The 51,512-nt window shown below is 38.5% G+C and overlaps 2 protein-coding genes across 2 annotated transcripts; one reads left to right on the plus strand and one right to left on the minus strand.

Moving 5' to 3' along the window:
- The first annotated feature begins 12,433 nt into the window (after positions 1–12,433).
- On the plus strand, positions 12,434–17,232 carry LOC129409158 (uncharacterized). Its single transcript, XM_055154335.1, has 5 exons — positions 12,434–12,701; positions 15,144–15,215; positions 15,293–15,376; positions 15,930–16,061; positions 16,943–17,232. Exons 1-5 carry the CDS (start codon positions 12,434–12,436, stop codon positions 17,230–17,232), a joined length of 846 nt encoding a protein of 281 aa, XP_055010310.1.
- Positions 17,233–22,052: 4,820 nt separating this feature from the next.
- vegfd (vascular endothelial growth factor D) lies at positions 22,053–40,560 on the minus strand. Its single transcript, XM_020939023.2, has 7 exons — positions 40,450–40,560; positions 34,884–35,094; positions 30,494–30,614; positions 29,290–29,359; positions 26,067–26,194; positions 24,372–24,475; positions 22,053–22,222 (listed from the first exon to the last, which is right to left on the minus strand). Exons 1-7 carry the CDS (start codon positions 40,558–40,560, stop codon positions 22,053–22,055), a joined length of 915 nt encoding a protein of 304 aa, XP_020794682.2.
- Positions 40,561–51,512: the final 10,952 nt, after the last annotated feature.

Here is a 51,512-nt window from a genome sequence, read left to right on the forward strand (position 1 = left end):
GGGCCTGAACTACACCGTGAAACTTTACAGTCAAAGCAATAATATCTCCATGAAGACAAACATTTGATGGGCCCTCCACCAGAAAAGTTACATACTGCAAATGTAAGATATAGCTGTTTAATGTCATACTGTGGAACATTCCAGACAGAGCAATGACATATCCACAGAAACAAGAAGGTAACAGACCCCCAACCAAAAAGTTACATAGTGCACCTTTAACCCTCTCCAGGCAGGCGTTGCTAAATGCCAATTACCTACTTACTCCAAATCCATATTTTATGAGCTTTTTTTTGCTCAGGAGCCTTTTTTCCCATCCATACTGATAAACATGGACAATGCAGACTGTGTAAGAACGGCAACAGGCAAACGACCTGCCAGAAGTGCAAAGTACTTTTGTTGTTTAAAAAGGATAACAATTGTTTCTTGGAGCACCACACGAAAAAGTGATGTTGTTCTGCCAGTGTAAAGCACTGTTACACTGTGCTTTATGTTTTCATTGTTATGAAAAGTGGTACACACATAAAGTTCATATCATTTTCAGTCTTCAGTGTTAATTTACCACACTGGACCAATGTTGCAAATCTGCAACATCCCAGAACGCAATGGATGTGAAGGTCTCTCTCTCAAAAAAAAAAAGTCAGGATTGTATATTATTACCCCATATGACACATGATAATTTTTTCCCAAATATCCAATTTTTTCCTGTTACTAAAATTTTATTTGAGCCTGAGAGGGTTAAGACTGGTACAGGTTTCATGTCTCATAGCTTTGATAATTTACGCTTAAATTCTGACAGCCTCCTAATGCGCTGATGATGAAGCCTGTTTTTATTGTTGGTGCAAATTTCCTCTTCAGTCAGATTTCCAAAGTGCACTGTGTAACTGCCACATCACCAAGTTACAGGTCAGATCTGTGGAGAAATAATAATGCATGTTTTCGTGGCAGTTTCGAGAAATAAAACCCCCTGTAACTGAATAAATTCAAGGTATATTTGTTTAATGTCATACTGCGGAAGATCCCAAGTAAAATGATAACATCACCATGGAGACAAGCCTCTGCTAGACAAGTTACACAGTACACCTTTAAGTAAAAAGTAAAAAACAGAGAAAACATTTGTGTTGTGCTAAAATATCAGAGTAAAGAAAAAGCAGTGGTCTTTGTGTGTTTTTTGGACCTCTGCGCACTTTAAAATTTTCTTTCCCACATGGAAATTGCTCATCACATTCTCAGTTAGACTTCAAAAACATTCTGTTGCTTCATTATTTTTTTTTTTTTTTTTTGTCCGAGCGTAATATGTATGCTAAAAGCTGCCGATAGAAATGTTGTTTACAGTTTCATTTTGGCCCTTTTTTTTATCTATTCACTATTGGCATTTGCAAAACAGCTCGCACAAAATCATAAAAATAATCTAAGTTTTCCAAAACAAAATATAAAAGTACATTACCAATTGTAGCAGTTATTGCAGTATTTGAGCAAAAATATTCATGCAGAAGAAAATGGAAAGATGTTGGAATAGAAAATATCAATACAACAACCAATAAGTAAATAAATAAATAAATAAAATCATATAAATTAAAAGTATATGCAAGGAGGTCACTGCCTGCTGCTGCTGACATTGTGGCACAACTTGCAATGGTCAACTTCATCAATAAAGCTGTATGGCAAAAAAAACAAAAAAAAAACAAACAAAACCAAAACATCAATGCCACTTTTGTCCTGTAATATGTAATGTGTTCTTGAAAATCAAAACAAGAGCTCTAAATATCTGCAAATCTGTATGTACTGTAGTTTATATGTGTAGTCAGTATCTGTACTTACTGTGAAATCCTTTGTTGTCATGATTTGTTGTTATGTTTGAGGTTCTGTATTGACCGTGACAGAGTTTGAGCCAAAGTCGTGCAGCTGAATTCACTGCTCATGTGTTTATGAATGAGAACTGCGCCGAGTGTCCTGAGAAAGAGCCTGAGAACTGTGTGAGCTCATGAGAAATGTTCCAAATGATGTGAGCTCCTGTGCCTCTGTTCAGGTTTGAAGCAAATTATCAAACTAAACCAAGTGTCAAAAAATGTGCTAAAAAACTGTCAAAAATGTCTTTAAAGGTCCTATATTACACAAAACTAACTCCTGTGAACTTTAGGACATTATTATTTAAGACATACTATTCCCTCATCAAAAACAGACCTGGAGTTGTGTTTTGTTTCATTCACATATGTTTGAGTAACTCTTTATTATTAGGCTATGTTCAGACTGCAGCCCGAAGTGTCCTGATTTTTTCACCCTTATGCGACCTGTATCTGATCTTTTAATGACAGTCTTTTTCAAATGCGACCCAGGCCACTTGGATATGTGCCCCTAAAAACCGTACATATCCGATCTTTTGACATGCGACTTCAGTCTGAACGGCCAGGTTGCATTCATCCCACCTACACGTCAGGCTCGAAGTCTAAGCAATGGAGGGAAAGTGAGGTTAGCAAGTTTATTAATATTTGGGGGGATCGTTGTATTCAGGCCAAATTGGAGGGGTCTCGGTTTGATTGGAATGATTTCCAAAGAAATCCGAGCGCGGCTACAGGCGGTCCTGGCTCCAATGTCAACGAAAAATAAAAAGCCTGTGAGCCAAATACAAGGAGGCTAAAGACTCAAACAAACGAAGCAGCCGTGGACGTGTAACCTGTCCATTTTACGAAGAACTGGACTGTATTTTGGGAGACAAGCACAGGCGACTTTCGTAAACACTGAGCATGCTCGCTGCGTGTGATGTCGTCGTGTCCTCCAGTGCGCATACGGGACACTTTTGGGGCGTTTAAAGTTCGCTCTGGAGATCACATACAAGACGGCCTTGCAAATCTGAACTGAACATTAATCCCTGCAGTCTGAATGTAGCCTTAGTCTGTTTACATCTCCAAAACTCAAAATGCTCTGTTCAACATTGTGGTGTAATGACATGGTAGTTTTCAAGTTAACACCTACCTTTTACCTTTTGTCCAGTAGAGTTTAGCTATTCAAGGGCTGAAATGATCCAAATGATTCTAGTGAAGGTGTAGGGAGTTTAAAAACACATTGGAGCACTTCCTGTATTACCGCATGACATCACAAGGTGGAACAGGATGTGTGAATGAAACAAAACATAACCCCAGGCATGTTTTGATGAGGAAACATTGTTATAGCATAGATTAGAAAATAATGTAATATGGGCTCTTTATTTTTTGTGCATTTTTGTGTTTCTTGTACTAAATTTGTGTTTTGAATGTATAATGTAAAATGGCATACAGGCCTATCTGTGTATTTAAATAGAGTGTATGTGCTGAGCTTATGTAACCCGTGTACTAATGCAGTTTTGCAAATAGCTTTAGATAAAATGCAATTTCAGGAGCTTTGACCGCCTGTCAATTTGAATGTATCAAACAGGGAATTTTCTCACAAAGGGACATATAAAAACAGACCTAAAGACTCTTCTTGACTGCTGTCTTATTTTAAATCACATTTTTAGACAGTACTGTGCATGTCTTAAAACGTGAAAAGAAGAAGTAGTTCATTTTAAACAGTTTACAGGTGTTAGGCATCTTCAAAAAACCATTAAGCGTGTTCTCCCAAAAATGACCACTGGAATCGATTGATTGAAAGCAAAAAGAGTTTATTCCCCAGACAATACAATTCTAATACAGAGCTCTGGGTCAAATTACTACCCCTGACGGCCTACAGCTACACAGGACTTAAATCAGGCAATCTGAATGCCTGAGAATTCCTTACCCCAGATTTATAGACAGCCATATGAATATGCAAATAATATGTTGAACAGGTAACGCCTTGAATCTTCCTCTGTATTCCTTTAAGTTCAGGGGGGATGACAGCAGCCAAATGTAAATCACCAATTTGTTTGGTTTTGTACCAGCCCGAACCATCTCCACTGCTGCTGCTCTACAATGGATTTCCTTAAAAGGACACAACCCTGCACAAAGATGACCTTAAAAACATACATGTTTCACATAGTGGTACCTTTAAACATGCATAAGATTTCAATGGTTAAACAACTCAATATGCATTAGTCCAACAAATATATAATTTCAATATTTGATATATGCATGTGATACACTCACGATACTGTATTACTTGATATAGCCTTCACAGTGGACCAAAGTTATTCAGAGGATCCTACTTATTCACTATGATGAGTTTACATAAGTGCTTTTCACAGCTTTCAGAGACCAGAGCTGTCAAGGTAAAGCTCACTTGCCCGTCGCTTCTATGTGTTTGAATCCAGAAGAGACTGGAGCTGGACCATAGAGCGTGAAAAACCTCCGTCCAAACTTGAGACGATTCAAACACAGATGCTGATTTATACCACGTGTCTCTCAAATGTGGACATCTTCTCCCTCCAAAATTCTCATATCATTCAGAACAAAATATATACCATAAATTCCAGACTACTGAGCGCACAAGGAGAGAAGCAGCATCAACTAAATTTGAACAAAATTTTTACTTGTACATATATAACCGCACCTGTATATAAGCCGCAGGTGTCCACGTCTTCAAGAACGGTTTCAAGTTCGGGCTGTCTGCTTTTATCGCCTCTGAAAGCTTTTGTCGTCTTTTTGCGTTGACTCAGTTCGTCACGCTGTCATCGCCAACGTCTCACTATCAACTCATTGATGCCGAGCTCACGTGCAGCCGCTCTGTTTTCTTCTTCCACAGCCAGATCACTTGCCTTTAACTTAAAAGCTGCATCGTCTGTGCTTCTTTGTGTGTTTTTCATGAGGAGTGTGTGTATGAAGCGCAAAATAACTGTTCAAAACACAATTAAACGAGCATCTTCCTCGGCGCATCACCCCCATCTCTGCTTAGACATGTCTCCTGCAGAAAGAGCCGCTGTTCTGTCTGTATCATGTCAGTGTCTTGTAGGATTTCAGCAGTTTTCAGACTCTCTCGGGGCCGGGGCTAGTTCTATCAATCAGGTCTGAGTGGATGTCCGGCTACTGAAGACTGAGACGTTTCTTCTCATCATTTGCGCATATGGATAAGACGTGTCCCACTCACTAATATTAATTTAACATCATAACTTACTTTATCACACAGCAACAAACTGTTTTAGTGCACTGACAACATCGTTAGTTAGTGTGCAACTTCATGTGAACCCTAAATCCATGTGTTAACCGCACAGACATGCTATTGATAAACCATAGACTGTATATATGAATGGACAATGTGCCAAACAAATAATCTGTCCATATATTCGCCGCATCGTTTTATTAGCCGCAGGGTTCAAAGTGTGAGAAAAAAAAGTAGCGGCTTAAAGTCCAGAAATTTAGGTCACTTCTTTTACTTGAGAAAGGTGAGTGATTTCTTGTTGTAAAATGCTTTGAGTGCCTTGAAGGTGGAAAAGTACTGTATAAAAATATATTCCTTTACAAGTTTCCTACAGTGGCGTGGTCAAAACTGTCAATGAAATGTCAATATCATATAGTGACTCATAGCTGACATTCAAAGCAGTAACATGGGCTTTATATTTATATATATATAATAAGGAGCAGTGCAGTACAGTGAAAGCCAAGGCAGTGATGTTAATGAAAGAGCACTACCACGGGAGGTATGGAGGGGTCCAATTAAAATATGAAAAACAACATTTGGTCACACAGGGTCACCCACTCACACCACACGTAACAGTCTCACATCTCCTGTCACTCGGTGTGGAAAAGAGAAGAAAAACAGCCCCATGTCGAAATAAAGAGAATTACTTTCTCAACTGAGGAGAGCCAAAGAGCAAAAGGCTATTCCTGTAGGTGTTCCATTAGATTTCTATTTAAAGGAGTCAGGTGAGTGCTGTAACTGTCAATCATCTGCTCTCTGTGTAACCTTTTTGGATTTATTTTACCGATTTTACGTCTAGGTTAAAGTTGTTCATTGCTCCATTTACAGATGGACTGACATTATTGACAACAAAGAACACGTCATGGCTGCTAAAACATATAACATACTACATACAGATGAACCATCAGTCTGTGAATTACAGAAGTGACTCCGACGTGAGGCATTTTTTTATGGTGAAAAAACCCCAAACATAAACAGTGTAATATAGCGGCTCTCTTTCCACAGCTTTTCAAAAACTAAAACTACCAAGTTGCCTGTACAATAACACTACACTGAGTTTGATTTCACTTGTTATCTGTTGGCTCCACGCAGGTGACCAATCCATAGATCTATTATTTAGTTAAGCTCAGAAGCTCTTGATACAAATGGGTCCAAATGAGGAAGAAAAACAAGGAACAAAGGGCAAACAAAAGGGTTTTTATCTATTTAAAGGTGTCTGTCCTCTGCGCATTTGGTTCTTCTCAGGGAAAGCACTTCTCAGGCTGAGGCTCCTAACATCACTCCCCGCTCCCGCTCATCTGAGCCCGGCCTGAATCGGAGCTGCTCCCGCTGATTCAGGACTCTGGTTTGGATCTAGTCCGATTGTATTTCTCACACTATGCTAAAAGCAGGGCATTTTTAAAGTTGAATCAATTGAATAGGCTATTGCCATAAAATTGTTTGGTTAATTAATAGCCTAATAAATGCTGACATGTGAAACACTGGGACCTCTCTGAGCACGCAGGTCCCGAACAGGGGTACGCACCCCCAATTTTCTGGAGCCACACGTTCGCACTTTGGTACTTGCTCTGATCATTGTGTATTACGTTCTCTGTATTGGCCATTGTTGGTAAAATAATTTGAAAATGAATCGCGGCTGCGTTTGGACAACAATCTTATTGCACTGAAGTCGTACAGCGCGTCATTTCAGGCAGAGGAGACGCGTGTCCACTCCCACGATGCATTTCGAATAGTTCATTTGGACCTGCTGTCTATGGTTTGGACCTAAGTTTGCATTCACACCAGAGGAACCGCACCAGAGTTTGGCATTTGGTGCGGATTCAAGTGAACCGAGACCACCTCTTTTTTGAGGCCTCGGTCCATTTGATTTGGTGCAGGTCCAAGTCTGATTGACGCTTTCACACCAACGAAAACAAACCGAACTAAGAGCTTTTGGTTCGAATGGACTGTTTGGTGCGCACCAACTACTGTTGTTGTGAAAGCACCTTAGGGACCATCTGACCAAAGCGCTCGGAGAACGGCACAAGACCAAGGACCAGACCACAACCCCGTGCTGAGGGGCTGCACGCTACGGTGAATGTCCTTTGTCTTTAGAGCTGTTGGCTGCTGCTGTTGCCCGAGCTCAGTGCTTCTGCTCTGGGCTAATGTGCGGTGAGTTGCGTGCAAAGTTCTACATGCTGCTGTTTTCTGACGGCCTGTGGTCTTAACAGGGAACATCGGTATTGGTAATTGGAGGTATCGCTGTTCTCATGGGAAACAGAGGCACGTCAGTCGGAACAATTTTGGTTAGTTTGCCGGTGTGAAAGCGAACCACACTGGAGCCTGTTATAATTTTATTGCCTAGTGCGGAACAAATAATCAAACTAGCGGAGTGAAAACGCCCTTAGTCGACTAATCATGCCAATCCCTACTTCACGCTACATTACCCAAGATGCATTGCACACACAAGTGCTCTTTGGTGAGGCTGTGCAGGAGGAGCCCGTGGGCAATGAGTGACAGCGCAACATGCAGTTTAAAAAGTGCGAGCAGACCTTTGTCACTCGACTCAACAGGTGAAAACAAATTCCGGCGTTTAATTGAACCCCAACAGTGACGTACATCGTTCATCTCACATGATCTGAACAAATTCACGTTCAAGTTCTTGATTTACAAATGTGTTATGTTCAGTTCAAAGTTCACTGAAAAATCTTTTGACCTCGTTCATGCACAATACTGCCCATGGATTCCTGCTGTGAGAGTCCTGGTCCCTGATTGGTGGGGCACTTCTCTACCTGTCCAATCCTGCCTCACCTCCAGCCTCCTCCCCCTCTTTCAGAAGATTCTCCACACCTGTTCGGGGCTGCTAATCTTTGTGGCCAGTCTGCCATTTTGTGTGTTTCAGCGTGTCTCTTTCATGTCAGTCACTCGTTTTTGTACTAGCATGTGTCACTAGAATTTGTGTATCATTCTTTCATCATTTTTCAAAATAAAACCAAAAATAAGAAAACAAACAAGTATTTTCTTCATTATTTGTCTCCAACCAAAACGAAAAAATGGGTAACAATTACTTAGTTCATTTTTTATTTTGTGTTTAAATGAATAATGGAAAAAACGGATAACGGCCGTTTCCCGTTTCTTAAACTTTAACTGCAATGTCAGACTTTTGTGCTGCATACGGACTGAACCAGGACTAAAACAGAACTAAAGCAGAATTAAACCAGTACTGAGTGTCGGGACGGGCCCAGAGGTGCACCCACGTAGACTGTTGGGTGATCGGGACTGAGACCAGAACTGAGACCGGGACCAGACTAGGCCTTAGACCGGTTTAGTCCTGGTTCAGTTCGTAAACGTATGCGTTCAGTCTGTTTAAGTCTCGGAAAAGGGAAACATCCGTAATCCATTTTTTATTATTAATTTAAACACAAAATGGAAAACTGAAAAAACTAATCCTTATCTGTTTTTTATTTTGTTTTAGGAGACAAAAATGAAGAAAATTGTTGTTGTTTTTTTTTCTATTGAAATACAAACAAATGATATATGGATTCACTTGTTTAGTTTACTTCTGTTTTGTGCCTTTTTGTTTTGTTACTCGATTCTGTTTGTGGGTTTACGTAGTTTTACTTTGGGGCACTTGTGATTTAGTTTTGTCGTGTGTCCTTTAGTTGAATCACTCGTTTTTGTATAGACTTGCATGACCTGTTTTTGGCACAAAACATGTGTTAATCCTGTGATTTTGTTTCTTAGTTTGGGTTATTTTCTGTACATATTTTAGCCTGTTTTATTAATTTACCATTTTACAGTCCTGTTAATTAAACATTACTTAATTTACTCAGATCATGATAAAACGTTCTTCATCAAGTCATCTTAACTTGGCTAGATTTGAGTTTTTACAGTGAAAGGGGACAGGGAGGCAAGAGAAACCTGTGTCACAGCAGAGGGGTGTGACCAAACTTGACTGGTAGTGTATTTTCTCATCATGGCCATTTGAGTGGCCTGTCACTGGTCATATTCTTAAGCGTTTTTGCTTTTGCTCTGCTCCCCTTACACTTTAGATTGACTGTAAAACGTAAATCAATATGACAGACTTTATGCTCCATCTCCTCCAGTGACCTTTACTTAGAACATGTTTCCATCTGAAGGATTTTATTGAACCTATTGAAATAATAATGACCAAAATCCTACTTTAAGATGTGTATGTGATGATATTTACAAAGGTTTACAAAGCAGTACAGAATATAAGATGTAAAGCAGATTAAAGGTCCCATCACAAAATTGACTTTTGTGAGATTTAAGCCATGTTTGAATATTGTTACCTCATCAAAAACATGCCTTTAGTGATCCTTTTATTAGTTTGTCTACATCTCCAAAGCTCAAAATGCTCTGTTCCACCTTGAGTCAGCGTTTCAGGTTCACGCAGCTAAAACCTGGAACAATCTTCATGAAAATGTGAGACAGGCCTCTTCTTTGACGCTGTTTAAATCCAGGCTCAAAACGGTTCTGTTTAATTGCATCTGACTAAAAGGTTTTCATTCCGCTAATTTACGTAATTAATGTCTCTCTCTCTCTCTTTTTTAATTTTAACCTTTATTTCTATGATGATTATTTATGTTTTGATTTGTTTTTATTGTGAGTTTAATGTTTTTTCTTATTCTGTAAAGCACTTTGAATCACTTTGTGTACGAATTGTGCTATACAAATAAACTTGCCTTGCCAGAAAGTAGCATAATATAAACCCGTTAAATTAGTTTTCACTGGGATTAGGGAATACTGTGACTTTGTGTCCTTCGACAAGACACTTCACCTGCCTTCCTTTTATGAATATGGTGTGTGCATGTGTTGGCGATGGCTATTAGCACCATCACAGGTTGAAGGATGATAGACCTGTCACTTAGACTTGTAATTAGTATTGCTTTATACTGTATTCCACTATAGCGCGTTCAGTCATTTTTGGGTTCAGTGCTTATCGTGTGTACCATTTCTTTCCACTAGAGGGAGTTTTCTTTTTAAAGGTTGAATTAATAACGGTCATTTAATCGCTGCGGTCAATGAGATTTCCAATGGCGAACTGCTGTGTTAATTGCACATAAAGTAGTTCGGCAACGGTTAAATCACGTTCTGTATCACTGCTCTGCTGCTATCACCGTGACATCACCATAGCAACAGGTAAACAGATGCTCTAAGTAGAATGTAAGGACTAGATTCATTTAAAACACTGAAATAATCGATATTTACAGACAGGGAAAAGGTTTTTCACATTCACAGGTGAGACATTTAAGTTTGTAGCCGTGGTATAAGCTCATTAAACACGTATACCTCAAGTTGTGCCCCACGCCTCATACCCTAACTTTAAAATAACACATAATCCCAACCTTGGCACAGATCTCCAAACCCTAACCCTCAACCTTAACCTAACCAATCTGTGTATCATTTGTTTGTTTGTTTTTCAAAATAAAACCAAAAATAAGAAAACAAACAAACAAACAAAAAAACTTTATTATTTGTCTCCAAAACCAAAATGAAAAAACGGATAGCGGTTGTTTCCGTGACTTAAACTGTGATGTCGGGCTTTTGCGCCGCATACGGACTAAACCAGGACTGAACCAGGACTGAACCAGGACTGAACCAGGACTGAACCAGGACTAAAACAGGACAGAGTGTTGGGAAGGGCCCAGATGTGCGCCTGCTTAGACTGTTGAGCGATCAAGACTGAGACTGGGACCAGACTGAGACCAAACCGGGACCAGACTGGGACTGAGACCAGGACTGAGACCGGGACCAGATCTGGACCAAACCAGGATCAGACCAGGACCAGACCAGGAACAGACCAGGATTGAGACCAGGACCAGACTAGGACTGAGACCAGTTTAGTCCTGGTTTAATTCTGGCTGGTTCAGTCCTGGTTAAATCCTGGTTTGACCTGGTTTAGTCCTGTTTCAGTCTTGGTTTAGACCTGGTTCAGTCTAGGTTCAGTACTGGTTTAGACCTGGTTTAGTCCTGGTTCAGACCTGGTTCAGTCCAGGTTCAGTCCAGGTTCAGACCTATTTCAGTCCTGGAATCAGACCTGGTTCAGTCCTGGTTTAGACCTGGTTCAGTACTGGTTCAGTCCTGGTTTAGACCTGGTTCAGTCCTGGTTCAGTCCTGGAATCAGACCTGGTTCAGTGCTGGTTTAGACCTGGTTCAGTCCTGGAATCAGACCTGGTTCAGTCCTGGTTCAGTCCTGGAATCAGACCTGGTTCAGTCCTGGTTCAGTCCGGTGTCACTGTTTAAGTAACATTTCCATTACTGATTTAAACACAAAAATCAAAAACTGAAAAAAACGAATCATTATCTGTTTTTTTTTTTTTTTTTCATTTTAGTTTTGGAGACAAATAATGAAGAAAATATTAGTTTTTTTTGTTTGTTTGTTTGTTTTCTTATTTTTGGTTTTATTATGAAGAAAAATGAATTATACACAGATTCTAACCCTAACCTAATACTGTCATTTTAAAGTGATTTTTGAAGTGACAGTACTAGTAATTTTAGTAGTTAAATATTCACTCAGTATGAGCAGAAAAAGTAACTCAAGACAAATTTCCTTAAGTACACATTAACAAACTTTAAAAATTAAGCCTTGACAATCCACGGGTCAATGTTCAGTTCACTGTTTGAGCATCTCTCCATTCTGAGGATTTCTTTTATTACATAATTAAAGGTATGGAATATAAAGCTTGTGCTCTTGTTTTTTGTTTTGTTTTCAGAAAATTCAGTAAGGTCAAGAAAAAATTTAATTATACGCAACTAAAACAATTGCAGTTGCACGATCTGGCAACCCAAAGTCTGAGGCTCAAACTGCTGACATGATTTTGTAAATAAGAATTAATCATCATTCCAATTTTATCTGTAGTATTGGATTTGAACATGTTTATCTCATATCTGGGGACATAGATAGGAAATGTTCATTCTAAATATAAAATGTACATATGCTACTATTAAAGAAGCTCCTTTCCATGTCATTGACCCGAACCGATCAGTGAAGTTAGGAAGAAGAAAAGAGACATTACTCCATTCAACTGTACAACAACTCACCCTTATTTAACTCATAATCCCATGTCCTGTCAATCACTACTTCATTTTTGCATATTTCTTTCTCCTTATGACCTCTATATTTGAATTACTATATTTGTTGTACATATAGGTACTTTTGAAACCAGTCTCTTGCTATTTTTGCATCATATTTTGAATTTATTATCACCATTTATAGTTTTGCTTGTTGTTATTACAGTATATTGTGTAATCGACTGTATCCAAATAATTTCCCGTGTGAGTCAATGAGTCTATGTCTATTTTGGATGGGCCCTGGGTTCACACTCTGGACTAAAGGCGTCCAGAAATGATCAACAATGAACAGATGAACAATGATCTACCAGTCTCATCATCCGTTTGCACTGCTTCCCCTGTTTACGACCAGATACAGAAAATCATGGACAACACGAGGATCTTTCTGCTGCTGCTGGTGGTGGTACATTCTCTCCTCTCAGCTGAAGGAGAATTAACACCAGAGACTCAGATCTGTGACATCCACGCTGTGCTCAGAAAGATAAGCGCTGAACTGGCTGAACAGAAAGTGAGGATAGAGCAGCTGCAGGTCGAAAATCAAGGTAAAGCACAACGGCGAAAATAATAATTATAATGATAATGCTTTTTTATTTGTAATAGTTTTTTGTTCCTTACCCAGTCAACTGCAAAATCAAAAACCGTGGCCTACTTGCCGATACCGATACCAGTTTGATACTACATAGTGTGATGAAGTAGACTAAAGCTACTCAATTCTGTTACAGTACAAGAGCAAAAAATACTCAATTAAAAGGCTCTCTCTAAAGGAAATCTACAAGAATGTGATTTCGAGGAGTAAACTCAGTCAAATGTATATATGTCTTCATGAATTGTGCTGATTTAAGCACTTTGTCACTTTTTCTCACAGAGCAGGATCAAAAGAACAGTGAGGCCTGTAAAAATACACTCTTCCTCGGAGCATATGGCTAATAAACAATCATATTAGGCTCAGATACAAATATTTCTGTGCCAAACTTTAGCTGTTCCAGATTGTCTGTGTTGTAGTCTTTGTGGAGCAGCCACCTCTTGCATTCGGGAGAAGTTTGATTTATAGTAACTTTCTGGCCGCACGGCAATCACACAAGTTCTCTGATTGGCTTTCGTGTGCGTCGGGGAGCTGTGCGAGAACTATAATTCGGCCTTTAGTGTTATCACTGTTGCCGGACTGCACTCTTCGTAACTTTAGTTATTTTACTAAGTTCAGTGTCTAGACCAAAGGCTAAATGAAAGTATCAAAGAGATAACAAAAATGTCTTTTCTGCCATTAATACTGTGTTTTAAAGGGCCCATCTCATGCAAAATAACTCATCTTATTCATCATGGCGATACAGCGCGTTCAGCCGCATGTCTTAAACCCGGAATCAGACAAGGACTTTGAGGTGCACGAAGCACAAGCATTGCGCCGACATCAGCTGAACATTACTGATTGGTAAAGTATTAATAAACACTAGCAGATAAACTTATTATATCGTGTACACTGCAGTGTAGAACAATTAGCTTATGCTGTCGCTTTTTTTTAGATGTTCATGTGGGAATTGTCAGACGATGCAGGGTGGAGGCAGGTGGAGGCCGTGGAGCGGGGAGGGGGTCGGGTGCGAAACGTTTTCTGCTACTGTCAGGGAATTTACCCTAAGACATCAAATTACATTAAATAAAGACACACCAAAACGAGACAGTTGAAAGTAATACTTGCGCAAGGAGAGAGAGCTGTCAGAGCCTGTCAATACCACTGGCTGAGCCTACTCTACTCTGCCAGCTCTCCTCCCAACAGCAGGTTTTATTGCAGTCATTTCACAGATAACAGTACAGTACATTATGTTATATCACACAATGGTTACAATGATCACATGCTAACAATCTTTAGGCTAAACCACCCCCCCATTTCACACTTGATTACAAGCTCCAGGTGATAAACAATTTGGTCAGTTTTCTCCCAAAAACTTATGCTAACCACATGAGGGGAAAAACCCTTAGCTGTCTTCTCATGGGTGACTAAGTAGATTAGCTTAATGAGTCAGGAGTTCTTGTACTAGGACATATGACATACATATGGAAAAACCCAAAAACGCAATTGTTGATAACTTTAATCACACACACAAATGATTATGATTTTAAATGATTCATAATAATTAAAATAACACAGAAATTTTTTCACAGCTACGTCAAACGTGTCAAAGATGTAGCTGCCGCGTCATCGTTTAGTTCGTTGTCACGTGGGAGGGTGGCAGAAATAGGCAGCAATTTGTTAAAAAACGCTAAATCAATCTTAAAACCACTTCGGCGACATATACAAGGCCCACACATCACTCTTAGAAGGTAGAAAGCTCTGAAAAGTAGATTTTGCATGAGATGGGCCCTTTAAGTGTCTGTATTTAACCTGCTCTGGGCGTTAGTGGAAGCATTAGCCACAGACGTCAACAGCAGCTGCTTAGGTCTATGCATCTACGGTCCTCATTCAGGAAAATACAGAGCGGTATTGGATCAGTACCCACTGATACCAATACCTGCAAATGTGTGGTATCTGAGCTTTTGCCGATAAAAGTATCATATCGAAACAGTCCTATTAAAAGTCCATCTTATGTTTGTGAAAGCAATGTGGCCACACCAAAGCCTAATCTTGTCAGATCTCAGACGCTCAGCAAGGCCGGGCCTGGTCAGGACTTGGATGGGAGACCACTGGGAATTCCAGGTGCCACAGGGGGGCGCCAGTCGCAAAAGCTGTGCTTGGGCCAAATACTTCACCTGCACTGCCTACTAAGAAAGTGGAGTGTGCGTGAATGTTAGTGGTGGTTGGAGGGGCCGATGGTACAGATTAGCAGCCTCACGTCAACAATGCACTTTGAAATGCTGTGAGTGTCTTGATAGATGCTATATAAATGCAATGATGAATTAATGAAAAAATAATTGAATTTAATTCATGTCAATTCAAAATGTGAACCTTTTTTTGCTTCTGTTTTTCCATTGTTACTTGTTCTTTTGACCTGCAGCCCAGGCAACCAGACTGAAAGAAGTGGACACCCTAGTGCAACAACAACAACGCATGAAAGATGATTTAGAAGGTTTGTTTCCTACATGTTTTTTTTTTTTTTTTTTTGTCAGACATGTAGCTAACATTACTCTTCTACTGTTATATTAGCTCATGTGGCTGAGCTGAATCTCCTGAAGACCAGCTCCACAGTCACTGAAAGCAAAGTGGAGGCTCTGACCCGAGACCGGACAGGTACGGTTCAAACCCTGTTGTCCTTTTTAACACTGCAAAATAAAAAATGTGAATCACTTTAACCACTTTAAAGGTGCACTGCGTAACTTTTCTGGTGGAGGGCTCCCTACCTACCTGTCTTCATGGAGACAATTACAGTGTTTCTTTTGCTCTAAAATATAATAATTCCTTCTGTGAACAGGGGCGACTCTCCACAGATCTGAATTGTAATGTAGCTCAGTGCTGTAACCTGCTTGTCTCCCTCATGATAGAGGTTTAAGTTATACTGTGGAACATTCTAGACAAAGAAATAACATTTCCATGGAGACAAGGAAGTAGTAGACCCTCCACCAGAAAAGTTGCACAATGTACCTTTAAGTAATACAAAAATAACGCATTTCTCACCTTTGATCCAATCTCGTCCATGGTGCAGTCAGTTCAGGAATAGCTACTCATTCTGTCCATAAAAATCCACAAAAATAATATCCAAACATAGTGTCATTAAAAGTATTCCTTTGGAAATATCCCCATATGCAAAATTTTATTGTAATTTTATTTTTTTTCTCTGTTCCAGTCAGGCAAGTGGCCTTTTCTTCTGCATTAGTAGATAAGGGTGATATGACTCTTGGGCCTTACAATGCAGAGACGACTATTGTCTATAAACACGTGGCCTTAAACATCGGAAATTCCTACAATCCACAGACAGGTAAATAAGCCTGAACAACACTAAATGTCATGACTTTAAACTTTTCTGGTGGAGGGTCCACCATCTGCTTTTCTCTAGTGGATAATATTGCTTTGTCTGAAATATATTTCACAGTATAGCATTAAACCTTTCTATCATCATAGTGACCAAACTAGGCCAAGTTACAGGTCAGATCTGTGGAGAGGCAACCCCGCTCACAGTCAGAATGCCTGTTTTTTAAGTATTTTTAACCTCTTGAGGTCCTCATACGAGGACATTACATTTTTGTCTCTTAGCACCACGATACTCAATTTTTAAAAAACGGTATCCTGTTAGCCACACTGAGGGACACTGTCCGCATCATTTAGTGGTGATATCACAACATTACACCAATTTCAGTGAAAGAAAAATGGCAGGAATATCAACAAAAATCTTCTACAGCAGCTCCCAAAACAAAAAAACAGCAAGGTAAAGTTTATATCCAAATTTTATGAATAAAACCAATGTATTTATGTACAATAATGTCTCTATCTTCATATATCATTCAAATTTGACACATTTTAGTAATCATAGCAGACTAGAGCGTCAGTAAATGTCATGTCCTCGTTTGAGGACATTGGGACTATAATGTTATTAATTGTACCATGTTGTTAGCTGAACTTGAATGTGTTTACTAGTGTTGTAGTCAAGACCGCACTAATCGAGCTCAGGTCTCAAGAGGTTAAGCTATAAAACCACCTGTAATTGAAATAATTTAATACATGTAAGGCAGATCTGTTTAATGTCATATTCTGGAACAGTCGAAGCAGAGCAATGACATATCCATAGAAACAAGCAGGTGACAGACAACCAACTGTAAAGTTACGTAGTGTATCTTTAATACTGTTCAATCTCTCCTTTAGGTTTCTTCACTGCCCCGGTCAGAGGAGTGTACCATTTTGTGATTTTTGCCCTGTCCAGTGGAGACGTCGCAGCGGGGGCATATCTGAAGAAGAATGGACACCTTGTGTTTATGGCCCATGAGAGTCAGCCGTCTGGGCACGGCACGGCGAGCACTGCTGCCACACTGCTCCTGGAACCTGGAGATGTGGTGTATGTCACTCTGTATGCCAACCACAGACTATATGACAATCTGAATCACCACACTTCATTCAGTGGACATCTGCTGTTCCCAATGGGAGACTCTAATTAAAGTCCTATAATATGCAGAATGTTAGAATGCTATTACCTGCTCAGTAACACACCTGGAGTTGTGTTTTGTTTCATTCACACATGTTTGAGTAATCCTTTATTATTAGTCTGTCTACATCTTCAAAGCTCAAAATGCTCTGTTCCACCTTGTGATGTCATGAAGCAATAGTTTTCACATTAATAGCTCCTTTTATCTTTTGTGTACTACAGTGATGGTCACTAATGTTTTTTTTCACAAGAGCCACATTGGAATCAAGAGGAGAGCCACTTATACCCAACATAGGCCAACATACGAAGTCACCTTTTTTATATTAATAAAAAAGTAAAAAAAAAAATTACAATAAAAAATTATAAAATGTAATATAATTAGTTATTTTTTTAAAGTTATAAAAAATCATTTTTATATTAAAATTTTCATTATTAGTACTATTAGTAATCTGCATAAATAAACTCAACTTTACAACATATAAACCATAACCACGATAGAGCCACATCAGGCTGTTTGACATTATGATGTGTTTAATGCAGCTTTGACACATTTGTGTTTACTTTTTACAGAAATGAATCGTAAAACCACATGGCTCAGGAAAACAGCTCTTTCCTTGTGTCCTGATGCGATTCAGTTTCTGTCGGAATAAACAATATGACTCAATGGAATATGAGTGTTCTTTCTGTGACAGAGGGATGTTGATGATGATGGTGAGTCTGTTCTGTGTGTGCGCGTTGAAGATGGTTCATGTTTTCAGAGATCATATGTGTGCAGGTTTAGCGCAGCTCTTTATTTAACAGTCATTTCACTGACTTTATTAATGTTGGTCACAATATTTAGATGATGTTAATCAAGAACATGGGCTACTTTTTAAAATACAGGTCAGGCAGTGGGTCAGGTACAATATTTTCAAATATTTTTTTTGCGGTTGGAGTTACGGATGGGTTAGTTGAAAGCGTCAGTCGGGTACGGGTCGTTTACACATGGACCTGCATGTCACTGGTTGCTGGAGTCACGGTGCCCCCTTCAGGAAACTCTATTAATTAAGCCTTGATTTAAACTTCACGTAATGAAAGCAATGAGCATCCCTGGTTTAGTAGGCGGTTGGAAATTTCAGGGCGCAAATGATTAACATGATTCTAGTGAAGGTGTATGGAATTTAAAAGCCCAGCGGAGCTGTCTAATGCACATACACACTCACACTACTTTGCCGTCCATTATCAACTGGTCATTTTCTGCTTGCCTAAAAAATCTATGATGTTAGCAGCAGCTCTTTACACTATAGCTTTCATAGGTCTCTTGTGGTGTCCTTTGTGATAAAACAGCAGGGTCTGACAATAAATCTATATATGTTCTGTGTCTCAGCATGGAACACATTGAACCATTACGATGCGATGGTACAGTGAATGAGAGTTCTCTGTTTCAAGCATAATTTAATCTTGTGAGCTTCAAGCCATGTTATAATGTTGAGAACTCAGAAAAGCAAAAATAATCGGATGTACAAAAGAAGGTTGAAATTATAAAAAATAACCTTTTATTAACATGAGCTACATATTCAGTGCAAAAAAACAACATGATCAGCTTTACAGTTTGATTCAGACACAAGGTGCATATGTTAAAATCACTTAACATGGCCGTGTGATTAACATTATCTCCATTAGTTTGTATAAATAGTGCAGTAAATAAATTATGGGTCCTTTGCAGTGCTGGAGCAGTTGCCTCTTTTCTTCTGGACGCTACTTTGGCCATTTGCATCTGCACAGAGACAAGGTTAAACGAAGACTTTATTACATTATTGTTTCTTAATATGTTAACATTGCAAGTATAAGTTATGAAATCAAAGTTAAAGGCACCCAAAATGTGCCTTTCCCCAGAACAGATACATTGTGTAAGCAGCACTTGAGGGCAAAATTCCTCTGTGCTCTCTGGGAGTTGTGAAAATCAGATTATTATTGCCTTTAACGTGCCTTTAAAATGTTTAGAACTCTGAACTGAGTCAATCAATCTGGAACGACTCTTACTGGAAGAGATCGGAAAATGTGGAGGGTCATGACGAATGTTTGAATCTGACCGGTCGAAGTGTCACAACAGCAGAGCAAAGTCCAGTTGAGAGAAAAACAGAGACATGTTCCCTGACCCGAAATGCACAAACCTTTTACCTTCTGCACATTTTTCACAACCTAAATAATTCTGTAGTTCTGAAACTAAAATAGGCTAAAGTTCGTCGGCATCACCATGTTTGTTTTCATTCCTTATGGAGCTTCACCTTTGGCTTCATCACGACCCTCATTGCTGCGATGTGACTGACTGGTCCACTCTCTCAAGTAACCGTACAGTGAGGCTACATTTACACATAGCCGGGTATCTTGAGAAACAAATATTTCCCTCCCTCCGTTTTCCAAAATGCACATAGCATCATTTTCAAAAAAAATTTTCGTTTACATCAATCCGCATAAATACGCCATTGAGTGCTGTCATAGTTATTCCAAGCCTCTGGACAGCACCTGTATTAGATTCAAACCTGTAGCATTTATTTCATTACAGTTGTAAGTATTACTCAAAAATACCTTGAAAAACATGCATTACTCATCCACAGATCTGTTAAAGAAGTGACAAAATTGCTGACCTCCAAGCCTCATTTGTCTCTGGTCATCGATATGATACATCAGATGTGTGTGCAAATGCAAACACATGAAAAGAGTTTGCAGCAGAAGAAATGCGACTGCTGCTGTGAATGCTCCATGATCATCATCAGAGCAAAATGTAAACGTTGGTCACACTTTTGGTGCGTCAGCTCCTAAAACTCAGTTTATCTCACTTTACACACAAACGCAAAACTGTAGTTTTCCAGAATTTCCACTATAGTCCAAGTTTTTAGAAAGATTTGTGTACAGAGGTGAATTTGCCGTTTTTGTGTAAAAGATGTGGGCCTGGTCAAGCAGAAGTAAATAGCAAGGCCAAAAATTCAAGTTAATGCATCTGATATAAAAATGTATTCAACAGATAGCATATGTGTCTAGTTTATGAAACTGTTTACCTTTTTTCTGTACCATTTTTGGTTCTAAAGTTCCATACGTTTTAAACAGACCATGTATGAAACATGGAACAAAAATTATTTCCCAAATTTCAAAGACCTGCAAATCATGTAAATAAATTGATGTATTTCATCATATCTTGTGTTATTCGATCTCTGAACTGTTGATGAAGGTACATGATTTTTTTTTTTTTTATGTATTTAAAATGATAAAAATTTGCTTGGAAGGACTGACATATTTTATAGAAATAGTTTCCTTTCTTTTTGAAGTAATATTAAAGTATTCGGAAGAAAAAAGCTGACAAATTATGCAAAATCATGCACCTTCTACTTGCTTGCACAATTTTCCCTCCGTTACTTTTCCCTCTGTTACCATGACCTTTCTTAATAAAAAATCTCATTACTCAAAAAGTACCATATGATAGAAAACTATATGAAGCAAATATTCAAACCAGTTTGTTAAGGATATATAAGTGAGAACCACTAGTTATCGCTGTTTGTATTTATTGCCCAAAAAGTGCTGCATATTTCATTCCCTCCGTTACCGACATGAGTTTTTAAATTTTTTGTCAACAACTTGAAAGAATATCACAGGGTTAACTTTACCCTGTTGGAGTGTTAACTCTTTCCTACATTCTGATACTTTACTTATTTCAATAGTCCCTCTAGTTTCTGAATAAGAGCTATTTGAATGTCAAAAATCTGCCGTTTCCCTCCGTTACCACTTGACCGGACCCACGTGTACAAATGAAAGGAAATGTCTATGTTTTTAAAAATACCTGTGTACGTGTAAATTGAGCCTGAGAGTTTTCAAGATGGATTTTTGTGAGTTTGTAAACTCACAAATATTGCAAGAGTACATCTTGCTGCATAAGGTTAAGATAAATAAACAGCTCTGTCCTTCTTTTCTCTTGGACGACTGTTTGTCCAAGTCTACACATGGTCTGGAACCAGAAAGGCTGAAAAACACTTAACTGTCCAACCACAGCCACTAATTTGTGTCACTTGTTCGTCAAAGTAGGTTTGAGTGCCCAGACAAGTACCTCCGGTGTACAACAACCTTACACTATAAACTATTATAAATTACGCCTTTTCACACACTTTTCTCCAGTCTGGAAGGAACGAAGTTAGTAATTTTCTCAGCATGTCAGTGACTAAGGCTCATTTCAATAGACTCCATTTCAATAGGCTTAAATTGTTTAATCAAACTTTCATTCACTGTTTCTTGTAAAAGAGTTATAGATGACAACACAAAGGATAATGGCACTGACATTTATCTAATAGAAAACACAAGGTTGCAATTTGGTACATTATCCATTCATGTACTTTTTGAATCAAGATTGTATAATATCCTTTTAGATTCAACTACACGTCAGCTAATTTCTCTGAAAAGGAAAAATTTGTAAATATTTGGAACGTTGAAGTGAAGGAAAAACATTTATTTATACATCTCAACAGTCAGTCCTTGGTCTTTGTCTTTGGTTATAGAGCTGTTTGCTTTCTTTAAAAAATGTACTCACACTATGTTAAGACTGAAGGTGATCCTGTTGACAAACCTGCATGAGTCACTGTATTCAGGCAGTATTAGTCTGGTACAAATAGATGTATCGACCTGTCTTTTTCTACCCCCAGTTGAATTAATTTATATACTTCATATATACTTTTTTAACTTATAAAAAAAACTTTTCCTCACTTCTGGTGCAGCAACACATCAATACAACTCATCACTGTTACAAAACAAACCTTAGACTGTATATATAAATGGACATAAATAACTTTCTAGCCACCATGTTTCAAATCACCTGCAGGTCAGAGGGTCAAAGCGCTGGTACTTGTGGGCACAGGAGGAGGCGTTCAGAGGGCAGCGGGGGTCTGCTTTGGGATGGTTCGTCGGCTCTGGTCTCTGGACGCACTCACATCTGTCTACGTCAATCTCACAGTCCGGCAGCCACGAACTCACAGAGAAGCCTGAAGGACAGAATAATAATAATAATAATACATTTCACTTATATTTCTAAGCACTCAAGGATGAATATTCCTGTATGTGTTAGTAAAAGCTATGAGGTAGAGTATTCAAATATTTTACTCAAGTAGGAGTAAAAGTATGTTACTGGAAAAGTACAGTTTCTTTAAATAGTTACTCAAGTTAAAGGTGCACTGCGCAATGTTTCTGGTGGAGGGCCTGCTACCTACTTGCCTCCATGGAGATGTTATTGCTTTGCCTGGAATGTTCCGTCTTATGACTTTAAACACATCCATCTAGTATTTATTCATTACAGGCTTGTTATTGCTCAAAAATACAATCACTTCTTCTGTGAACAGGGGAGAAGTCTCCACAGATCTGAACTGTAATGAAACGTAGCACTGTAACCAGCTTGTCTCTCTTGTGATAGATAAACTGAATCTATACTGTGGAACATTAAAGACATCCATCCAACCATTTTCTTCCTCACATCCGGGGCTGGGTCGCGGGGGCAGCAGTCTAAGTAAGGACTACCAGATTTCCTTCATCCTAGACACTTCCTCCAGCTCCTCCGGCGGGATCCCGAGGCGTTCCCAGGCCAGCCGAGACACATAGCCCCTCTTCCTCTCAACGTGGACGAGCAGCGGCTCTACTCTGAGCTCCTCGTGTGTGACTGAGCTCCTCACCCTATCTCTAAGCGCCCAGCCACCCTCCAGAGGAAACTCACTGCGATCTCTTATATCCATGATCCTGTTCTTTCGGTCATTACCCAGAGCTCATGCCCACAGGTGAGGGGAGGAACGTGGATTGAGCGGTAAATCAAGAGCTTTACCTTTCAACTCAGCCCCCTCTTTATCACAACAGTTCAATATAGCGATCACATCACTGATGCACTGATCTAGACAAAGCAAAAATATTTCCATGGAGACAAGCAGGTGGCGAATCCTCCACTAGAAATTTTGCACAGTTCACCTTTAATGTAGCCCACATAGATCTGCCTATTAATAATGTTACTCAAGTAGAAGTACAAAGTAGTGGTTGAAAAAAATTACTCAAGTAAGAGTAGAAAAGTATTTGGAAAAACTACTACTGATACTCAAGTAAGAGAAACTTTGGGACATAACATCTGATTAATAATTTATTTGGTCGGAAGTTAATGTAATTTGAAGGACAAAACATTAAATAATGTGCAGTGTTTTCAAAAGATGGACACAAAAATGAGAAAAACAACATTAACCAAGTAAGAGCACCTTAAAGCATAACAGGACGTAACATCTGATTAATAATTAGATGATTTGAAGTTGGACAAATCATTAAATAATGCATAAAACCTGGTACAAAAATGAGAAAAAACAACATTATACATGAAGGAGAGTCGCAAGAAACTCAAATGGTCAGATCATTTCATTTTGTCAGTGTCAACATGAACCTTTAGTCACTTGTAGATTTATTCAAAGAGGGAAGAGGAACCAAAACCTTTACTCAAGTAAGAGTAGTTACTTCAATAAAAATATTACTGTTCTAGGAGTAAAAGTATGCTGCTAGACAAGTACTCTGAAAAGTACAAATTCTTTAAAACTGCTCAAGTAAATGTAACCCCATCGAGGTCTGTCAAGAGTAAAAAAGTATTTAGAAAAAGTACTATTCCAGTAAGAGCAACTTAAAGAATAAAGTTAAGATAAATTAAAGGATAAAACATTAAATAAAGCATAAAATCTGATATTTTCAAAGGATGGACACAAAAATGAGAAATACCTGAAGGAGCGGTGCAACAAAAACAAACGTTCAAATCATTTGAAATTGTACACCTTTATTTTGTTGAAAAAATGTTCAAAATGTCATAAAAATGTGTCTCTTGTGTGTAAATTGTAATGAACTTTTTAGACAGAATTCTTCCCAGTGCGCTTACTGTAATTTTCAACATATTTTTCAGCTTTTCTTCGCAAATTGCTTCTTGATGGGTCTAAAACTATAATTTATATTTAAAACAGTTATTATCCCACCAGATTAAGTCAAAATTAAAATTAGATAACCATAAAAACCCACTTTAACTATTTAACCTATAGTAACAGGAAGAGCAAAATCTTAAAAATCACTATGTAACTAGTTGATTAAGGCAAAAAAAAAAAAAAAAAGTGTGTAACAAGGAGAGACCTGGAGAGGAGGACGGGTACGGGATGCATCTGTCCGTTGAACAGTCCCAGATCAGACCACTGGCACAGAGGTGCTTTGAGTCCTGAGGCTCCACGGGGGAACAGCTACAGAGGGCACAGGGTTAAAGTGGATACATCAGACTACGAATTTCACTAAAACTCAATAAACATTTTTATATTTAAGATTTTACTAAAAACATCCATAGTTTTTGTTTATAGTATTTTAATGCCATAAATGTTACATATCAGCCAAAGTAAAAAGGGTCAAATCTTCTACCATCTAAACTGCAATATAGTTATGATTAGATTAATAAAAATAAATTATGCAATGTTTATTTAGTTCAGGGGTCTCCAACCTTTTTCCTCCAGTGAGCTACTTTTACTAAATGACAGAGAGCTACCAGATTTAGTGGTCACAAGAAATTTAGAGCCACAGCGAGCTTTAGATGAGGCACAGTTTAATGCCTTTAAAACATAAACCATTATCCACTTATTAGATTACAAACTTAGGCATTAAAGTGATACCTGTACAATGGTAATGGGCATTTAATTAATCAAATTAGACTTATTCAGCACAATATGTGTACCTTAATTCAGAAATCCCTTGGCGAGCTACTTGGGAGTGGGTGGAGAGCTCTGGTAGCTCCCGAGCTACAGTTTGGAGACCCCTGATTTAGGCTGAAAGATTTTTTTCCGAAGCAAATTCACTATTTGTGTGTAAAAGATGGATACAAATGAAGGAATGTCTCAGTTTTTAAAAATACTTGCATACGTGGAAACTGGGCCTTAGTAAGATGAAAATATTTCCTGTTTTAGAACTCACTTTTGCTCGCCTCAACCTTTCACCTACTGCCACATGACAGAAACTGTTTTAAATATTTGCTAGGTACAGGCCTATCCCAACAAACCAAGTAATATTAAAAATCACACACATGCAGAAAAACTTGTGACTTAAAAGCCACCGTATGTAACTTTTTCTTTTTCTCTTTTTTGGCAAAACAGAATAAAATACCAACATCTTCACAAACCTGACTCTTCCCTGGCCTGGGGTTGGGCCCCCTCCTGCTTCTTTCCATGGAAATGTTGTTCCTTTTTCTAAAATATTTCACAGTAAACTCTAGCTCCATGAATAATGTTCCAAAATATCGTTTTACTGATATTGATACTTTGCAGCTGATGTCACCAACATTCCCTGGAGGTGTGAAGCTAACTGGAGACACTGCTCTGTCTGAAACTCTGTTAGTCAACCTAGGTTTAATCTGAGCTTCATTTTAACACAATCTTACCAGGAAGTTATGACTTTTTACAACATTTGAGATGATTTGTGCCCTTGAACAAGTCTCTCTCAAATAATACTTCAGTCGCAAGCTCTCTAGCATTAGTCAACAGATTTTCTTTTTGTTGAAAATAAAACAAAACTGAATACTCATATTGACCACAAGCTCCTGAAAATGTGTGTGTGTTGTTGTTGTTTTTTATTTGAGTCATAAAACTTTTGTGGCAGAGTTTGCCAATGTTTACATTGTGTCATCATGGTAACTGATGAACATTTCGCTCGACCTTCAGAAAATTACATACTGAACTTTTAAAACTGCAGTTGTGATGTGATGGTTGTGTGTGTGTGTGTGTGTCTGTGTGTGTGTGTGTGTGTGTGTGTGTGTGTGTGTGTGTGTGTGTGTGTGTGTAGGGGGCTCACCTGGTGCCACCGTCAGGCTGGGCATTACGGCGGATGATGGCGGGCTCCAGACACCTGCACTCTGTGTGATTGGCCACTTTGATTAAGATTGGCTCAGGGACAAACTTGAATGGGATCACGCTCAAAACCTGGACACAGACAAGAAAGAGGAGAACAATCTTGGGTTAAATGAACTCCAAAGTTAAAGGTGCATTGTGTAACTTTTCTGGTGGAGGGTCTGTCAAATGCTTTTCTCCATGGAGATGTTGTTGCTTTGTCTGTAATGTTTCACAGTCTGGTATTAAACTTTTCCATCTTCAAGACCAAACCAGACCAAAGTACAGGTCAGATCTGTGGAGAGGCGACTCTGGTCACAGTCAGAATGCCTGTTTTTCTAGATATTTAGAGCTATAAAACCATCTGTAATTTAATAAATGAACGATAGAGCTGTTTAATGTCATACTGTGGAACATTCCAAGCAGAGCAATGACATATCCAGAAACAAGTAGGTGACAGACCCCCATCTGAAAAGTTACACAGTGCACCTTGAAAGTAAACTATGAAATGTCAAGAAACGAAAATTATAATGCAATAATATGAGACTTAAAGATGCATTGTGTAACATTTTCTGGTGGAGGGTCTGTCACCTGGCCAGGCTGGTGCCACCTAGTGCCTCCACTCAATTTCATTTCTCTCCAGCGACTAGGTCAGGAATTGGAATAATAAACTAGACGGTTTGCAAGAATCCTGGAAGTGCGAGTCCGTGCATCAGCCAATCAGCGAAGAGCCATACATTCTGTGTTGGCAACGATTCCTGAGGTCGAGGATTTAAAGCCGGAACAAAGAGAATGCTCAGTGAATTTTATTATGGGGAAAGACGTTATTGCCCTTTTTCCTACAGGATTTGGGAAAAGCTTAATAAACAGTTAGTCCTGTTACATACGTCACGACCAAATAGCAGCGATTGGTTAAATGAAAAAAATACCTGCCTACCATCAAGTGAATGAATCCTAATGCTGTGAGGTCAGACGGTTTCCACAAAGTGAAACCGGCTGATGAATCTGGTTATCTGTCACCTGCTTGGAATGTTCCACAATATGACATCAAACAGCTCTGCCTTACATTTATTCAGTTAGAAAAACAGGCATTCTGACATGTAACTTGGTCTGGTTTGGTCTCCATGAAGATAATTTAAGTTTAATAAAAATTAACCATGTTGGCTAAAATCGCTACATATTTACATTTTAAATGTTCATTAATATGTGCTGTCCCTTTACAAATAAATAAATAAGAAATAATACCAGACTATGAATCATTCTAGACAAAGCAATAACATCTCCATGGAGAAAAGCATTTGACGGAGCCTCCACCAGAAAAATTACACAATCGACCTTTAAGAAGTTTGCGAAAATGGAGATGTACAATTGTGTATAAAAGAGTAAAATACAAATGAGAGGCAGAGAAATAGTCTCTTCTCTGGACAGAAAATACTCAAAATAAAAGTGATGAAACGCACGCTGGGTTCATTCTGCTGCACACATCAGTATCCAAAGGTTTCCTATTTTAACAAGTGCAAAACAAAACAATTTCCTCTCTTTCAACAGTAACAATTGTTTTCCCACAGTGAAAAATAAGGTTAACATGTTTTTGTACTTTGCTTTGGTCATTTTTTTTCCCCAGTTTTCTTATTTAAAGTGGAATCAAACACTACATTTACTTTTTGCTACTTTGCAATTGTGTATATACATGGTGTTTTAATTGTATTATCTGCTGTTCGAGGTTCTTTTTTTGGCAATTTTAGTATAACTTAATTCTAAAACAGTCAAAAAAAGTGAGTGTGTGCTATTTTAAGTACTATGTGACATCACGCAGGACTGCCCTGATTACAGCCAGGTGTTTCTGGTTACAAACATCAGGCTGTGGGGACAGAGTTTGAAGTGAGGATACCTGTTTGACCAATCACACTAGTCCTTATACCCCCAGTCCTCCAGGTAGTTCTTTTGTAGTAGTGAATATATGGTACAGAGGAGCCCCAAAAATGTGAAGATCCCAATACTGATAGAATTATTAGATATTATTTAAAGGTCTTATTTATATATTTATATTTCACAAAATTGACTCTTGTTGAGCGTTTAGTCATGTTATAATGTTGTTTCCTCATCAAAAACAATCTGTGTATCATTCATTCATTCATTTTTCAATATAAAACCAAACATAGGAAAACAAAAAAAACAAAAAAATATTACCGTCATTATTTGTCTCCAAAACCAAAATGAAAAAATACATAATGATTTGTTTTTTCAGTTTTCAATTTTGTGTTTAAGTGAATAATGGAAAAAATGGATAACGGCTGTTTCCTGTTTCCGTGAATTAAACTGCGATGCTGCACTTTTGCACCACATACGGACTGAACCAGGACTGAATCAGGACTAAACCAGGACTAAACCATTTTCAGTCCTGGTCTGGTCCCGGTCTGGTCCCCGTCTCAGTCTGGGTCTGAATCACAGCCTGGTCCTGGTCTGGTCCCAGCCTCATTCCCGGTCTCAGTCCTGGTCCCGGTCTAAGTCCTGGTTACAGTCCTTTTCTGGTTCCAGTCTAGTCCCGGACCTGTTGAAGTCCTGGTTCAGTTCTGGTCCAGTCCGTATGAGGCGCAAAAGTCCCGCATTGCAGTTTAAGTGATGGAAACGGGAAACAGGTCGTTATCTGTTATTTTCCATTATTCATTTAAACACAAAATGGAAAAATGAAAAAAAAAAAACAAAAAAAAAAACAAATCGTTATCCGTTTTTTCATTTTGGTTTTAGAAACAATGAAGAAGTTGTTTTTTCTTTTTCTTATTTTTGGTTTTATATTGAAAAATGAATAAACGAATGATACATAGCTTAAAAACATACCTGGAGTTGTGTTTTGTTTCTGTTTTGCCGTAGTTTTCAAGTTAACATCTACCATTTATCTTTTGTTTAGTAGAGACTGGCAATTCTATGACTGAAAATATCCAAATAATTCTAGTGAAGGTGTGTGGAGTTTAAAAGCACAGTGGAGCACTTCCTGTATTACCACTTGACGACATAAGTTGGAACAGAGTGTTTTCAGTTTGAGAGATGGACTCGGCCTAAATATGCACGATTTGTGAGTTATACATGTGTGAGTGAAACAAAACACAACTCCAGGTGTGTTTGTGACGAGGAAACAACAGAAAAAAGTGTAATATGTGCACTTTAAAATGTAGAAACTGAATACTCACAGTTTTGTTGACATAGACAGTGGTGATGTTTCTGCATGTGACTCCCTCCTGGTTACAACAGCCACTGCACCTTTGTCCACAGAGTAAACACAAACACACAACACTGCGTTATGTGAACTTACAGTTATGTAAAAACAACATAAGATGGAGAGAGGAGTTGTTCTTGGTGCCCTGTAATGACTCAGTGCAGTAATTGAAATGATTATAGAGTTTTCACAACAGTAGAGAGGCTGTATTTATGTGTTTATGTAGGACTATAGTTTAAATTAAATCAGGTTTGTGTGGGAAATTGTAGAAGTGGTCAAGTACAGTCTGCAGGAAACCAACGTGGTACAGTACAAGAAAATTACAAACTGGAAAAACTACTTTACATAATTCTAAAGTAAAGTTTCTTATATGTTATTACCAAATAATACTACTAATATTTCTACTACTACTCAATTTGACTACTACTACTCACTTCGACTACTGCTGTTGCTGCTGCTACTATTACTACTACTACTGTAACTATTACTTCTACTAACTACTACTACTACTACTACTACAACTGCTTACTACTACAAGTAGTACTACTACTGCTTACTACTACGTACATACATACATAATTATAAAGTAGTTTCTTATGTGTTATTACCAACTAATACTACTAATATTTCTACTACTACTACTACTACTACTACCCACTTCAGCTACTGCTGCTGCTGCTGCTGCTGCTGCTGCTGCTACTACTACTGCTACTATTATAACTACTACAACTATTACTCCTACTACTACTCCTACTCCTACTCCTGCAACTATTACTACTACAACAAATACTACTATTATTGCTACTATTGCTATTATTATTTCTACTTTTTTCTTTATGTGGGTTTTAGTATTTTAGGGAGAGGAAGTATTTTAGGGAAGCCAGGTGCGTTAGAGAGCGTTTGCCTAATGCTCGTCAAAATCAAAAACAAAAAGACTGCCGCACTCCGCCTAGCTTACAAAAAGTGAGCTTTATTTAGAGTGGAGCGATGTTTAGGCGACTGGGCCTTCATCACGCAAATGGTGCCAAAGGACCTACTTTATTTAAGGCAGAGGAGCAAGCCAATGAAACACCAGGTACAGAACATCTTTACTTTTATAAGATTAATGACTTTGCACATGCTCCTGACAAGTACAGAATAAAACTAAATTAATCTAAACTACTGTTCTGTTGACAGACCTGTGTATGGAGACACACGGAGGTTTGAAGAACACAGAGGGTTCTGTGCCGAGCTCTTTGGCCACGTCCACACACGTCTCTCTGGGCATGCACTGAGTCCTCTGCCACTCCTCATCCACGGCTGGAACCACGGACATACAAAGTTGAAGGTTTACTATGTCACTTTTTAACAAGAATGCATTCATGACTTCCTGTAATTGAATACAGTCCATGCAAGATGTGTAACCTTAATGCCATATTGTGAACCATTCCAGGCAACGCAATTACATCTCCATGGAGACAAGGAGGTCTAACATAATATAAAAGTTACTGGTAAAACTAAAATGATCAAAACATAATTCTGTATAAAATATGGATCCCATTTTAAGATATAGTTTGTAGTAACTTATGCTCTATGTAACTTTTGTTGAAGGAGGGTCTGCTGTTTGCTTTTATCCATGGAGATGTCATTGCTTCGCCTGGAATGTCCCACTGTATGGCATTAAACTTATCTTAAATTTATTCAATTACAAGTGCATTAGTTGCTAGAAAAACAGTCATCCTCTGAGTGTGAGTGGGCTCTTCCCTTCCCTCCCAAGATCTGACCTGTAATCTGGTAGTTTAATGCTAAATAAATAAGCATTCCAGACTAAGCAATAATATGTTCATGTCATTTTCACTCAGAACAGAATATTTACTAGAATACCATTTAAAATCAGTTTAGTCCTAAAAAAACGGCAAAGATGGTTGTGAAATTTAACATAAGTAGTACTAGTTGTACTGTGAGGCTTTAATTTCCTGTGTTTGGTCTTCAGATAACATAATTCAAAGGCGTTCTTATAACAAGACCTTTTTATTTCAGACCTGACATATCTCTGAAGATTTTTGGCAGCAGATGGCGCTGTTGTGCTACTTATTAAAGCAGGGGGCTGGTGCCAAAATCTGTTTTAGGCCTTTGAAATTCTGTTCGTACCTCGATCCTTTGAATTCTCGGCTGTCAGTCAAGTCAAGTGAGAGGAAACAGCCAATCGGAAATGACCTGCAACCCCTCTCCATTATAACAGAAACAATAATACTTTGATCTGCAAGTAGTTGTCTAAACGTTTGGAACTGCAGATAGTCTCTTAAGGCTGCACAATGTTACGTTTCTGTGGGAGGTGCTTGGAATGTCCCACAGTATGGCACTGGAACTTATCAGGTGGCAACACCAGGTCAAATTACAGGTCATATCTGTAAGTAAGTGGGTAAATAAGTGAGTAAGTAAGTAACTAAGTAAGTAAGTAAGTAAGTAAGTAAGTAAGTAAGTGAGTGAGTGAGTAAGTAAGCTGGTAAGTAAGTAAGCAGGTAAGTAAGTAAGCGAGTAAGTCAGTAAGTAAGTAATTAAGTAAGGAAGTAACTAAGTAACTATGTAAATAATTATGTAAGTAAGTAACTAAGTAAGTCAGTCAGTCAGTAAGTAACCAAGTAAGCAAAAAAAAAAAAAGAGTCTATAGAGTCTGCCTCATGGAGGACTAGGGGTAGGGCATTCTGTAATTTGGGAGCCACAGCCTGAAAGCACACGTCACCCTGAGACTTGAGGGTTGGAAGGTGTGGCCTGAGGAGCAGCTGTGCAGTAATTCACTGATGTACTGGGGTGCCTGTTCATTTAACACTCTGTAAGTTAAAACCAAGAATTTGAAATCAACACGGAACTTAAAAGGAAGCCAATGCAGCGAAGATAACATCGGTGTAATGTGGGCTTGCCTGTTTGCTCCTGTTAAAAACCTTGTGGTCACGTTTTGTACAAGTTGCAGCTGCTTAAGTGTAGAAGTGTTAAAACAAGTAAAAAGAGAATTACAAAACTCTTGATTAAATAAAAGAGTGAACAATCATTTCAAGATCAGCATCTGATAAAATTGGACTCAGTTTAGTGAGACTTTTGGTCTGTGAGACGTGACCCCGCTCACAGTAAGACTGCATGTATTTTTGATCAATAAAAACACCTCTAATTGAATACTGTATACACAAGATACAGTACATACAGTACTGTTCAATTTATACCAGCTATTTCCAGGCAAAGAAATTACATCTCCGTAGAGACAAGAAGGTCTAACATAACATAAAAGCTACTGATTAAACTAATATGAGCAAAAATTCACTCTATATATAAAAGAAAAATCCCACTTCAAGATGTACTTGGATACAATGTATATTTTGCAGTGTGTTTTGATATTTTTGTGTGTATTTCAGTCACAAAGGGCCTTTTCAAGGACTTTTATCCATTCAAAAGTATTATATTTATCTATATATGAGTTTCAGCTTCCTTTTTATTTAGTCCAATGAGGTTAATTTGGTCTTCTGATATTTTATGTTATTAGGTTCTTTTTTCAGACCAAGAGTTTGCATCCTTTTTATTTGCTAGACATTTTGAAGTCTCTCCACCAAAAGATATAATACAATGTTTTGAATTCTTATTTGCGATGATAATGGCAATAACAATACAAAATTTTCATTGTGTAACTTTTCTGGGGGAGGTTGCATCAAGCACTTTTCTCTATGGAGATGTTATTGATTTGTCTGGAATGTTTAACAGTATGAAATTAAACCTTTATATCTTCATGGAGACAAAAAGTTACATGGTAGATCTGTGGAGAGGCGACCCCACTCACAGTCAAAATGCTTGTTTTTCTAGGTAATTTTGAGTTCTAAAACCACGTGTAACTGAATAAATGTACGGTAGAGGTGATGGACCAGAAATCAAAAAGTTACATAGTGCATCTTTAAGCAGATTTGAAATGATGAATTGCTATGGCTACGGTCCTCACTGAACTGAACATATCGAAGAACTGTGAACTTGTAACTGATTTTAGTTGAAACAGTGGTGTTTTTTACCTGTTGTAACTGCTGATGTTGATGTTGACTGACCTTTTGATCTGGCAGCGTCTCTTCTTTTTGTGGAAGAGAATTCACATAAATCCTGATAAGATCTTGCTGAACGTTTATCACCGCACCTTTGAAAGCCTCCTGGTTGGCTGGCTTTTGTGGATTTTAATGGGCCCATATTTCCTCTTCTCTGATCTCTAGAATAATGTAATAATGTTGTTTCCTCATCACAAACAAACCTGGAGTTGGTTTTAGTTCCATTCACACAAATCCTGCATATTTAAGATGAGTTCTCCTCTCAAAAAGAAAACACTTGTGATGCCATGTGGTAATACAGGAAGTGCTCCACTTTGTTTTTAAACTTTATACACTTTCAGTAGAATCATTTGCATAATTTCAGCCCATGAATTGCCAACCTCTACTGAACAAAATGTAAAAGGTAGCTGTTAACTTAAAAACTACTTGAGCTTTGGAGATGTAGACAGACTAATTATAAAGGATTACTCAATCAACTCCAGGTATGTTTTTGATTAGGTAACAACATTATAATGTGGCTAAAAGTTCACAATCCTTGTTTTCAGATTCTAGTTGTGATGATTTCCTTATTGATTACATTGTACTTTGCCATGAAATATCCAAAACGTAAACTCACAAATGTTGAACCTGATATTTTCAGTTATTGACTAAACCCAAAAACTCACTATATCTAATCCATGTATCATTCGTTCATTCATTTTTCAAAATAATTTTTTTTTTCAGTTTTTGATTTTGTATCTAAATGAAGAATGGAAAAAATTGACAACGTTTCCCGTTTTCATGACTTCCTTGACTTCTGTGATTGCGAACCAGGACTGAATCAGGACTAAAACAGGGCTAAACCATTTTCAGACCCCGTCTAGTCCCAGTCTTAGTCCTGGTCTCAGTACTGGTGTAGTCCCGGTCTGGTACTGGTCTAGTCCTGGTCTCAGTCCCGGTCTCAGTCCCGGTCTCAGTCCCGGTCTCAGTCCCGGTCTCAGTCCTGGTCCTGTTCCTGGTCTCAATCCTGGTCTCAGCTCTTGTCTGATCCCAGTGTCAGTCCTGGTCTGGTCCCGGACCTGGTTTAGTCCTGGTTTAGTCCTGGTTTAGTCCTTGTTCAGTACGTATGCGGCGCAAAAGTCCGGCATCGCAGTCACTGAAGTTATGGAAACTGGAAATGGCCATTATCCTTTTTTTTCCATTATTCATTCAAACACAAAACCGAAAACTGAAAAAACTAATCATTATCTGTTTTTTTAATTTTGGTTTTGGAGACAAATAATGAAGAAAAGAGTTGTTTTTTTTGTTTTTTTATTTTTGGTTTTATACTGAAACACAAATGAACAAATGACACACAGATTATATTACAACATAATTTTGCATTTTAACAATATTATTTGTCACTGCCCCCATCTGTCTGAATTAGTATTGGTCTATAAAGTGCTGTGATGTCATCTGAAACCCACCAATATTAGACCTTTAACTACAAATGGCAAGTAAACTAGCCTAACATAACTGTACCCACGGACAGTACCTTTGAGTATCTCCAGGCTGTAGGACTGAGCTGCGTATCGTGTGGAGCGGTGAGACCCTGAGCTGTGGGGGGACGGGGGCTCTGTCTGGGTCTCTGGTCTCTGCAGTTTAAGGCGACACTTCCACAGTTTCCAGTCGGGGAAATCGGCCAATCGTAGCAGCTCGTCCAGACTGGAGGCCGCACGCACCCGCCGCTCCCACTGCCTCAGCACCTGCAGACCACACAGAAACTGAGGCGCTTTCTCAACTCGTGTACATCATCTCAAGTCTACCTCCACTTAGTCGGACTTAGATAGACAAACTTTATGGGCCCACAAGGGAAATTACTTGGACATAGTATCTTACACATCACAATATATTATTAAACACACTTTGTTGAGTTAATTACCACATTGTTCAGAGTCAGACTTCCTCATCAACTTTAAGTGTACTACCTAACTCATCAATAGTGCATATGATTGCATATATACACTGCCTGGTCAAAAGTTATATATCATACTTTTTCCAGCTGTTTACTGTTAACTAAAACATATTCTAAACTTTTGATTCATAAAAGTGTCCACCTTTGGCAGATATAACAGCTGAACACACTCGTGGCTCGTTCTTTTTACAATATAAATCAAATATTCTTCACAAAGTTCTTTCCAAGTCTGTTGCAGAAGTTCCCATAAATGTGTGGCACTTGTAGGTTGTTTGACTTTCACTCTTCTGTCCGGTTCATCCCAAACCAGCTCGATGGGGTTTAAATCTGGAGACTGTGCTGGACACTCCATGTTTTCAAGTTCACCATCTTGTGTCTTTTTTTTTTTTTTTTTTTTCCTGAGGTAGTTTTGGCAGAGCTTGGACTTGTGTTTTGTATCTTTTAACTTTTTCTAACCTCTGGCAGTTCTGTACCATTTCAAGCTCTTCATTGGACTTGCACAACTTGAACTGCAATAAATAACTGGAAAGTGTACAGTTGTGTACCTCATAGAAGACATGACTTGGGCATAGTGAGCGTGGGTGTGTGAGGGCGTGGAAGTGTTAAAGGTGTGTGCAGAAATTGGTTGGATAGGTGTAATTTTTGTTGACCGATGTTAGATTTATGTTCTCATATTATTTTATTCTAACTTTATTATGCACTTTATTTTGTACTGTGAATGCTTTTTTTTTTTTTTTTTCACTTCCTGTCGAGTTCACTTCCGCTGTCTTGTTGGATAAAAACGCGGGATCTTGCTGCTGTTATTTTTATGTCGCATATGTTAAAATAAAAGACACAAAGAAGACAAAACGTATCTTTGCCTGATTCAAGCATGTCCGAAGATCAAAATAATCTAACAAACGCAACAACCGATAGTGCTTTCTCTTTCTGGTTTTATTTTAGTATTCATCTTTGCAATATTCCTGCTCTGTGTTCATATCCGTACACAGCTGCTGTGATAGTGTGCCAGTGGAACCATTCATTTATCAACCATCCCAAACACATACCAGATCCAGATCTTCGTTTTACATTGCATTCAGCATGTCATCATTTTTACTACACCCAATTCTACCTTCCGCCACCAAGCAACACAGGCATCATATAGCCACTACACCTCAGTTAGGGTTGTGCACTTTGCCAGACTAAATTAACATTGTTCATGGACTCCTTTTAGGTATAGCACTTAATCAGTGTTGGGAAGGTTACTTTTAAAATGTATTCCCCTTACAGATTACACACCCCACAATGTAGGTTGTAACTTAATCCATTAAATTACTTATAGAGAGTAATGTAATCTGAATACTTTGGATTACTTGATATTGTCATGTTGTTGTTTTTTTTTAAACTACATGAACGTTGCAACCACATCCTGAAAATTCTTGTCTGTTCTCTTCAAAGAACAGGGGGGCGCGAGGCTCCGTCAAGGGGGGCGCGTTTGACCTCGGGGAGCATGCTTTTTTATTTTTTTATTTTGATTTTTTTTACTGTCTTAAGGGCCGTTCACACCAAAGCGTAAAAAAACGCCTTGACGCCTCTATTTGGACGCCTTTGCATTTGAGTTCAGACGCCCCCGACGCGCATCTTTGACGCCGTGGACGAACGGGACAAAAATACTTGACGCGCGTCCGTTTCCCTGGAAACAAGAGCCCGGTCCCGGTCTTTTCCCGAAACAATGTCAGACCAGACTGAGAGAGTGTTTTTATGACATAAAACATCAAAGGAGGAGATCGGGTCGACGACCGGGGCGTATATATATTTCTACTCCGCTAATGACACTGGATCAGTCCCGGTCTAGTCCTGGTCTAATACCGGTCTGGTCCTGGTCTAATCACGGTCTAGTCCCGGTCTGGTCCCGGTCTAGTCCCGGTCTAGTCCTGGTCTAATCACGGTCTAGTCCCGGTCTAGTCCTTGTTTAGAGTCTCAGTCTAGTCTCGGTCTAGTCTCGGTCTAGTCCTGGTTTAGTCCTGGTCCGGTCCTGGTGTAGTCCTCGCGATCGGCTCGGTGATTGTGGCGTATATATTTATTCTCCGTTCATGTTTGTGGTTCTCGTTCTGGTTCTCGGGTCTTTCTTCCTGATAATAACGTCGCTGCGTCTCTGGATACTCGTCCCTGATTGGTTGACGCGGCTCGTCTGACGCGAAAAGTTCAGCATTTTCAACTTCTTGACGCTGACGCCTTGGACGCGCGTCTTGGCCGCTGACGCCAAAACGCTGAAGACGCGCTGCGCTGACGCCAGATTCGCGCCGCGCTGACGCCGAAAACGCGCCGCAAAAACGCAGGACGCTCTAGTCGCGCGTCCACATAGACTTTACATAGAAAGTGGACGCTTTGACGCTTTGGTCTGAACGGGCCTTTAGAATAAAGTGCAATTGCACTTCCACTACATTAGGGGGCAGTTGCGCTCTCATTGGCAGAGTGTGCGCAGGGAGCATTCGCTCGGTGGTGTAGGAGTTTTGTTTGCACTGAGCATGCGCGCTTTGCACACAGCACAGAGTTTGAGTATGAAGTGTAGACACGAAGTGTAGCAGACCCTCAAGTGACACCATGAAAAAATATTTAACAGGGATGAGAAGACAGGCGGAGAGAGACGGAGATAAAGAGACAAACGAAAATCTCCCGAAAGCTAAGACGAGGAAATATGACGAAGCGTATGTAGCGCTTGGCTTCACTGTGACTACGGTGGGAGACGAGGAAAGACCGGTGTGCTTACTGTGTCTAAAAATGTTGGCAGCCGACAGCATGAAGCCCAATAAATTAAGGCGTCACTTAAATACATTACACCCCGATCACTCTGATAAGCCGCTTGAGTTTTTTCAGCGAAAACGTGCCGAATATTGCCGACAATCATCCCGCTTTGTGACTGGTACTTCAGTAAACCAGCGAGCGTTGTTGGCGTCATATAAGGTGGCAGTGTTACGCACAGGTGTACTTATAACAATTTTATAGACAAATGATACTATCTATAGTCACGCGGGGGGGCGCGAGATGTTTTATTCGTCCTGGGGGGGCATGACAGAAAATAATTGAGAAGCACTGCTGTAACTGAATACAGTTACTCATAATTTGTACTCTGACTCCCCAACACTGCACTTAATAATGACCTCTAGTAAATGTGTGGTTGTGTCCATTTGTCTCTAATCTAAAACCAAACATGAGAAACTCCAAACATGGTACACAACAGTGTTTTAGGTATTACACCTAAAGATGATGAGAGTCTGACTGTGAACAATGTCGGTAATAAATGTATCTGAATTGACACATCCAAATTGGGGTTGGGGTCTGGTGGGCCGGTCCAGAGCCGGTTGTGGTCCGGAGTTGGTCTGTGGGTCACCCATTGAGATCCAGGCGGAACTTAAAAGCAAGAAACCAGTGATATTTTTGTCTGTGAAGTATAACTGGTGAAAATTACCCCTTGAAGTTTTGTAAGTAAATTAATCTCATTACTTTCTTTGTATGATCTAATAGAGGTAAAGTTAAAGGGAGAAAATCTATGTGTGTGTGAGTGGTTTGAGAATAGGAATACTTGTACAAAAGCTCTGACGCATTCTGAGTAATAGGTCCCTTAAAGTGGTTTAATGTGAATGGACAGTATGTACAAGTGGAGCAAGTGGAAAAAGGAAAAAAAATAAAATAACATTATATATATATCGTGTTCCTTTTCCTGATAGGAGGTATGAGATCACATTATTTAGACTTCAAACTGTACACAATTAAAAAAAACGCTCTTGTGTGTGATTTTTACTTCCCCAATGAGTGACATGAAATGCATACTAACAACTAACAGTGAAGCAAATTTGAAGCTGATTTTAATCTTATTTTGCATCTTTAATCTATAATTTAAATGCAACTCAATGTAAAAGCATTCTAAGTGCTGCATTTTTCAGACTATAAGTCTGACTTTTTTTTCATGGTTTGGGTGTTTCCTGCGACTTATACTCCGGTGCGACTTATATATAAAAATGTTCACATTGACAGCCATGAGGCTCTAGGCTTGTGTGTCAGTATCTGTTGCTCCTATCACTCACTTCACTCTACTGCACATGTATCCAGCAGGAAAAGCCTCTGTCCTGCTGCAAGTAGCGGAATATTCAGCTGAAAACTGTAATCGAGCAGCAGAAAGAAAGAGAAACTTATGAGGGACTGGTGAAATGCGGGGATGGAGAACACAGCTTCACAGTAACCAGGAGGGTGCACCATGCAACTTTCCTGGAAGTCGTTGGATGGATCGACAAAGCCTGAACTCCAGTGACAACTGAAACCATCCTGTCAGGATTCAGAAAGGCTGGAATAATTCTAACTGGAACTGATGCAGAGTGTGACGACAGCTACACAGAAGAGGAAGCGGCGCTTCATTTACCTCCAGAGAAGTTCAGAAGTGACACAGAGGATAAAGAATTTAGTGGATTTAGTGATTTGGAGTGAGATCGAGAGTTTGGTAAACTTGTTCTGTTCTGTTGTTTATGCTCTGAATAACTGTTCATAGGTTACGTCAACATACCAGACGCCTATTCAGGATGTTGTTCTCTGTTCTGTTATTATTACTAAAACTTGCCTTTCAAGATCAAATGTCAGTTCCTGGTCTCTGATTTTATAAAAGAAATTACCCCCATAAAGTGCGCCTTATAGTTCGGTGTGACTCATATTTTCACTGGTGCGACTCCGGAGCGAGTCCGAAAAAGACGGTATTCAGAATACAGTACTCTGATTGGACCATGTGTTGGAATATGTTACAAAATACATGTTAGTGCAGGTATTCAATATCCTAAAACTAAATACATGTTCAAAGTATTCTTCTCATCACTGTCTATCAGTCAGTCCGAAGGCATTTGTGACTTCAGCAATGGCTCAACGTCACCATGTGTACAAGGGAAAGTGAGTGAGTGATTGTGAGTGAGTGAACTGTAGATGTGGTGTGTGGGTGAGTGGTTGGTTGACAGAGGGGCCTATGGTGCAGATTGGCCTTGTGTCTGTCAGTCCCAGGGCAGCTGTGGCTACAGAAAATTTGCATATTGAGTGTGGTGAATGACTAATACCAGACATTTTAAAGTGACCTGTGTCTGGAAAAACATTTCATAATAAAACGGATAATTACGCTATGATTTCTTACCTTACTCCCTGCCTCCCGGTGCATGCTGTATCCACTGTGAATCCAACTCAGCTCCACAATCAAACTCAACAAAAAGGAAATCCTCCATAGACTCTTCTGCAGCGTTACCATTTCACTGCAAGTCCGTCTTTCTCACAACTTATTCCAGTTTTTAACTCAAGTTGCTAGATTTCACAACCTCTCCAGTCCCCCAAGCAGCTGAGTGTTTGGTTTGGACCACACACACACACACACGCACACACACACACACACACACACACACTCGCTCTCTGCCCCAGTTCGCTCACAGAGAGGTCCAGACGTTTGATGCTCCAGCTGGACTGGACAGTGTGGTGACCTGCGTGGGGTGCCCCAGGAGCGGAGAGATGAATGGTTTGAGATTTGAAAGTTTTTTAATGTATCTGGATCTTGATCTTGGTCTAATGTCCAATAAAATCCTTTTTTTGTCCTTAGCTTAGTCTTTCTAATAGTAGTAGCAGCAGAAATACCAGTATTAAGAATAGAGCTGGATATCATTAAGAAGTTGCCAATACGATACATACATCGATACAGTGCACTTTCGGTTCGATACGATAGATTTCAAATCAATTCAATATGGTCCAATGAAAAATAATGCCTGAATCATGGCTGTGATACTAAAAGTCTTCTTGTGCAAAATTCATATGAAACACAAACATTTTAATCATCAAAACAGTGAAAATGTCAAATGTGTCGCATAAATAAGTTTCCTTCCTCTGAACAAGCAACAAAACTGTAGTGCTGTAACAAAATAATTTAGTAAAATATACCAAAAAAATACTCTTGGCGATTTATCGATACAGCAGCCCACAATATCGATATTGTATCATCACATTAAACAATACGATATATTGTTATTTTTGCATGCTGCTAATTAGGAGTTTATTAGTAGTAGTTGCTTTAGTCGTAGTAGTAGTAATTATAATAATGAGTGTGATAATAAAAAGTATAATTATATATTTTATCCCTGGATGACTCAAGAGTAATTTGGATGTTGTTGCGATGGCTCCTGCCTTCGAGATCCAGTAGCTTTGCTTTTACCTTAGCATTTTCCTCAACTACCGCTTGTATCTGGGCCCATGTATGTCACATCTGGAGCAGAAGTAGGACCCAAAATGCAAAACTGCATGTAGCACCCATCCCATGTATCTAATGTGTTAATTGAATGGTGGTAGTACTATGGGCGGGGCCCTGGGTACAGTTACTTTTAAATACTGAGGAGATACAACTAAAAATCTAATAAAACTTTGTTTGGCGGTGCCTCCACTTAGCAGGAATATTTTAGATACTTAATTTTTTAAAACCCACTAAGAATACATGAATTTATATTTATATGTATGTAACCCAATGGAATCTCTGCTAATATACACCAACAATAATATGCGCACACAAACTGTATAAAATGCAAAAAAATTGTAATTTAATGAATTAGAATAATGTTTAAAATTAAATGACAGCAGTGTGTTTGTTACACTTAGAATTTACAATACAATTGGAAAAAAAAAAAAAAAAAAAAACCTCTTGTATTTCAGTCAAATTTTCAACCACTAACTTATTTCACTAGTTCAGTTTAGTTTACTTGCAGGCCTGATGTTGCTCCAGTGCGTTGGGGCCTTAGAAACATATAAAATAGCCGCTTCACTTGCTGAGCAAGCTAAAACAATAAGCATGTGCACTGAGGCGCAGTGGTACTCACAACACTGTAGTTCCAATCAGTGAGGAGGGGACAAGGCGGGCATACAGCATGTTCGTGTCCATGAGCTTGTTCAAATGGCGGCTGCGTCGGCCTCGTGCAAGATTCAGGAGCAGCTTACACACGCGGGACGAGACTCTTGACATCCACAGCAGAAGGGTCCAAAGAGAGTGGCCTTGGTCTGCTGTGCATTAAAAAGCCTCTTTTTAGCAAATTATTAAAATAAACTGTCTATACTCTGCGTAGTGAATTTACTATTAGGCTAGCTTTAGCGTTAGCATGCTAAGCCGCTAACTCACGATTAGCATTATTAATTTATTTGTACCAAACGGGCTGTTTTAATACACAAATAAATACTTCAGACACTCACGTGACATCAGGTAACAACAGTCCCACATAAGACCTGTAGACTCTGCATCCACAGTGATTTTTGTGACTATTTTACCCACTGCCACCATCAGTCACCAGCGCATTCTCCAATTGAATTACAAAAAACAAAAGATTGACATACAATAGAGTTAGGTTGTGAAGATACAACGTGCTTTGCTCATGTACAATTTTAACAAACTTGGTCTATATCAAAATGAACTTTCTCAGATGAAATTGACGAAAGCCTCTGCTTGGCAGATTACATTTTTTAACTATTTATAAGAGATGTTTTTATCAATTACTTATTTATTAGTCATATTTATTGCTATTTATTAAAATGAAATTATTAATATTTTAGCCAGTTCAGTCTAAAGTGACATTTTAGACCGGGTTACATGCATTTCCAAAGTTGTTTAATGAACAAACACAAAATCCAAAACAGACATGAGAGTCATAATAACAATGAACCAACAAAGGGCAAAGCAGTACACAGGGTATATAAGCACACACATGAATGAGACACAGGTGAGACACATTAGGGCGGGGCAAACAATCAAGACAGGAAGTAAAACTCAGAACTACAAGCAGACAAAACAAATGTCAAAATAAAACACCAACTACAAACACTACAAACATGAACCATGACAGTGTATCGATCATCTCCAAACTATCCATATGCTCTGCATGGTCATCAACAGTGGCCTGAACAGCAGTCAGCTTTGCCTCGTATTTCGCCTTGGTGCATCTTCTCGTTCTTGCTCGTCCTTCTTTCCTTTTAGGGGCATGGTTACGCACATAATATGCACCACACACTTTAAAACCAGTGTTGGATAATTAGTTACAGTTACAAATGACTTAAGTAATTATTCAGCAAAGTTATTATCTGGTTATTTTACATGTTATGTACTATTGCCCGAGTTTGCCTTGCTTTGCTGCAGTGGCTCCATCTACGTCTTGGCTAAAGTTCACACTCACTGCACCGGGGCTCGGGGTGAACAGCAGGGTGCTGTTTAGAGCGGGGTGCTTCATTAGATTCGAGTTACTTGAGACAGACGCTGACATTTTTTTTCCCCACAGCACAGTGTACACTTACAGTTTTTCTCCGTTGGCTTGGCTCATTTCTTGAAACTTAAATGACATTCTTAAAGCTATAAGATCATTTGGCCAAACAGTCTGATGGTTCTGTGCAACATTACAGCTCACTAGCAAAAGCTCATATCTCTCCCAAAACTGTTCACACGTGTTTCAAAGCAGATTCCTTTCCCATATAAATAGTCAGTGCCATCAAAATTGCAAAGATCCTTCTCTTCCTCCTCTCTGCTTAGATGTTTTGTCACTATGGCACAGATCTAACTAACACAATACAATTATGGATAAAACTGAAAAAAAGGATTTCACAGTAAGAGCAGCTTCCAAAGTTTGACATCACACACACTGCACTCACACTGCCATTCAGACACATAAAGTATACATTAGAGTACATACAAAGAAAATGTATACAGTATTCTGTACATGTACAAAATATAAACACAAACAAAAAAAAGAGAAGTTTCTACAGTAACACTTTCAGTGGTCGCAGTTGTCATTGCTTCCCTGTGAAGAAGTCGCAGAAGAAGGGAGGGAAGAAACGGTGCAAATGTCTCAACCACCCCCTTCCCTGTGACGTCCTTGCACACAGCATCCACTCCATGGAGCAGGGACGTATTGTCTGGAGCCCGATGTTCATAAATTCTCCACCTACAAGCGGAAAAAAACTCCTCAATTGGATTGAGGAAAGGAGAGTACGGTGGTAGTAGCTCCATGAGCATCTTTAGATGGGAAGGGAACCAGGCCCTGATGAGCCACGTTGGAAATTCACACTGTCCCACACGGTCACATAGTGTGAAAGGAAGTTCTAATTTCACCTGACTGACAATTACTGTCATGAATTTATCAAATGTTTTTTTTTTTTTTTATTGTATATGGTGTTCATGGTATCATGTTCTTCACTAATTTTGACATCTGAATAAACAATTGTACATATGATGACTCAGATAATTAAATGATGCATGTTTTGGAGAGAACAACCATTAGACTGAGAATCAACTAATCAGTTTAGATCAGCAAGATCAATTTATTTGGAAAATGTGCTAAATGTGGGCTAATTGTACAAACTGTAGGCGACTTGTACAGAACCATATGCAAAGATGCACTGAGACACTTGAGACATGTACAAAGACATTTGAAATTTGATTAAATCAATGAGAAATGATATTCTGTTGTGAACGACTGCAAGGTGGTTTAGAGATTTGTCCATGTTGTTTTGAGAATGTCATTTCTGTTTCAAGAAATGAGCCATACCAGTAGAGAAAAACTGTAACATACACATTCTTGTCCTTTATTTCAATGAGAGAGAAATAGTGTTGGTATTTCCATTTTGAAAACACTGCCTTTGAATGTCCCTGGCTCATTGTTACCATTGTCGCATTCTCGCTGACTTTGTCTCATTAAGCTGGACGTGTGCGGGAAAGAAAGACTCCGCCCACCCAACTTCTCAACCCCCTCATCTTGGCCCTGCTCTCTCCTGAGCTCTCCTCGCTCCTGCTGATGATGTGTGTCTGTCCACTGCATGAAGTTGGGCACCGCGCCACCTCATTCAACCCAGTTGTAACGTGCCACTTCACTTTATCGATAACGATAACAGTGTTGTAACGATGAGGAGTGTAATTAATTAGATTATTCCGTCACCAAAAATGTAGCACCTTTAGTAGCGCTGTTATACTTAAACACCATTATTCCCAACACTGATTAAAACTATGTGTGTTATGTCCCCTTTGCTAGGGGAGAAAGGGAAGTAACAATAAACTCAGGATGTTAAAGGTTTAACTAAAAATTGTGCATTTATTATTTACAGTGTAGGGGAAGAACCAAAAAAAAACCAAAAAACTAACAGGCAATTGAGGAGAAAATAAATAGGAATTAAACAATATAATCTAATGAACTAAAGAGCCCTAACTAAGTACAAATCTAACTCAAGTTGTACTGCGAACCAAAAAAGGTGTCTCAAAAACTAACGAAGGCAACAGCCGGCAACAAAACACAAAATGAGACAACCCAAAACATCAAACAAAAGGGGCGAGCTGGCTGCAGTAATCCAGCCGCCTCGAGCAAGTGGAAGATGGTCCTTTTTAAACCCCCGCTACCACAGGTGGCATCCGCGGATTGGTGGGAGCGGAGGGGTGAATGGCCAATCGTTGACGCGCTGCGACTCCAGCCTCCGTCCGGCGTCTGGTACTCCCGCGCATCCTGGTCCAGGGCTCACGGACCGAGTGCATCATGCACACACAAAAGCAAATACAGAAGAATGGGAGCACTCTAAACAAATATCAAAGGGCCGGGGCCCATAACAATGTGTGACAAAGCAAAAATGGCTTTAGCAGGTAGATGACCAAGTAGAAGTTATAAAACAGACACGTGTGTCGACTCCATTAAACCACCCAACCCAATCTTTTAAATGAGTCAATTTAGTTATTTTCCTCAGAGAATACTTTGTAAAAGCATCATCTTGTGTGAAAATCCGACTGCTGGTTTTACTGATTGCAAACTCAAAAGAGTCTGATCATGTAAATGTGCATTGGCTGTCCTGTTTTTGCTATTTAGCCTAATGTTAGGATTAGGGTTAGGGTTATGTTGCACCACCAAAGCAAGTTCCTATTGCTGATTTGTGTTGTTAAGCAAGTCTATTACACAACAACTTACTGTCACATGCTCATTAGTACTAGCAAAAGTTTTTCAGTTAGTTATGCTCGTCTTTTTAATAGCGTGTAAGTATAAAGTATACAGATCATAATGTACAAGTAGTCCGGCTACGGTTAAATCACATTCTGTATCACTGCTCTGCATGACATCACCATAGCAACGGGTAAACAGATGCTGATGATCTGAGTAGAATGTAGGGATTAGATTCATTAAAAACACTGAAATAACTGATATTCAAGACATTTACAGTGTAACGGTCAGTATTACATTTATATTATTATTGATACTGTAATACTTGATTGCGCCATCAGGTGGCGCCCCTTTTATTTTCTATTATACTGTAAGTCACAGGTCACAGGTCACTCGCTTGTCGCGATGCTGTGTAATGTAATGGACACACACCTCTGTGCTCTACAACTCAAGTAATGTGCGGTACCGGTGTTAAACGGACTATTTCCTATTTCATGTATGATTCAGACTTAGCGCCGTGGAGACCTGGCATAGTATGGTTTCTAAATGTGTAATAAACGAAGTATCAGTGGAAATCAGTAAGTCTCGCTCTTCTCTCAGCTATCCCAGAGCACATGTTAAGGGCTATCCGCTGGATCACTACCACACTACCACACGTTACAACAGACAGGGAACAGGCTTTTCACATTCACAAGTGAGACATTTCAGTTTGTGGCCATGGTATAAGTGCATTAAACAACTTGGAGCTGTACATTTAGCAGTTTTTACCAAGTGTGTGTTGTGTGTTCAAACTGCAGAACACATAGCTCCTCATTGTTTAATGCTACGTAATTAAAAACATTTAAAAGTTCCCACACGCTAAGCAGTCAAACATTTCAACAGGTGTATTATTACTGAATATTGCTGCATCTGAGGCTTATGTCAGTAATGGCTAATTTAATTCCTCATTTTGCTTCCTCCTTTTGAGTATCGTATGGTAAAGGTAATTTGTGTGAACAGCTCAAAATAACGGATTTTAGGAATAGTGCAACATTTAGGAGAAATGTGGTAATTAATAACGGCTAAGTAATTACCACATTTGTCTAACTTGTCTAGACAGACGAGGAAGAATTGAAGGTGTTTAGGTTTAATAACAAATGTTCAGATTATGTTATTTTTAAAAAAATTTTTTTTATTATTTTCTTGAATGTAGAATTTTAAATAAATATTTGCAATAAAATGTGTGTTGGGAAGTAACTGAATACATGTACTGAAAATATGTATGCTGAATACTAATTTTGAGTAGCTGTATTGTGGTACAGTTACTCTTTCACTTGGTAGTATGCAGAATACAGTAACTTTTCTAAATTAAAAGTAATACATGGTGACACTTCATCTTACAATTTGGGCTTTAGACTGTACTGATGAGAAAAAAAGAAAGAAAAAGAAAACAGCTCTTGCAGTGTGTGCATGTGTGATTTTCCTTCTCTAATCAAACATGAATATGCAAACATTGAAACAAAAGCAAGCTGTTTGTAATTATGTGTGATGCTTTTGCATTAATAAAATGTAATAATGTGTAAAAGTATTCTAAGTATTGTGAATACACTCAATCATCAATGGGTATTAACCCCTTAGTGCACTGGATATGTATAGTTACTTTCTTCATGCGTTCACTGACCTGCTCAAAATAAATGAAAAAAAAATTGAATAAAAATCTCCCAAAGTTCAGTAATACTGCCAAATTCAGGACACTGAAATCAGGATACTGCGTTTACATGAAACACACACAAAAACACACAAAAAACTAACTGATCTAAATATTTTTTAAATGTTTATTTCATTTAATGTTTCAGTTCTCTCTCAATCATCATCTATGTGCGACAGTAGCTCAGTCAGTAGGACATTTGTCCACTCATCTGAAGGTTGGTGGTTTGAATCCTGCTCTCGATGTCAAAATCATTGGTTGAGTTGTCAGAGATAAATACTCTCATTGTGTCCTTGGGTAAGACACTTAACCCACCTCTCAGTGTCTGTGTGCACTGGTGTATGAATGTGTGGACAATAAAGAGGGAGAGTGGTTCCTTAAAAGCGCTAAAATGAAGAAAATGAAGCATGTGACGTGAAACACTGAGTCCAGAGGAAGCTGAGAACATAAAAAGAGTGTTTCAGATGATCGGAGGAGACTTTCTACTCTCACCTCTGCAAAATCAACATCACCCTGTGGTCTGACATGTTTGTCAAAGCCTTTTCTTCTGCTCGATTTAGGGTCTGATTGCTGGAAACTGCCTAAAGCAAAATTCAGATTCTGACTGTATATTTTTAAATTAAAAAGCTTTTGCTGCACAAAAAACATTTTTGTTGATAAACTGTGCAGGACCAGTCAACTTTCATAGTTCTCAAAATGTCATGTGCGTTATGTAGTTTTTCAGATCCAATTTATTTTTGTTCGATTAAGTCCAAACATAGTCTTGATTTAGGCAGCTCATTGATTTTAGTTCTTTAGACATGTCATTTAAAGTTCAAATATTTAGTGAATATTTTGTGAATTTGCTTACGGCATATTTTTCCCTTTGCAGTATACTCACTAAAATGCTACGTTTGCATTGGCAAAGACAGTGACTGCACTAAAACCATGGACTGTGGATCAGTGCCCTCAGCCGATCGATGTGCTAGTGGAGAAAAAGATGGTAATGAGAAAAATTCTAAACCTTTCAATAATACCTGACATAAGATCTGTTTTTATCAACTTTATATCTTGATGTATACATTTATATCAGTGTAAGAGGAGATATATTTGTAAGTTTTGTTTTGATTGGTCTCCTGTAATAAGGAAAGATGTTTTAAATGAATTAGGATTAATGTATCTTCTTCTTATTTTTTAACGTCTGAAATTATCTTGTTTTTATTTGCTTTTATATAACTATATGGTACAGCAGCTTCTCCCTCACAAACAAAAACAGACAAATTGTTCATCTGGTCATAATCTGTGACCACCCACTCCCCCATTTTTCTCTTTCTGTATAGTATTTATGTTGTAACTGTTTGTTTGTTTGTTTCTTTCTTTCTTTCTTTTTTAGTTTTTTTTTTTTAGTTTTATCAATTATTTCATTGTGACTAAACTGAAAATGTGGTTTTGTGTTTCTCAGGACTGATCGTAAAGGCCTGTGTTCCCCAGTCTGCCTGTACCAGTCCCATGTCCTGCTGTGAGGGAGACTTGTGTAATGGGAGCGCCTCCTCTGGTCCTGCTGTGGTACTGCTGCTCCTCTCCTCCTCCATTTTCACTCTGTTTCTCTGAAGATTCATCACATCTTTGTAACAGACGATGATTTAAATTTCTCTGTATTAAATGAATGACTTAATGAGACTTCCTGTTCAAATGAAAGATACAGCCTAATACAGTCTAATAAAACTTTTGTTTTGGTCTATTGGCATCTAAGGTTTAATGTCATTTGTATTTCATTTAAATGCAATGAAAAAAAAAAAAAAAAAAAAAAAAAAATCAAATAACTATAAAATTACATGGGTTTGAGAAAAAAGAAAAGAAAAACAATATCATAGACAAAATACAAAACCAAGACTTAAGGTGTGTGGAATATATGTTCTGTAATCAAACATAAATTATTATGTAAATACAGAAACAAATAAAACTGTTTATAATTATGTGTCATGATTATACATTAATAATATATAATCATATGTCGATATAGAGCAGATCATTTTCTCCCAAAAATGTAATTTGAAATTACTCCTAACTTAAATATTGTCTGTGTTTTTATTGTTCTGCATAAATAAGTGTAAAAAGGAAAGATAACCTCTGAAGAAATTATTTTAGAAATCCCATAACTCATAAAGGAGCAGAGTGAACTCATTTTGTGCAACACCTTTGATGCACTAAAGTCTTAATATAAAGCTTTAATGGTCTGTCTATTATCTATGATTATAGATGCTGGATACAACAGAATAATATGTCATAATATAAAGGTAATATTAAAAAATAAATACAAGTAGGGAAGTGAACAGCTTCAGTGAAATGATCAAACTAGGAAAAACTTTTAAAGATCTTCATTAACCTATTTTATTTAAAAGTTGTCTTGTAGGTACCATGTTGTTTTCTGGGGACTGAGCAGTGGGATTCTTATAAAAGTAAAAAAGATTAATACAAAATAAACTGAACTTTGAAAGTAAAGTGTCTGTGTAAGTGGTGTGGTGAAAACAGTGGTGAGTGTAGCCGTTAGTGTGGGACTGAAGCTTTTGTGGTGTGAGAAAAAAACAACAACAATCAAAACTGAAACTGTGGTTTTCCACTAAAGGGCACATGAGCACATCTGAATATCTGAATATGTTTTCTTTATTTTTAAAGATGTACATTTTTTGGAGGGTCTGCAACCTTCTTGTCTTCATTTATTAGATTTAGACTTTATTGTCTATTATCTGTTATTTTATACTTTATGAATAAAATAAATAAATAAATAAGGAGAGAGGATATAAACTCCTGACTGAGACCAGTAAAGTTTGATTATTTTATCTGATGTCTGCGCCTGAAGTCTCCCTCAGATTTACTCCTTCCTTCTGTGGAGACGAATCAAGGTGAAGGAAGTGAGGAAAGAGAAATGAACAAAGACTTTATATTCTTAGATTTTATAATAATGTTTGTGTCACTCCTTTAAATTCACATTTTGTTCATTTGAGTGAAAAAAACAGGACAGATTCAACTCTACTAGGACTCAACTCTGTCCTGCTCCTGTGCTGCCATCTTCTGGAAACATTTGATCATTACATCAGACTCCAAACCAAGTTTTTTAGCAATCAAATCAAATAAATGCAAGATATAAGTCTAAAGTGATTCTGTGGAACATTCAAGACAAAGCAATAATATCTCCTGATGACAGACCCCACTAGAAAAGTTACATAATGCACCTTTAATTACACTGCCACAAATATAATAACACTTCACTATTTACCAAATGTGTTAAAATTCAAAATCGTTGATAGAAAGAATGAAATGCTGAGAATAAAATGTAAGTATAATATATTTTTTTTTACTGTATTTAATTCACATTGGCGTTATTTTTCATCCCTGACCTGAATAGGAAACTCTTTGATGACTTCAGACAGCAGAGGGTCTTGCTTGGCGTCCAGTTTGCAGCCTGTAGCGAGCCAGATCACATCACTGCTCCACTGCCCCCCGGTGGTGAGAGAGAGGGACCACGCCTGGGTTCTGTAGCACCATCTGGCTTCATTCACCTGCAGAAAACCAAGAGCTCATGTTAGATGTTTAGGAAGGAGAACTAGA

The sequence above is a fragment of the Boleophthalmus pectinirostris genome, unplaced genomic scaffold (genome assembly GCF_026225935.1).
Source record: "Boleophthalmus pectinirostris isolate CB_2022bp ecotype Guang Dong unplaced genomic scaffold, ASM2622593v1 HiC_scaffold_19, whole genome shotgun sequence".
NCBI classification, from domain to species: domain Eukaryota; kingdom Metazoa; phylum Chordata; class Actinopteri; order Gobiiformes; family Gobiidae; genus Boleophthalmus; species Boleophthalmus pectinirostris.

Bases quoted from the DNA above. Each gene is read 5' to 3' on its own strand.
- LOC129409158 (XM_055154335.1), top strand. From the start codon at position 12,434: ATGATCAACAATGAACAGATGAACAATGATCTACCAGTCTCATCATCC. The intron at 12,702-15,143 runs GTAAAGCACAAC...TTTGACCTGCAG, and splicing joins GCTGCAGGTCGAAAATCAAG to CCCAGGCAACCAGACTGAAA. The intron at 15,216-15,292 runs GTTTGTTTCCTA...CTGTTATATTAG, and splicing joins CATGAAAGATGATTTAGAAG to CTCATGTGGCTGAGCTGAAT.
- vegfd (XM_020939023.2), bottom strand. From the start codon at position 40,560: ATGGTAACGCTGCAGAAGAGTCTATGGAGGATTTCCTTTTTGTTGAGT. The intron at 30,615-34,883 runs GTACTGTCCGTG...CCGTGGTTCCAG, and splicing joins CAGCCTGGAGATACTCAAAG to CCGTGGATGAGGAGTGGCAG. The intron at 29,360-30,493 runs GTCTGTCAACAG...CTGTGGACAAAG, and splicing joins CCGTGTGTCTCCATACACAG to GTGCAGTGGCTGTTGTAACC.